The sequence below is a fragment of the Centruroides vittatus genome, unplaced genomic scaffold (assembly GCF_030686945.1).
Source record: "Centruroides vittatus isolate TY-2023 unplaced genomic scaffold, ASM3068694v2 contig_3039, whole genome shotgun sequence".
NCBI classification, from domain to species: Eukaryota; Metazoa; Arthropoda; class Arachnida; order Scorpiones; family Buthidae; genus Centruroides; species Centruroides vittatus.
The window spans coordinates 201,114-270,105 of NW_027121950.1; the positions used below are offsets into that span (position 1 = coordinate 201,114).

Below are 68,992 nucleotides of genomic sequence, written 5' to 3' on the forward strand. Positions count from 1 at the left end.
GGACTATATAAAGTATATTTTATGTCCCAAAATACAATATATTATATATTAGATATTTATCTACATCACATCACTAAAATATAAAAAAAATAAATGAATTTATATTTTCTGTAAATACAATTAAAGAAATTCTTTAAAAATTTGCTTTGTATTGATAATAAGACATATACAATTATTCTTTTCATAAGTACAGTATATATTCTTTATAATAAAATGTACTTTTCTTCTTTTTCTTTTTACATCTTCTATAGGATAAACTGATAGAAGAGGAAGAAAAACATTATTATTCTACATTTCCTATCATTTTTTCTTATTTTTATAAGCACTCATAATTTATAATAAGTCTCTTCTGTGTTGGCCATCACTCATCCCTCCTTTAATTTCTTTTCTTTAATGTTCATAATATCGAATTATATACCATAGTACTACAGTGTGTAAATATTCTAATCTTAATAATATAATATACACTATAGCAATATTAAAATAACAGCTTCGTACCTAATATATATGTATAACGAGACAATATTTATCATTTAGCTTGTATGAAGCTATTCTTTATACAGTATATCAAGAATAGGTTTGGGATTCTTCACACTAGAATATAGACAAATGGATGTAGTATTATTCCCTTGAAACAATGAAATAATACAAGCATTTTATTCCTGAACATGAATGTAAGTGGATGATATCAATTGTGAGACGTCAAAGTTCATTAATTTGATTATTATATGATAGGTTAAGATCTGTATTCTTACTTTTATTCACTTCTATAAATGTTATTTAGTGTTTATTTATGCAAATATTTAAATAGCTAACAATAAAATTTAAAATACTACGTCTCAATTTTACTCTGAAATTAGCTGGTCCCTGAAAAAATGTTAAATAAGAGTACCATTATATATTTATAAATAATGGTTAAAAGGTTGTTATTTATTCATTAGATATTAAAAAAAATGAATATTATTATCTAGAAATTTATTTGAAAATTTATATTTAAAAGTTAAATATTAATCATTCCTTAAATTCTGTATTAAATATTATTTAATAAACTTATGTAATAACAGCTAATTGTAATATATTTTAAATAAATAATAATTATATTAAATATATTATAGTTATTAATTATATTAATAAAATAAAATTTCAGGTTTAATAGTGTTTATCCAAGGTTAAAATAATAGAACCTATAACTCTTGATGATAATAATCAACAGAAAATGGATAATTTATTAATTAATCTTAATAATTCTTAAAACTAATTAAGATGGTGTAAATTATATCTTAATAATCAAATAAATGTTCTTTAATACTTTATTATAATATTCATTTTAATTAATTTTGTACTTAAAGCCCTCACTAATCAATTTTCTTCTAACGAAATCTTTATTTATTTTTTATTTATAAATATAAATTAAATAAAATTCATTTTACTTTGTATTTTATTAAAATATATTGTAATATGTATAATACTAAATAGATATCAATAAGTGTTTAATAAACAATAAGAAAATTCTTAGGGATTTTTCTCAATGTATTCAAATAATTAACCTCATTATTAAGCTTACTAATTAACCTACTTTCTCTTTATTATTTATTAATTTCAAAAGTATATATATATAAATATTTTTTTTTTATTTCCTCTTGAACTTGTAATAACGGCCATCTCCCAACAACGACCATTTCTAAACAGCGGACAATGCATACGAAAATCATTAAACAACGGCCATTTTTTATGTTTCCGTCAGTTGTTTACAGGTTTGACCTATGAAAAGCATTTTATAAACATTAAATATTGTTTCAAGAATATTTAAAAATTTTTAAATATTTTTTATCACTCATCTATTTTAAAGCAATCAGTTCTATAATTGTAATTATTATTATTATTATTATTATATTATTTTTTGGAAAAATATCGAAATGGATTAGCATCGATTGCAATTTTTTATAAAATGATGATTCGACAGATTTTTTTTTTGCATTTTTTTCTAAAAATCGATTAAAATTCTTTCATTCAGAAACAAGTTTGCTGAGAAACAATATTCTAGAAAATTTTCCGCATTATTTCTAACGTATGATCTTTAATTAATGAAAAAAAAAGAAAAAATCTCTAGAAAAAATGTGCTTTGTGTGTAATTTTTATGGTTATAAACTAATTATCTATTAAATATATATTTTTTAAATGCATACATGATTTATTATAAAGATGTAATAATTTATAATTTTAAAAAAATATTTTCTTATAATTATAATTACTTAAATATAAGTAATATTTGTTAATTAATTGTTTAATTGCTTATTAAATATAATAATTTGCATATAATTAAAATATTTATTTAATTTTTAACAATTATATTCTATATAATCAAATTGTATAAATTGAATGTTTTATATATTTTTTAAACTTTATTTCCGAATATATTTCATATGTAAAATGCTGTTGAACGTCTCACAAATCGAATTTGAACTTTATTTAATTAGAAAATGGAGACAAATCGATAGAATAAAGGGTAAAAAATAGTAAACAAATCTTAAAAATTTCAGCAGGTAAATAATTTATTAAATAATTAAATAATTTTATAATTTCTTATCAAAAATTAAAACTATAATTTATTAATAAATCATAAATTGCATGTAATTTTCTATAAATTATGACAACAAATTTAGAATTAAATTTCAAATAAATTCATTTTACTTAAACTTTTAATGCTGATATGCTAGTTTACATCTTCTCCTCAATATAACTCCTTCGTTAAACGAATTAATTTATAATTAATAAAATATTTATATAAACTTGTAGGTATTGAATATTGTTTGATAATATGTGCATAGATTTTTCTATTTTATTATTATTTTTATTTTTTTATTTTTTGAATTGAAAGGAAGCGAGTTACTTTGAATTCTCTTCGTCTTCCATATGACCCAAGTTGACGTTTTCGTACGACAAATGACAACAAACCTTCCTCTAAGAGCTTCTTTGACATTTTAAAAAGATGAACTGACGAAAGTTAAATTCGAAGTCACGTCCGGCATCCCTTCCCAAGTGTTTTACTTTGCAGCTGACTTAGCTTAACTTTGATGTAAACATGATTTCGTAGAAAAATAACGAGAGTTTAGGGATGAAAACACGAATTGTTATGTGTTTCAATGGGATTGATCAGGATAATCTTTAACGTACTGGAAAAAAAAGAATTACTTAGAAAAAGAAAAAGAAATAACTTCAAATAAAATAGACATTTTTTTAGAATTTAGAATTGTATTTTTTAAAACGTCTTTTTCATTTTTATCTTCCTATTGTTATAGAATATAACATAGAGAAACTATAGTGATCGGTTAAACTTTGGCTCCCATTTTTTTTACATTTGTCAACGTTTTGACACTTTGGAAACCCCCAAAAAATGTAAAAATCCTTTACAAAGTTCTATAAGTGTGTAGGTAGATGTGTTGATGTGTTTTGCATTATATCTCACGACTCTAATAAACTCTAATAAAGAAGGAGGGGCTGCCTGCTTTTGCAAACTTAGCCCACTTGGAAGAAAAAGGGGTGAAGAAAAGGTTGCAGGAAAGGTTCTGAAGGGAGAAGTATAAAGGAAAAGGAAGAAAAGTAAAGGTGAAAAAAGTTCTTAGGATCTCAGCGCGCTGTATCGGAAATTATTAATAACCAAGATTACAGCAGTTGACAAAACCGTTATACAATATTATCAATTACAAGAAATGGTCCGGTTACAGTAGTATGCAAAACCCATTACTTACGGATAGGTAGATAATAACCTTGATCACTGCAAGGTTACAATAATATTAAAAACTGATTACTATTTTAATACGCAGAGAATGTAAATATTAGCTTACTTTGGTATAATAATACTGATTACAATTTCTATTTGCAGAAAGGGTAAGTGATTTACGTTATTTACAAGTTCCCTTACAATTGATAAGTTAACATGCCGAATATATATAACTGAAATGAGTACATATTAATGGAAATATTTTTTTAAATCTAGAATCTAAAACTAATGTACAGAAGAATTCTACACGGCCGATCAATCGCTGATAACGTCACTTTTCCGTTGTTTCACTGTCTTCCTGGTCATCTTGTCTGTTCTTGTTTTCATTCTCAATAATTTTTTCTTTCCTGTAGAAGTCTGGCAGAAGAGCCCTGGTGCTTTCAACAAACCTTTCAAAACACTTCCAAGACTTTTTTTATTAAAAATGTTTTGTAGTGTCGGTGGCCAATTAAGTCCTTGAATGCATCGCATGACTGGATGAACCAAATGTTTTAAAACTTGGCAGGGATATTTCTGTATGTAGGGCTTTGATACTTTTAAATTTTGATAATTAAAGGCAAGAGGTAGGGAAATAGAGGGAGTCATGCGTTATATCTGGAGTTGGTTAATCTTAAAGAAAGTTCTAATCGTTACAATTTGCTTAAAACTTATTTCTACTCCCCAAAAATAAGACTTTTGCTTTCTTATAATAATTAATAATATAAAATAATCATTTAAAATAAAATGATTATTGAGATCATTAAAATCTGTGTAAACGGAATCACACGGTACCGAAGTTTTTTTCGTTTTATTTAAGTTCGGTTTTAAACAGGTTTTACTGTATTTTAAAATATAAACTTTGTTTTAAAATCATGTAAAAGGAACTGAAGAAAGATAAATAAATTTACAACTTATTTGCTAAGATAAATCTAATTTACCTTAGAATTATAATGTAAATCCACTTGTTTGCTTATTTGTAAACACGCTGAAAGTAATGTAAATGCAACAACGTAGCATTCTAATTATACAATTTTATAGTATTTAGCAATATTTACTTATGTAAATGATATAAAATATAGTCTAAATGTTCTTCATTAACAATTATTAATTATAATCACTATTTAATTATTTTTTCTAACGACTCTTCTTGATGAAAATAGAAATCTATGAAATTAAATACCAGAAAAAAATATATATTGAAAGCAATTAAAGAAATCTTTTTCTAAATATCTTTTATTTGTTTATTTTATCTTTTACATTTACGATTTAAAAAAATAAAATAAATAAAAGTAATTCCACTGTGTAAATAATGATTAATTCTTATAAAATGTTTCAGATATGTTTTACTTTTAGGAACTTCCATTAACAGAATTTCGATTGCAGGTGAATCCATAAAAAATTAATTACATTAAACATTGTTAGAAACATTGTTCAAGAATGATATTTATCTCACAATTTTTTTTCCTTTTCTACATTTAATGATAACACTAATTAAAAGACCATAAATAAAAATGAGAATTCTATAAGAGAAATTTATTTGAGAACGATCTAGAAAATGTCTTTCTTCTGAATTTACAACAAGGAATTTCATTTATTTTAAAATTCCTTCCATTTAAATTCCATATAAATATATAATTAAATTTTAGTTTTAGAAATTATAAGGAAAAATTTAACATATATTGTGCAAGAAAATAAAGAAATTTTCTGTTTTAATATCTTATTTTAAAACATTTTTTTGCAATATTTTTGATAAATTAATGTCTAACAGGAGGCTATTTCTCAGCATTTTAATGCTTTGAATATTTCTGTTAATAATCTTTAAAAAGCTGGCAAGAGCTATAACACAAGTTTAAAAGGACCAAGAAGGAAATTCGGTAATTAGATAAAAGGGAAAAAACCTTAATTTTGGTACGGATGAGGTTTTTTAATAATTGTAAATGACATTAACGAGTAAAGTTTTCATTAAGTTTAATCCTAATTGAAATATGATGCACTATTCCCTCTATCTCTCTCCCCTTCGACTTATAATATCGTAAATGAAATTGCATCAATGCCTCATATACAGAAGTACTGCCAAAATTTAAAATTTTTGGTGCAAGGGGTCGTTGGTATAAAGCAAAATACAGAACACTTGCATACATTCAGAATTTTGTACTTTTTTATATATATTTTTGTAATCAGGAGATCTTAAAACGTCACGAAACGCAAAAATTTCAGAGGATCAATATTTGACCCTCTGGGATTTTTGCAGTTAATAATCATTCCATAACAATTTAAGGATGTAAAAAGTTAAATTTTTGGATTTACTTATTTTTAAATATTGAAAAATATATTAAAAATAAAAAATAATTAATTTATAAATAAAGATATAAATGAAAATTCTTAGATATTTTTCATTTTTTTTTAAGAATAAAAATAGAATATTTCATTGAATATGCTCTTTATAAACAAGAACTTTTCTGACTTATTTTGAATAAATTTGAATAATTCCCACTATAAAAGAGAAATCTTGCTCTGTACGGTGATAAAATTTCTCTATCATTCTTAAATTTATATCATTTTTTAGAAAAAAAAATATTAAAATAAAATGCATAAAAGTAATAAGCACATATTAAAATATTTTTATTTATAATTTTAATAATTTTAGCAATTTTTTAAATTTAAATTTTGATTATAATCTACAAAAAAATAAAAATATAAAACAGAATTTAATATCAAAGATGTTCTTGAAAGTAATAATAATTTCTATTGATGCATTCAACTGAATGAATTTATTCTTATTTTAAAAAATATATATACATGTTTTTATCATTTAATTAAATAATATTAAATTTTTTACTGTTTTTTAAGAAGAATAATTTATTAAATTTATTAATATAGATATAATGATATAAAACGTCGCAATGTTTTTATCTGTTTCTCTCCTTTATAACGCAACTTTTCAATCGATTGGTAGTTTATTAATATATTTAGACATAATAAACATATAAACTAAATTTTATTTAATTTAAATTTTATAAAAATATTAAAATAGAGATGTATATAATATTTTTATGTATGTTTTGTCTGTTTTCTGTATTTATGTACAGTCGAACCTCTGAACAACGGCCATTGACAGGAAACAAAAAAATGGCCGTTGTTTACGGGTTATTTTAAATGAATTTCAAAAAGAATCGTTCCCATATATTTTATATAAATTCAAATTTTAGCACCATAGACTCTGTTTGTCACCCAATTGATAAGGGCCAGTAAGGACGAAATGCATTTTCGTCAGTCTACCTCTATGGGGGCCAGAAATTTTCCAGGGTGTTAGTCTGTCCCCGATATGTCGGGCCAAATCGCTTACCATTCACCTGCCCCTATTGTGGGCCTGACCAAACCCACAATGGCCATAATTAAAAGCGCTCAAAGGGAGGAAAGAATGGGGAAATTTATCTACATATGCAAACTTTTATAAATACTCCTAAAATATAATCTTTTAATAAATTTTACTTGTATATATCACATATTTTCGTTTAAAATATTAAGAAATTTGTCTAATTATTATCCTTAAATCATTTATTTTTTAACTGTTATTAATTTTTATATTATATAATAGTATTTACATAAACGAATGATTCATTATTATTACCGCTTCTGATCTAAATATTAGCATTTATTTGTATATTTTAAATATTTTCATTAATGTTTATTAATCATTAAGTCATTTTCTCTTTTACACTTCATTCACTTAGAGTATATTTCAATGTAATCAGTGAACAAACAAGGAAATTAACTATAAAGTTAGTACCGAATTGAATGCGAGGACGTCATACAGAGTTTTATGAATGAGTCACACTTCACTAACAAAGAGGGTGACGGTCTGTAAGGTTTTAGTTATGATATGATAATTTTCTCGTATGGTAACGTGACGTATTTGCTGTTGCAGGAATTGAAGATATTTGTCATAGAAACAAATTTTTAATTACATACAGAAGCATAAACGAATTTCTTTAAGTTATTCATAATGAAATATAGTAAAATCTATCTAAAACGGACTCTCTACGATTAAGAAATTTGCCTAAATAAAAAAAAACAAATTGGAAATGAATGAACTTGCAGTGTAAAATTTTATTATAATCCGAAACTTGTCTAACGCGGAAGACTTTCTAAGAACGAATCGCGTAATATAGTTTGAATAAGGTTGTAATTTTCAGCGTAACGGTGCTAAACGTAGTGTTAAATCCTTATTAGTACTATAACTTGCCAAGACGGACATGGTCAACTTGTTTTTGAGTTAGTCTATATAATACTTAATAATTAAATTATATTTTAAAAAATTTAATATTTTGAATTTTTCTATAATTATTCTATACTTAAATATTTCATATTAATTTTTGTATATTATCATTATTTAACTTAATTAATTCTGAGAATTTCTTTTATAAATTAAATATACAGAGTGAAACCATTATGTTGATCTTTGTTGATTTATTTTACACTTAAATCATGACAGTGAGACAGAAATGCTTAACAAAACAGGTAATTATTTTTATTATAAATTTTAAAATTTTGTCCACTATTTGAAATTTCTTGGTTGGAAGTCTGAATGAAGCCTTCTCAACTCTTCGGCAACTGACTGCCGGTCTTCACCACTAAATTAACTTGAATTCACTCTTCCTTACTCACGTCAACTCCATTCTTTTGCAATAAACAAAGATTAACGTAATTCTTATGGCTCAAGATTTATGGACACAATGTATAAAGTATCACGAGAAATTTATTAATTGTCTTTAAAACTTATTTAAATATATAGTTTTCAAATAATTAAATTTCAAAAACTGTTTTAACTTTAAAAGATAAATAATTTATTCCATAAAATGTTTCTGGCGAATATTCGAAAGCTCTTAAACTCTTATACCTTTAATACCTTTATAAATTATAATTAATAAAATTAATTTTAATAAAACTTATTTACTCTGTTATCTTATTAAATACATAACACGTATTTATGCCTTATCTATATATATATATATATATATATATAGGCCTATATTAAAAAGAATAACACTTCGTGTTAGATATAGGTAACATAGTTGTAATGCCTTACTGTATACCTTATGTTCGTATCTTAAATCTAAAATGTTTTTCCTGTTATTTCGCTGAAATTACAATTAATTAATACTTGATTTTTAATTGTATTTAATAATTTTCATTCAAGATTTCATTATTAACAAAGTATTTGCTGTTTTTCCAAGCTCTTGAAGTGTTTTACAAATAAAAAGTATCCAGATAATTTCTGACATTTACTTTTTATACTTTAGATACTTCATTTCGATATCTTCAGATTATAAATGAAATTAAGAAAATCACTTTCATGTTTTTTTTTTACAAAATGTAATTTTCAAGAAGGAATTATAAGAAGATTATTAAGTACTTAAAAGCATTTCCTTTGCATAAAAGTCCTTTTCGTTTAATTAATTTATCTAATATCTTTTAAGTGACATTGGATAACTTTATCTTAACTTTTTAATTATTTTATAAAGTGAAGCTAATAACATTTTAAAAGAAAATTCTGATTGACTTTTATCAATTACATTTGTAAAGTAGGAATTTTCCTATCTAAAAACCATTTTTTAATAGAAAAATGTCTCAATAATTATAAAGATAATTAATATTTTTAGTGCTAATTAAATATATTACTTCTTACATTTATCAATTTCTAAAAATTAAAAAAAAATAATTGAAAATTATAAAATTAATTAATTAATTAATTAAATCATTCTGTAAGATGAAATTCTTTTAATTTTTACAAATTTTAAACTATAATTTAATTTACTTAATAATTATTAAAATATAACAAAAAATACATTTAAAATAACCTTATATTAATATTAATTATTTTCATTAATTATAAATATATCTTTTTATATTTTTAACTTGATAATTTAATAATATCCTTAAAAATTTCATCTCTTTATCATGATTTAAATGATATTTTAAAGACGTATTTTAAAATATATTACTTATTTTCTAATTAATTTACTGAAAAAGTAAATAGAAGATAAAAATAAAAATTGTAATTACTGTTGCTAATTTAACAGTAAATCAATTTTGTATTTTATGCATGTATAATAATAATAAAAAAATCCATAAAATGTAATGAAATTGGGTTTTAATGCTGTTGATCACGCAGACATCAAGTTTGTTAGGGATTTATACAAACATCAAGGGGAAAAAAACGTAAAATTTATGTTAATATTATATTTAAATGAAAATTAATAAGAAAAGGAAATTCAATTATAATTTTTATTGGGGTTTTAGTTCCTTCGCTCCGTCGACTATGCCAGTGTTGTTGATCACCAACTTACTGTATCTATCTTTTATCGTTAGGGAATATGAGAAATATGTTTCTGCCTAAAATTTGCCGGATTTGCTTTGTGTGAAGGGCCAGTTTCTTACGGAAACTGGCCCTTCACACAAAGAAAACACGGAAAACTCTAAGAGGCCAGCCAGTTTGGTGAGGTGAGACACTACGACGAATCGCCAGTCTCTCCGTTTATTTGATTATGCCTCTGTTGTCGATATCTTTGTAATTTTCCTCTCAATACCCTTATGAATAACTCACTAAATAACTATTACACTTCTTCTGTTGCTTCATTAACGCCTTATTATAATATTATCACATTTTTTCTTCTTTGATACTACAATAGAATCTGGACCTGATTTTAAAATGAAGCTTTCTTATATCACACTGCACTTGCATTCCAATTAAAGAATCAAGAAGATGTGGAAAGGAAAAATCCAAAAATGTCAAATAAAAGTTCTAAAGTTAAAAAAGACCTTTTCATATCAAAACGTTTATCAACTTCATTTATTGTTAGATCATTACCAAAATTTATTATTCTTTCACTCGTATTTTCTTCCATATCCCTTCAAGTAAACGATTTTGTTTTTTTATAGATAAAACTTTTTATAAGCTTACATTTTATTATACTTTTTAAATAATTTTATACATAATCAATTAAGTACTTTCCGCGAATACACGAAAACATTCAGATAACAATAAAAAAAATAATTAAAAAATCAATTAATAAGAACGACAACTAAAAAAATCATTATACATTTCGAAAAATTCAAAAATAATTTGTAGAAAACGATAAAATACATTACAAGTGTAACTTAAGAAGAGATAATTATTTCTGTCCATCATTCTTAATGTATTTATCATTGTCTGTATTTAGCTGTATTTTTTTTAACTTTAAATTACAACAATTGCTTAAATAAATGGATAAGATATCGATTTAGAATACAAAAATGGGCCAAAACTTGATACTCATTGTGTTGTGAAGTCTTTGTTGTGTGTAATTAAATCATGAATCACTCGGTTAGTTTAATTACTCACTTTTGGTTTGAAGGCGTGTAAGTGGCAGAATGGGGGAAATTAAGAAATGCGTTATCACTCTCAGGTGCTGTTGATGGTCTTAAACAGCAAGGGATGAGCATTTTTAGAATTAAACTACGCTCCTCCGTGTACTTTTATTGAAAAGAATTAATTGCTGCGCTTATTTAATTGCTACAAATGTAAAATGCAATTACTTGAAACAAGTATGTTAAATTCATAAATGTTTTAAAGTTTTAATTATAAAAACTGTTCGAAAACATTTAAAAATAACATTAAAAATAATATATCTTCTACACAATCTTGTTTCCCCCTCTTCCAGTATGGAAGCAAATACTATTTTCTAAAGATATATCATCTCTTATAACCATTATTTTAAAAATAATTATTTAATTATTATTTAATTAAAGAAATATTGTTATAATTTCTAACGAAATTGAATTTTTATCGTGAAATTTATTTGTAGTTTCATTTATCAATAAAATATACAATGATAAATGTACTTGGACGAATATCTTTATACAGTTTAATGAATAAATTAATTGCTATAAAAAAAATATTTTTCTTTAAAAGAAAAAATGTAAAAAAATTACTTTATTTAGTGATAAATTCGTAAAAACACGAGCAATTTTTCTTGTGACGATGTCACAATGCCAGGCTGAAATTTTTAAACGTCTTTTAATTTAAAAAATCACGTAACTTCTGGTTTACACTGGACGTTTCTACATTGTTAATCGGGATCTCCAGCCCCTAAGCTTTCCATATCTGGTCTGCAGTTTAGTGGTGTCTTGCCCCTATACATCATACTTCTCCTTATAACAATTGAGTCATGCCGGTCATCTATCTAACTCTGTACTGGAGAAAAGTTTGAATTGAAATCACGTGACTTCCGCTATATACCGGAAGTTAATAGAAGTCTCCGGCCCGTAAGCTTGCCATATCTAGTCTCGATTTTCATCTATTTAACCCCGTTTTCTCGAGATTAACGAAGGACAGAAAGATGGATGACAGTGGAAATGTGATAGTCTGCAATTTGAAAATTGCAATCCAATTAAAGATTTTAGTTAGAAATGTGTAAAACACGTAACGTTTTACACACGTCTTTTCTTATTTACAGATAAAACCTAAAATGTCAAATAAATATTCCTAAAAGTCAGTTAACAGAGATATATTTTTAATATTTGCAATGCAATTATTCACAACAAAGTGAGTGAATCGCGAATATTAAAACATATCACAGTTAATTAAGTTTTAAGCAACTCTGTATATTAAAATATATTATAATTATAAATCAGTATATATGACTCTATAAAAGATTTAGAGTATTTTACAATTATAACTACTTAATAAATTATCAACTATAAGATTAACATATGTTAAAGTATAAAATTACTGATATTTTAGCTAAATTTTAAATGGATAAATTAATTTAATAATACAGAAAACTAATATAATAAATATTGTTAATAACTAGCTAGAAATTTAATAAATATTTTAAAAACTACGTAAAATAAAATATTAAGCTAACGTCATTAGGTCCATTAGAGCAAATATGAAGTAGAACCATGATTTCTCATGCTTTATAGCTTTTAATAGATGGATTGTTCGTCAGATTTTCATTAATTAATGTATGAAGATTAGCGATATGACTCGTGACCTCTTTATTTAACCTACGACAAGACACGTTTCAACACTCTGAGTGATAAGTTGATTAGATCGTCCATGGTATAAGTTGTCAAGCTTTATGATGACCCCAATCAATTAATTTATCATTTAAAATTTGGCATTGTTATAGTAGCATTAACGTAGTTTTTAAAATATTAATTAAATTTCTATCTAATTATTAACAATATTTATTATATTAGTTTTTGTGTTATTAAATTACGTCTTAACACCTCCACTTTTTAAACTCGAGACGTTCTTAGATTATATTTACTATTTCTTCCATTCAAAAAGTATTTCATGCTCCATATTTCATATACAGTACTTCAGAGTATTTCATGTTTAGTTCAAAGACTACGTTCCTTCTTCCAATCAAAAAGTAAAACTAAATGCAGGGACCAAGATCATCACATCATTATTATCGTCGATGATAATAATGATGTGCTCTTTCCATTTCTTTTCGGATCATTTCTTCCTTCTCTGTATGATATTCATATTGAAAGGCTAATTTTAGCTGATGATGACGTAAATTATTTAATGTATGATACAAAAAAAATATTTTAAAGAAAATATAATACAACAAATAATACGATGATACAAATATCTGACAGTATAAAAATTTCGAATTTATATAAAGCCTTAAACAATTTACAGATTTTTACTTTTTATTATGTACATTATCGAAGTGAGAAAAAGATTATCCGATTAATGATATTTGGGCATAGAGCAATGTAATCGGAATTTTTATCTAAGATCTTTCTAGCTAAAGCTATCCAAGTACAAAGAAGGATATTGGAAAAACTATAAAGGCGTGACTTTATTTTTAAATTCCTATCTTATTCTGTTACAATTTATCCATCTATTGGGATTTAGTGAGTCATTATTATAGTTTGATTTGCCGTGCAAATATCAAATCTTCATATAGGAGGTGAGTTGAATATAAATGTGCTTTCTACAAAATGAGTATTCGTACATGTGCAAGTTCCAAATTTTAGCATTGATTTTTTTTCTGTAAAATTCTAAGCGCTTTTCTTGTAACTTGTAGGGCAAAATATAATTTGTCAGCAATTCTTTATTATTAATAAAATTTACTTATAACTATCGAAGACTAGATGATCGAAGCGATTAAGGCATCATCCTCTCTGGTAAATCCGAGATCGAAGCCCAGGAATATTTCGTAAGCAGGATGTCACCACTCATTGTGGGTCTAGCCGAAACCCTGATGGGAATAATTAAAAGGCACTCTTAGTGCCCAGAAAGCAGAAAGAGTAAAAATATAATATCAGCTTTTAATAACCTGTTTTAAATTTAAAGTTTACTTATCCGAACGTACTATTTAATATTTATTTACAAATAATTTACTATCTACATGTTTATCTGTAACCAGCAATTAAACTGTTTACTGTCGGCTTGATTAATGGCTTCTATCCGTCTTTAAGCTTTTTATTTTTATTTATTTATATTCTAACTCTTTCCTACAGTGGGTACTAAGAAGATCTTTTTAGTAAGCCTGTTATAGGTTCAGCTAGGCCTATAAAAGGGAGGCGGATGATGAGGGACTAGACTCGACAACCGGACAGGCTGCCTCCCGAAAATTCCTGGGGTTTTGACTTTCGGACGGATACAATTCCGGGTCTCCCAGAACGGTAGGTGCTATCCTGACCTCTCCGCCATCCGACCGTCTCCTTCTTTAAGCTTTAATGAATTAAGATAGTTCATTACGTTCACGTCAGTACAAGCCTTATATAATTGTTTAATGGCTTAATGGCTACTTACTATCCATGATTTATTTATGTACAATTTACTATTTACGATTTATTACTTAAATTTGTTATTTACAATTGAACATCTGTCATTTATGTATTTTTAATCTGCCACCAACAGTTCAATTTATTTATAATTTACAATATACAATTATTAGATTATATAAAATTAATTTATTTAAAATTATTACTTAGCTCTTTATAAATAACAACGACTTATTTATAATTTACTTTCTGCTTTATTGCTTATTTAAACTTAGCACTAATAATTTATTCATTTACAACTTAATACGTGTTTAACTACTTACAATTTATTTATATATCATCGACTATTAACTTATAATTGAATATATATAATACATACACTTATTATTTACTGCTATAAAGCTTATTTCATTAAAATAACTATTTAAAATTTATTTATTTACAAATAATAATTATAATTTAATTATTTACAGTTTAATATTTGTAATTACTTACAACTCATTCATTACCTGTGTACATTATTATCGTTATCAGTTCAATATACAGAAAATAAATTGTTATTAATACTGTTCATTTTATTGAAGAATTAACAAATATATTTTTCATATTTGAAATTTTATACCAAGAAAGTTCAATTTTATAAGAAAAAAGGAAAGAAACACGAAAGTCCTTATACCAAAACCTCAATTATCTTTGAAATATTAAAGGGAAAAGCATAAAAATTGTAAGATGATGCTTATATTTGTGAAACAGGAAACCCAAGAGTCATTACTTTGAGTTGTTTTCAAGTTTTAATTGTACATAATCAGAAATTAAAGAAGAAAAAAATATCCAAAGAGAAAATTAATGAAGGTAATAATGGAAAGTATTTATTTTTTAAGAAAAAAAATCATTTATTCACTCCTAAAAGTATTTAACAAATGGATGTCTACATTTATTTTTATTTTATTTTTAGTTTTTTAGAAATGAATTACAATAATTTCAAGCTTTAATTGTTGTTAAATAATATATTACTTTAAAAAATAATAATTTTAAAAATTATTTTTATAACTTCTAAAGAGTTTCTTGGAATAATAATTGGTACATAAAGTTAAGAATTTATGTAAATATATTCTAAAATTATAATTTTCATATTTTTAATTGGTATAAAGTTAAAAATAATTAAATTTAATTATTAAAAATTAATATTTTTATAATTCTCTCAGGAGAAATTTTAGATGCGGAATGATGATGATGTTCGCATCTATGAAAAGAGAGGAGTATAAAGTAGTAAGTATACAGGTTAAATTTAATTACTTTATAATGCAATTCAATTAGTGTAAGGTGTAAAATCTTAATAAAATAATAATAACAATAATAATAATAATTCATATTTTAATATTTTAAAAATTTATATTTGAATAATGCATGATGATAGCACTTAAAATCTAAAATAAAGTTGTATAAACTTATTTAATGTAACATAACATTTAACAAAAATAAAATAATTGTTGACATTTCTTTAAATCATTTAATTCTATGCAAATTAAGTAGATTTGATGTAAATTGAATTGAAAATTGATGAGTAAGGCAACCTAACACGTGAGCGATCTGCCAAGGGGTGTGCCTGCAGGCAGAGGCGTAGCTAGGGGTGGGCGGTGGGGGCAGGGGTGACACCCAGTAGGCCTGTACCTAAAAGAAAAAAGGTCAACGACTCGCTTACCATTACAGTTTCTTCGCTATGAGGAGACGCCACGAGAGCTCGCACCAACTGAAAATCTTACTGTGATTTATTCTATAAATCTAAACTCATACGCCGCGACATCGGATATTCAATATAGCGTTCAAGTTGCTCGAGTGCGAAGATATTACAATTCAACTGTGTTTTATAAAAGAGTTAAAATGGGTGACACCACGATATCCACACCGGGTGTCACCCATGCTAGCTACGCCACTGCCTCCAGGAAGAACTTTCTATGGTAAACTGGCCCATATTTAGGTGTTAGACAAGTAAAGAAAGACCAGAAAATTTCTCGTAGCCAGTCTATTAGTCAGACGCGAATCCACGACTAATGTTCTACAGTTTACACACTGATGGACACAGGTCCAGCAAGATACGTTAAATTTAAATTTTCTTTTGACTAAAATGGAGGTTTAAAAAGTGGATGTCTTTTAATTAATTTGGGATAAAAGTTTAGAAGAATATACTGTAAATCTCGAAATTTAGCAGTAAATCGTTGGAAGTGAACCTCTCATTTTAGAATTTTGACAAAGTAAAGTATTGTAAAAACGACTCAATAATAATTTTTCAAGTGTTGACACAGACATACAAAAGTAATTTAAAAATTTAGAATTACCTGTTTTATATTATTAAATAATGATATAAAATGCTCTCACCATTTTTTTTTATTCACAGGATTTATCCGATGAATTTTTTTTGACATTTATACATATAATAAATATAGATATATGACGTGTTATCTTTGTTTATCACAAACCTCTGCTACAATCAAATATAAATAAGAAACTAATCAATAACATAGAAAATATTTTAAGCACTATCTCTATGATTAGAAACTGCCAAGGTTTGACACCAGATGACATGAAATAGGTTTAAATCTTGAATTCATTATTTAAAATATTTGTTACGCAATATACTATTCTAGCAAATAACTTTTTTAAACTTTTCTTTAAAAAAATTACACGAAAAACTTCTAAAATTCGCTCTTAATATTACGTTTTACTTAATATTAAGAGAAAATTTCAAATTCAACCAATCAGCGAAAAGAATCCATATCGTATTTAAAGGGTATAAACTTGTTGTGTAGTATAAAGACCGAAAAATTAAAGTTTTTCTAAAAAATATTTTAAAAAATTATTTATATATAATTTTTTTTATTAAACTTTAAATGTATATTACATATAATTTCTGTTTCTAAAAGAGTACTACGTTCAACACTACGATAGACGAATGCTTGCAAGTTAAGGACTAACATTATCAACGAAAGCATATAAATAACATGAAATTAAATAAAACCAATATAAAAAAACTAATATTCTTAGTTGCCATTTTGAAAATATGAAATTTTTATTGTAATAAATCGAAATAATAAAAGGTTAAATGTGAATTTAACTATTTTGAACGTATCAGAAAATACTATATTTTTTAACGTTGATATTTATGTAATAGTAATTTTTCGAACATGACATTTAGAAAAGTCTTAAAAATTATCAAATATAGGTCAACATTTCAATATAACTTTTAAGATAATTTTTTATATTTTTAGCCAGAGGTAAGACCAATCTTACCTCTCCTACCGATCTAACCTAAGGTAAAATGTCATACCTTAGGCTAAATAGAGAATCTATTATTTGCAGTTAAGTTTGAAAAGGTAAAAATCAGAAGTATTTTTAGAAAAGTGAAAAGTCGAATATTCTTCTACTTGATTTAACCAAAAACTTTTAAATAAATAATTCTTATAAAAAGAAAAATTATATATATATTTTTTTCTTCTTACAATTTATGTTATGTCTTTTGTTCTCGATAAATTTATAAGAATGCTGACGGTGTATAAAAACTTTGATATTATAAATACACGGTCAAACTTCGATTTAACTCCACCATTTTTTCCTCTTCTGAAATTATCACTAAATCGAGGTAGTGCTACATCGAGGGGTTTGACAGTTTATTTACGTGTAAGTATTCAAACTTTGCTTATAAAACTGTGTTTAAAATAAAAGATAAAAGCGACCCAAACCGTGTGATCTGCTATAAACGACATAGAATTTTAAATTTGTAAGTAATGAAGTATTGGATAAAGCAGTAATTTACTAAGGTGATTTTTCAACCACCCTGTGTGTATTTTTAAAACAGCTTGAAGAATTTTAAAGAAATTTAAGTTTTAAGAAATGAATAATTGTCTAGAAAAATCTCAAACTAACTTACTCCGACTTAAAATTACACCGTGTAATATAATCTGTTCTGAAATGGGAAGACTAATAATGTCTTTTCTAAAAACAATTTTAACTTATTTTCCAATAATAAGTGACCAAAAAAAACTTTAGTTTTCTATTATAAACTTAAACATTATTTTTCTCTTCTGAAAGACCTTTAAAAAAATAATTAGTTTATGAAATAATGTAACTTCGAGTAATCTTAAATTTTGCACTTTTTGGTAGGGTGAATCAACAGTTAGTTAACAGTTGTTTTCTTTTTACTCAAGTAGTTTTTTAAAAAAACTGTTTAAAATGTGCCTTCTTGTTTAATAACAATTTATAGCATACTAATACAGTCAAACTTCGATATAGCGCCCTCCAAACTAGCGTTACTCTTGTAAAGCGCCAATTGATACTCGTGAGCAGATTTTCCCTATAAATATTAAAGAATTCTTCATTATCCACAAATTACTAAAAGGTAGGATTTTTGGGTTGAAAACAATACCAAATCACACGATTTTTAAAATCTCGAGTTTGTGTTTACATCTCATCTTATTGCTTAAAGTTCTTCAGTTTAGCGCCATTCTCGATTAAATGTAATTTTCAGAGGAGTTAAAACTGTGGCAGTTTATAATTAAATTGTTATGGGCCACCTAGTGTAAATAGTTGGATAGATTTGCAATATTTCTGGCAAAATATTGTAAATTTTCGTAATATTCTTCTTATCCATAAAGAAAATTTTCAGGATCAACTTGAACTTTCTATTATTGGTAATTAATTATTTCTTAATTTCAGTTATCAAAATTACTCGTTCAAATGTTTAATTCATTCTCGAATTTAATTTTATATATTTTAACAGTTATTTTTTTTATTAATTTAATTGAAAACACGAGAATATGTTACTTACATTAATAGAACTATTATAATAAACATAAAAGAGGTATGAAAAGTAATGAAGAAGAATACAGGATTGTAGGATTGTGGAATAAGACAACGGAAAAAATGGGCAAGCTGCCAGGGGGAAGATTAAAGGAAGTGCTAAAGATAGTCCTGAGAGCACTTTCTATGAGAACTGACCCCTATTTCGGTGTTACAAACGTGAATAAAACTTCACCGTTTGGGAGGTATAAACAATCCGCGATATGTTCACTCCGCTACAAAAAAAATAAAATAAAAGTAAATACAAAACCAAAAAATAAGCTAGGAAATTATTTTTTGAAATAATTAAAAGTAATATACTACTTAGAAGATTATTATATACATTATTATATTATTTTATAATCGAAAATTGCTCTATAATTTGGTTTTTTTAAAACTTTTTTAATACAAATAATTAATTTTTTGTGTTTTCATTTTACATGCATATTCAGTAATCTCCAAATAATGGTATAATAATAAAAGATGTTTTAGTTCAAGTTAACTTTTCACTTAACTTAAACAAAAGTGCCTTCTAATACATAATTCCGACATTAAAATTCTGTGCACTCAAATGATAATTACGAACTATATTAACTTTTCATGCTGTTTTTTTCAACGTAAAGGTCTTTATTAACATGGTTACAATGCTAATTTTCTATGTCATTTAAATACGGACAGGTTAATTAACAAAAAGAAAGTCAGAACATGTTTCAAAATTCAATGACTCGAGTTTTTTGAATTTTCATAATTTAAAGCTTAAAAATATGAATATTTTAATTTATTTTAATGTATAAACTAATTGTTATTTAAGTATAACGAATTTATTTTAATAATTCGTTCTTATTTAAAAAATTAATAAAGTTTTAAATATTTAGATTTTTCAATATATTTTATTAATTAAATTATAAACGATTTAATTTATTGATTTAAACAAGTTTAATGTAAGTCGTTTCTTTAATAAAACTTTTAAAAAATACTTTTAATAAATATAATGTCACATTTGTTTTTTTATCTTAAATTATATCATTACTGTGCTAAGGAGATGGAAGAATCACATAGAATGAAGGATGAGATGTGAACCAGGACACTACAAAACTGCACTCTACGACAGGGGTTTTTAAGTTTGCGTGCCAAAATCTCCAGATTTATGATGCAAAATACAAAAGAAATATATATAAAAGATGTTGGATATTAATTCTTTAAAGTCAGCCTTGGGTTGCGAACCGGAAAAAAGTCGTTGGCGTGCCACGTTTGACACGCGTGCCAAGGGTTGCCCACCCTTACACTACGAAGCTGCAGCCTAAGGCCTCGCGCATTTAAACTTAATTTTATTTGAATGAAGAGAAATGTTACAAGTTAGGGCCACAACATGAAAATCTTTTCATAAAGTGCAATACAGCACGATTATTACGTTACAGGAATGAAAATTGTCTTCCGACTGGTGAAATTCGTAGTGAAATATAAATGTTATATTTATATGAAATGATAATTTGGTTTTATGTTAAAATAATGCATTTTTAATATGATAAACTTTCTTTTCCCCGTCTTCCTTCTCAATGCTTAGACCGATGGGTAGCATGTTACTTTCCTGGCCTTTCCTTTTCCATAATTAGCTGTTTAATCACACAGTAAGATATTTTTTGACGCCATTCAAATATTCTTGTTACGGCTTCCCTCTTCCTGGTTTTTCCTCAATCAAGTAAACCGATAAACTTATTTATATTAAATACCAAACAAAATATTTAAGATAGAACAAGGTGTATAGAAATATAAAAGAAGATATATCAAAAGTGTCGTCTTGTACCCAATGTTATAAGAGTAAATGATTAATGAGTAATACAATAAGCATAAATATATAATTTTTTGGCTTCATATTAACTGAATTTATTAAATAAGTAGAAAAATTATCCATAGTTGAGGCCTAAACATCTGACAAAATGATCCAACTTGCTCATGTACTTAGGAAACATAATTTATCAAAAGTTGAGAATCTCGAGATTGGTACGAATCGTAGAAAATTGATAGAACAATATATTTTGGTAGATAGAAGAATAAAAGTTTTTTATTTTCTCTAAAGAAGAATAATAGAGCAAATTCCCTTGATAGAGGGTGATAACGATAGCCTTAACTGAATTGTATTCTTACAGGAATTATAGATTCATAATAGTTTTCTATTGCCCGACCTCTTAAATGAAGTAAGAATACTTAATTGAATTTTAAGATTGCGACAATGTTAATCGCGTGTCTTTTGTTTATCCTTTATATGATTGATTGTACTGTACTTCTCAAAGGATTTGTGTAGTTGTTTATTCTAGTTACAAAATCGATTCTTTGTTACAAGGACATTCAAAATGAACAAAAATTACCTAACTATCAAATTAATAAACGATTTGTGAGATTTAACTTCATCAAAAATTATCTATGGGATTAAAAACTGATTATAAAATTTCCAGTTTTTATATAACAGGATTTTATGTTAGTAATCATCAAACATGTAATATTTATCTCCCTTTCTTCTTGTTTTTGATAGCAAAGATGCATTACTGAAAACTTGAATAAATACTTTCTACAAATGATAAATATATCAACTGAGTAAGTTATTTTAGAAATTCTCCCAACTTGCAATTTGAAAATACTCAGAATGCAAAATATTTAAAATTAATTCTTCATTACACTTCTCATTATACTACATATTTCATTGAATTATACACTATTTGCTTTTATTTTCTCGCTATCGGTGATACAAGAAATTGATCATTGTGCAAATTTTCGTTTATTTTCACTACATAAAAATTCTCATTTCGTGCATACTTAGCAAAATATATTATCATAACAAATTATTTTGAGGGAATAACAGAAGAAAGCTTAAGAAATTTAATGAAAAATCATTAACTGCTAAACATAACTTGAGACTATCAGTGTTCAGCACAGAATTACAGTACACTCTTGATAATTCGGCCTCTCAATTATCCCCCAGTGTGTTCGACTATACGCTTCCCTTTCCATGAAAATGTTAATCATATCACGCATCCGGTTTACTCGTTTGCTCGGGTTTCATTTCCGGTAGGCTCACATTATTTTATGTCAGCTCGCCGTATTATTTACCCGTCTGCATCCAAAAAGAATCACTGCCGAAGGGCACGCTATTCATTGCTTTTACCCTGACTTTAGCCTTGAATACTCGCGGTAATTCGGAACTCTCGCTAATTTGGCGCCCCTCTATACAAGGAATAGCCGAATTAGCGAGATTTTAATGTATGTATACTGTATAATATATAGTAAAATTTAAAATATTAAAAATTATGAAACATTTACGAATATTTTTATGGATCAATTAAATGCATCTATCATTAGTAATTTTTGTACCATTTTTAAACATTTTTAAATAAATTATTTAAAACTTTTGTATATTAAGAACTATATATACTAAATAAACAGTTTTAAGGGTGTAAATACATTGGCACTAGCAGTATAAAATCGATTCAAATTTATATGAAGCACACTTCAAGCGATGATTACCAGCATACAAAGTTCAAATTAAGTTTTTTTATCTTTCGTATTAACTGATCATTAGGAATAATACTGTATATATGCATGTAAATGTATTTTAAAATGTATTTAATGTAAATATGCATTAAAAAATTTATTGATTGGGTGGTCTTTAGATAGAATCAACTAACTAAAAAAGTTTTGCTATTAAACTGCCCCCATAGAAACAGATGGTCTTTACTTTGTTTAGAGTTTTAATTTTACTTTTCTAAGAATAACTATGATAATTTACTTTTAGTATTAATTATTTTTGCCTTGTTCTTTAATTTATTTAATTGCACAATGAGTAGATAATAATGCTAAAGATGCAATTAAAAATATTGTTTACAGTTTCTACTCGATGAGAAGAAGCAGAATCATCATTGCAAGAATTTTAATGATAAAGCATCATAAAATATAATTTAGAAAGTAAGAAAACAAAAGACTTCATTATATTGTTAATATCTTGCATATAAATAAGTTAGTTTTATTTTGATTATCATCTGAATACAATATTTTAACTTTATTTTTAATATTATCTGACGTTTAGTAAACATTTGCAATAGATACTACTAGTGAGAAATACAGTAAATCTTATCAAACCACAAACTTCTTGACTACAAAACGCATGTTAAAATAAGAAAAAATTACGTATCAAGATGCGGTCATAAAATACAAACTTCAATTCCAGAGAGAGCCATACATGTTTTAGGCAATAAAACATAAGAATTGTACAGTGACAAAAAAAACTAGGACAAAATATCTCATTACGAGAGGTCAACTAGCACTTTAATAATGTGTTTATGTTATCAGTAATGTGTAGTTAAAAGCATAGATGAATATGAGGAAACGTAGATAAAGTGCCAATAATTTCAATATTATTTTAAAATTATTGTATAAGCCTTTAAAATAGCGCAAAGAATATCTAAATACAGAAATCAGAATACTTTTTCAGCGAATAAAATAAATAATTATTAAATTTTTTTATCTATAACTATGAAGTATCATAGCATTCACACTTGATATTAATATACAAAATTATCTTTGTTTTTTGTATAAGCTAATATAAACCCAGTTTTTCTGAATATACTAGTTAATTATGGTATAAATATTTAAACATTTAGAACATTGTATCTTTATAATTTTTGAGCGGTTTTAAAGTAATTAAAAGTTTTTCTTAGAGTAATTTATCAGCAAGTAGCTCGCGAACTACATTTCTGTATAATGAGGATTTTCTGTAAAGAAAGATTGAAAGAAAAAACTATGTTAAAATAAATAGTTAATTCTTTGAAATAATTTAAAATTCTTTTGTTCGAATAGCAGTTTTTTCTTTTTTTACTCTAGAAAAGTTATTCAAAATTACGGAATACTTTGAAAAAGGATCACATTAATCTATCAGTTTTCACGGAAGATAGCGTGAACGATACGTATTTAATGTAAGAAATGAATGAATTGAAGATTAAATAAATAGTTTTTTATCTTAAAAAATACGCAAAGAAACATTAAATAAATGTAATTAATATATTTAAAGTAAATAAATTAGAGAAAAATCCAAATGAATAACACTAAATAATTTTCTTAAATTCAAAATCTGCAAAGAAAAACGTCAACTTTCTTTAATTCTATTTTATAAATGATAGCATAATTTGAATATATGTAATGCAAATATTTTTGAATTTATGGAAATGTATGGTCAAAATGATATGTTTAATATTAAGATAACATCTTTAGTTCGTTGAAATTACATCGCTTATAGGGACAGAATTATGGAAAATACAGTACATTAAAAGTAATTTGCTACAGAAGAATGTATTTCTAATGTCACATCACTACTCATTCGTCTTTCAGTCACATTGATTTCACTAGGCGTATAATAAATTACAGTTTTTTTATGTACGAGATCTTGTATTTTCCTTTTCTTTATTTAGAGAAAAAATGCATATTGTATTGTACTGTACATCTTAATTATAAGACTGTAGCCTACTTCTTTTACTATTCATTGCTTAGTTTTATAATTAATTACAGAAATATGAGTAGACGTAGAAAGTAATTACTGTCCTCGCGATATAAGGGGTGGTCCAAAACATCGGTCAACCTCGTTGTAAGTTGATTTTAGGGCAATATATTTAAAAAGTATAAAGATCAGATAGCAATTTAGTTTTTACTACTTTCGGACCACCCTATATGTCTATACAGTGAAAATGGTTAGAATAGATGTTTGTATAGTGATAATATACAATATAATGAGAATGTACTATACAGTGTAAGGTGGACTAAAAGTCAATTAAACATGTTTTATGAGTTGCAAACTGAGTTTTAGAACAACATGCTTTTTCTTAAATAAAAAATTTAATGGAAATATGATTAATTATTTGAATAAAACGAAAATTTAATCTGTACATTGTTATCTGACACCTGTACACTAATATGCACTATAAATTTATGTAGAAATTAGATATTATAACACGATAACAACAGTAATTTAAAAAATTATTTAAAGTAATTTTTACAAAAATAATTGTGTAATAATTATACAAAGTAATTTTAAATATATATATATATATATAATTAATAAAATAATTAATGTAAGACTTTCGGTTAAATTTAATTAGTACGTGTTTTGCAGCTTATGAAATTTTAAGAGTAATAATTTCTGTTATATTTTAATAAATTTAAAAAATTAAATACATTAACTAATATAAAACTATAATATTAGTTAATTTTATCTTCCTATATGCAATTACGAAAAGTATACTAAATTATACAGTTTAATAGTTATAAATATAAAATATAGAGGCATTATAAGATACAACTTTGCTAAAATTTCTGTAATTTATTTAATAAAATTTAATTCTAAATTAACTCTAAACATGTTTATGCATAAAATAATTAATTAAAATTTAAAACAAAATTAACTTTATAAGCGTTAGTTAAATTGATATTTAACTCTAAATATATTATTAATTTGAATTTACTGCGATACCACGAAGATATATTATTAAATATAACGCAAATTAGCGTGTACAGATAATAAATTATGTTTAAACAATTAATTATTCTAAAAATATTATTATTTTTTTGTATTACTTTGATCTTGATATTCTTTCAGATATTAAAATTTGACTGATTTCTTTTTTAAAATATTGATTTAAAAGGCAGTTATTTTGGGAAAACTTCTTATTGGTCTGGATAACTTTTAGTGAATGTATTATATATATATACTTTAGCAGTTTCTTTTTTTGTTTTTATTGATCCTTGTGAGATCGAGTTCTTTTGTGTATCGCATCTTAGTTACCACAGTATAGAAATAAGTGTTTTCTTTGTATACTTGTTCATCTTGGTGACATCCGATGAAGACGACAATGTTTTCTACAACATACATCTATTGAAGTGTCTGCGACTTTTAGGATGCAACTGGCAGATAATCAATCTGAAACAGGTGAAACTTCTTGCAGCTGACAATACTTTGACGTTTAAATAAGTAAAAGTTCTTTGGTTCTAGCCATTTTTCCAATATAAAAGAGTTTTAATTTGTATGCATCTTCCTTAAGGGTAATATTTATTCAATTTGTCTAATTGAAAAAAGTAAGATGCGCGTGTAAATAAAGGATTTAATTTTTATTTTAGATTTTTAATATATTTTCTATTTTTATTTTTAGTAATTTTTTAATCAAAATTATTTTACTTTTATCAGAGATTTTGGATAATTTTTTAATAGAAGGCCTTTCAGGTGTTGAAAGAGGATTTAATCACTTATGTTTTTTTAACCTCTAGTATATTAAAAACCAAAAAGTTATAAGATTTTCTTTTTTAAATAATAAAATTTGACAAAAATAACGATTCTTCTTAATACAAAAGAAACACAATGGAACAAATGTTATTGAGGCCTCCCTGCCAAGTGGTCTCGTCTTTGAGAAAATCTGTTGTATAAAATAACACATATATTTAATAGAAAATATAAAAATTTGTAGTTAGCTTAGATTTACATACTCCAAACTTGGACTTTCGGAAAGAAAAATAGAAACTAAAAGCTTTCGAAAAGTGTTTGTGTTGGCGCTGGATAATGAGAATATCTCTAGAATGAGAGTAATGAATAAGTATTAACAAGAGTAGAAGAAAAAAGAAGGCTGAATAATTGGAGAAACAATTTTAAAAAGAAAGAAGACAGAAATTATGATTGGTCATCTTTTCAGACACTCAGACTGATATCACACTCTAGAAGAAACTAAAGAGAAAACCAGGAATAGGAAGATCTATACTTGGATGATGTCAAGGAAGGGAAATCCTATTCTATAATCAAACAACTGACTATGGAAAGGAAACTGTTAGGAAATTAAATATGCTATCAACAGCTCATGGGTTGAGAAAAAGAAAAGAGATATTTCTTATTAAAATGGTGATGTTATGATATTAATAATGGTTCCTTATTAAAGGGAGATAAAGAAAACTGCAATTTTGTTTTTCATAATCTTAAAATTATAATTATTTATCCATTATTTAAAATTTTATTTTTATAATTAATTTAAATATTTTAAATTATATTTATTTAATTTAGTTTTTTAATGCTTATTTTGTTTATATTCTTATTAATTTTATAATTGATTCCGTTTGTATATCTAAATACGAACTGATACTTTTATCTAAGATTTTTTTTATTATACCAAGATTTAAGTTCTTACTTTTTCGCTTTTTATAGTAATATTTTCCAACTATTAGTTTTTCTTTTGGAGCGTGTGGAGAATCGTTAAAATGCACAGAAACCACGGGGCTCGTGATCTACTAGTTAGAAAATCATGTATAATATAACGTTTTCTATTCTTTTTCTTAGTTAATATTTCTTGAATTTTTAAATACGTTTTTATTAAAATTAATATTTTACTTACAAATTTCCTAAAAGTATAAAATTACACGATTTTATTATGCATTTACAACACTTTAAATCTTGTACATCAAATCAACCTTATAATTTGTTTTTTAACGTATTTTTATGAACTAAAAACAAATTATTTTAAAACAAAACACATTACTTTGCAATTATTATAAACATTATTGTATTAAATTTGTATTTCTATATTAAATTTTCCGAAAAAAAATTTAATTTTATAGCATTCTCTTCATATGCATTTTACTACTAGCAAATAAATAAAAAATAAATAAATTACATATCAATTAATATTTTACAGACTTAAAAATTCATTAATTATTTTATTATTATTAAACAAATTTATTCTTTTTTATACCTAAAATCAAGGGAAAAAACAAAAAAAATAACTTTTTTAGATGATTTATTATATTTTAATATTTTATTTCTGCATATTATATCAGGCTATCCAGCTGAATTTATTTCTATCTTATTGCATTCAATTTTACATGGATTATGCAAAATTGAATGAAAACCAATGATATTTCAACTGAAATTGCATTGGCATATTCCTATAAATTGTTATATATAAAAGTATAAATCCTTGATTGTACGTCGATATATATATATATATATATATATAAATCTCCAGAAAACAACAGAAATTTCAACACCTGTACAAGAATATTTTAAAATTCTGTTTTCTAAATTTGCATGGAAATAAGTATCGGTAACGCTATTCTTCTTTAGAAAGTCTTCAGGGGAAAAATTATTTCTTAAGTTTCTTCATGAATAGCTTCCTTTCATCTACTTATCACTCGAGTCAATACCTTAATATCATATTGTTTTTTTTTTTTTTTCCTTTTTCCTTCTTTCTTCAAGAATTACATAAAGTAGAAATGCTAAAGATGAAATCAAGCGTGTAAAAATGGGCATTGTTTTCTTTGAACATTTTTTTTTTTTTTTTGTATTGTAAAACTTTATATTTTATAATTTTTTTAAGAGAATAATTTTTAAAATTCTAATATTTAAAAATAATACTTATTATTATTTAATGGAAATAGTTTAAGTATAAATGGCAATAGGTAATTAAAATAATTTATTGATTAGTTAATTTGAAATTATAATTTGCTTTTTAGGTGTAATAATGTCAGAAACAGAGTAGTGTTTTAGTGCTATTTTTCTATTGATGTTTGAAATGTCCCATTAAAATACTATGGTTTCGATGGGATATTGCAACTCAAAACGTGGGTGTTCTGCCAAAAGGGATGCCTCAGGGAGTATTTTCTGAACCTATTTAGGTATTAAAGACGTGAAGAAAACCTGGAAAACTCCACCTGGCCAACCGTTGGTGAGGCACCAACACGCGACTAATTATCAGTGTTCAGCGGTTTTATCCAGCGGTTCAGCCTATTTACAATAAACGCTTTCATTGAAAATTGCATTAATGCTGTTTCATAACTGTTTAATGTTGTTTTTATATGAGAACAAGCAGCATTATATGGTGAAGGTGAATAACAATCAATGATGTAATAATGGTGCTATTTTCTTAATGTAAAAAAGAAATGTTAAACATCAATTAAAATCATCACTAATTAGAACAAGTTTTTTGCTATTTTAAATATTAAAGTGAAAATTATCTATTTCAAGACGAACAACGTTGTCATAATATTTCCATTACAATGATGCTGTTTCATTTAACGTTATGGTTCGATATTATAATGCTGTTTAACCGATAAGAACGTTGAGGCAGAATAAATTTGCAAATTATAATATAAAAATAAAAATTTAAAACTTTAAAATATTTTTTAAAATATTCTCCTAAATGTATATTTGCCATGCATTAGATAAAATTTCTTATGTATGTAATCGTTTGCAGAAGATTTCATTCGAAAATGCTTTTTACATAATGTTTTACGAAAATTTCAAATATTATTTTAAAAGTTATTTACTTTTAAATTTAAATCTTTCATTTACTAAAATCTTTTTTACTTAATCAAATATATTTTTATTCAGATTTTCCGAAACTTAGTCATAAAATATCTTTTACTTTTTGCTAATTAGTATTTTATAAGTATTTTAATGCAAAATTAATGTTAATTAATCATTTTTATTTTTAAAATACTTATATAACTTATCTAACTTTTGTTATATATATTATAGTAAGCAATGCATGTACTGTACAGTACATGTATAAATTACTTATTATATCATATAAACTTCGTGTTGCAGTTAAATATTCCGTATCGTAATTCAAAAATCTCTTGTATCATTTGTTAATTGCCTTTTTCTACTTGTATCTTAATGCAAATCGACATAGATTGATACTATTTACATATTAAAATCATTAATATTATACTGTGTTACCTAGCTTATATGACATAAATACATGTATTGTAGGTATTAGTGATTACAAGCGTATATATATATTCACTTCATACAAAGATCAAAAACTTGCATTGAAGATAGTGTTTAAGATAAATTTATGAAAAAGAATCAAAAATTGGCAAACACTTTATCTTCTTTGTAGCTATAAGAAAATTTTAAACAGTATTTTGAAGGTATTATTGTTATAGAAAGGGCAGAGTGAAGTTGTAATAAGATATTTTCGAGTGAAGTTATTTTGTTTCTTCTTTTGCAAGAGATACGTTTTAAATTTCCGAACATGTACAATCGACAAAGGAAGAAATTTTTGTATTCCTGTTTACATTACCTCTTCAGATGTCTTACAATCTAATCGATTTTCAAGCATTTCTTTGTTTGGAATTTAAGATTAATTCTTAAGACGGAGAATCCTTTGTTACATAGAAAATTACATTAAATTTAACGTTTTTCCATTTATAAAGGTTTTAATTCATAATTCTTACAGAGAAATTGTAAGGTATGGAATCGCCAAGACGCGCGATTCCCACCAGTTTGTTATAACGAACTTTCATAACGGAAAAGTCGTTAGGATCGGCCGGTAGAAACGACCGTTAGGAACTTCCGTGGGAAGAACCGTTAAGTTTCGAATCGTCAACCATCGGACGATTGGCCGGCGGGAAGTGACCGTTGGCGGCCGTTGCGGGAACATTCAAATTTGATTGGAGCAGGGTTCGAACGCCGTCGACTATTTAAGTTCGTATCGCGATCGGCTGGCATCGTATCGGAGGTGATCGGATCGGATCGGATCAAGGGAGATCGTCGTTATCGAAGTGCTAACTAACTCTCTCGTTGGAGATTACGTGTTTGTGTACGAACTTGTTCCTGACTCGGAGGTTTTGTTAATTACAAGTCTGTTTGTTCGTAAGGAGTTCTTTCGACGAATTTGTACGGGAATAGTCGGTTGTTGTTCAGACTAGTGTTTGTGCATATTTAATTGTAACTCTAATTTGGATTACTTTGTACATTTACTGTAAATATAAAATTTGTGTTTTTCGTCAAACCGACTGAGTGGTTATTTTGAACATTACTGAAATGTAATTTAAATATGCTTAACAACATAATTAAAAATATAATAATAATAAGTATAGAAAATATTTTTAGAATAACTTTTTATGTTAAGTTAAATTAAAATATTTTTCTTTATTTGTTTATATTTCATACTAAAGTCTTATATTAACAAATAAATAAATTATAAATTTATACAAAACTGTGTTTTGTTTTATTTATAGTTTAAATTTAAAAACAAAATATGCTGATGTAAAAATAGAAAAAAATGCAATGTAAAAAATAAGAGTGAATAATAATAAGAATATTTATATGAAAAAAATGTATAAAGTTCTCTTTTCTCCTCAAATAAGAAAAAAATCGTTGGAAAATATCTAAGAAAAAACACCTCCAGGTAAATATTTCTTACGTTCATAACATTAACAAAGCGTTGTTAGATTCTTTACATACGTAGATCAGTTGTAACAACATTTGAATATTGCCTGCTTTTTTTAATTAAAAAAAATGAAAACTAGAAAAGTTTATGTAAAAAACAAATATAAAAAATTTATGAATATATTTATTTTTACTTGAAATTTAACTGAAAGTTTTCAAATTAATTCTAAAACAATTTTTAATAAATTGTACTGTATTTATTTATTAAATTTAAAAAATAAGGTTTTATTTATGAAATTCAAGAGTCTAACCAGAAATAATCTTTACTAATACTGTCAAACCTCGGTATAGCGCTAATTTTGCCTCCGAAACTGGCGAAATTGGCGCTAAACCGAAGGGCATCGAACAGTAAAACAATGAGATTTATACACAAATTTGAAAGACAATTTGGTGTAACTCCTTTACAATGCAAAATCGTAAGTTTAGTCATTAACAGGTGTTAAAGCTTTCTCTATTTAATATTTAAAAGGACGAACAGTTCGTTAGATCTCTATGAGGGTGGTACAATAAAGGAGAGAGTTATATCGAAGTTTAACTATGTATTAATATAATAAGTTTGTGATATATTAATCAAGAAATAAAACTTATGACTATTTTATTTGTTTGTCGTCGCCTAAAAATTGTAAAAATTCAGCTAAATTAATGAAGATGAAACTTGTAAAAATCAGAATGTAACAATGAAGAAAGTTGTAAAAACAATGAAGTAATAAAAATAACAGTAAAGTAAAAAAAAGTATTAAAACTAAGAAATTAACAGAGTTAACAGCGAAATTAAGAAAGTAACAAAAAAATGAAGTAGAAAACAGTGAAAGGTGAGAAAATAACAAAGAAAACAGATAAAAGAATAGTGATAAAAACAGTAAAAAAAGTAAAATAAAACAGTAAAAATGAGAAATTAACAAAAAGTTAAAATGTAAAGAGAAAATTAACAAAGACGAAACAACTAAAGTAAAAATGTAATGAATCAAAGTTGTAAAAATAAGAAAATAACATTAAAAAACAACAAAATTTAAAAATTAACTAAGTGCTAAAGTAACGAAGAAAAACAGCAAAAGTTCAAAATAACAAAAGAGAAATCAGTGATAACAAGAAATTAACAAGAATTAAACAGGAAAGTGAAAATCGACAATAAAAAAATAAGAATTTAAAACAGAAAAATCAGCAAAACTAAGAAAGGAAGAAAAAAACAATAAAATAAGAAAGCAATGCTGGAGAAAACACCAAAAGTGGGAAAAACAACAATGGAGAAAGCAACAAAAATAAGAAAAAACAGTAAAAATCAAAAGTAACAAAAACAGAAACCAGTAAAAACAAAAAAAATTAATAAAGAATTAAACATTAAAACAAAAAAGGGGGAACTTAAACAAAAAGAAAACCGCGAAAATAAGCAATTAACAAAGAATAAAAATTGATACCGATGCTCGAAATTTCTTACGATATTTCACTATTATCCTGTAACGATGATGTATTATGTTTAATAAATAAAGTTTTCCAGTAATGTAGCATAATAATCATTTGTCACACTTACGTAATTTTACTGTACAAATTCGTATTTTACTAATTTGTCATCATCATCCAGGTTTAGATTCATTGTCGATTGATTTATAAAGAAGAATACGTCTTTTATTTTTATGCAATACAAAAACCTAATTAATGATTGTTTTCTATCGATTCACAATCATTATCTCTATTATCTTTCGAAAGCAATAAATGTTGCCTTTGCTTGGGCAGCTGTGACGAAACAAAAGTTTCGTGTTCAAGTTTAGTAGTTATTGCCTTTCTGATGAATTTCTCTGCCTCCAGGTATAGACGCTTTCTGTTTATGCAGGTTATGTTATTGTTATTGTTAAGCTTTAATGAGGATAATTCCCTTAAAATTATTTATAATAGAAACTAGTTTTTAATAATACAAAATGCAATTTTATCGATTTAATTTCTGTTTTTTTCGAGGATGTTTTCTGCTTTTGTTTACTAAGATAAAGAAGTAATTATACGGTATAAAAAGTAATAAAAGCTAAAATTTTTATTGATATTTAAAATTTCTTTTGCGTAAAAGTTTATTATTGACTCTCATCCCAAATTTTAACAATGGTTATCTTTTTTGCGTAATTTGCAATAGGCATTGCCACAATCAAATAGCACCATTAAATCTAATTTTTTTTGCCAAATTGAAAAGATTTTTTAGAAAAAATAATCTAAAAACACTTATCAACAAATTCTATCATCCGTATAGATTTATAGAGTCAGTGTTTTTTGAAACGTCTAAGCTCAAAAATCATTCATAAACTGAAGTAAATAAGCGAGAAAAAAAAATCTATAAAAATTCAAAAAGTATAAGTAAAAAAGCAAAAAATTTTAATAAAGCAAATTAATCAAAGGTATAGAAATTAAAACATAATCAATTTAGTATAATTACTTAATTATAATTAAGAATCCAAAAATTAGTATATATATTTAAAAAAATCATTTCATAAAGACTTAATTATAAAAATAATTATTAATTTTTAAACAATAAGAGAAAAATTCATTAATTACTTTTATATAAATAAAATGGCAATAAAAAGAAAATAATTGAAGTATTTTTTAAAGATAGCCGTTCGTATAAGTAGAAGTAATCGATGTTAGTCTTCGGTAAAGTTTATTATAAAAGGATAATAATTTTTTTTTAAATGTTGAAAGTTAAAACACTTAAAAAAGAGAAAAGGTTGGTTAATACGATGACTTTAAGATTAAATCGAAGTTAGTTGCTTGGTCATTTAGCGAACTATTAGCCTTTGATCCTTGTACAAGAATGCGCAATACTCCACCTCCGTGTACAAAGTGAAGCTGTCTTATTGATCAGGAGGTGGACAGAAACTGCCACACTTCGTTGCTGGATGTACAGGAGACACGACGTGTAAACCCAGCCGCTCCCGAGGGTCCTTTCATGCAATCATCGCTCAAGACATTGTTTCTGCTGCTCTGCCTCACTTACGGTAAGTGCACGTGCATCTTTATCACCTTCAAAAAAACTTCCTCCCTAATACTTTCACACTTAAAGGTTTTTCCATTAGTCTAAAAACTCATTTAAAAGTTTTTTTAGAAGTTTGGAACATTTACATTTCTAAATTTTCTAAAAAGAAAAAAAAATAATGAAGAGAATTCTCAAATGCTAGGTTATAAAGTAGTGTAATTTTTCAAATGATAAAACATAATATGATTTATTTTTTATCATCTAAAAACATTAAATCGATTATTTATTTTCTCGTTCATAAGGTAATTTCGCTTTAAAACATTATTTTATTCAAGAAAAAAAATTATACCAGTATATTTGTATAATATTTAAGAAATTAATTTTTTGGATAAATTTTATTTTTATAAAAAAGAAATTGCATTTTTTCTTACAACGTTTCCTCTTTTTTTTCTTAACAGTAATAATCTTCCATCATTATAAAGATCGTACATTAAAATAAACGTTCTTGTTAGTAATTTTTCAATTTTAAAAGAGAGAAAAATATTTTAAAAAATGGAAAATTTTTAGAAGAAATAACAAAAGTTTTCGCTCGAAGATATTTTAAAAAAGTTATTTTTTCCCTTTTCCCCCTACTAACTTTTGAGTGTTATCTTTAAAATTTTTAGGATTTACACGTTGCTTAAAGGTATCTATCGGTAATATTTATCGAATGACCCAGTAAAACTTTAGAAAAATATAGATTTTTCACAAGGATCTTCAAGTTATTGAAATTTCCTAACGTTTTGTTCAATTTTCTCAATGAATAGAGTTTAATTTCAGGCTAAACGATAACAACACTTCAAGTAAAATTACTACAACGTTGAAGCACTTTACGTGATTTTAACTTACTTTAAAAGAAAAATTTGTAGAATTTTTTTAAAATATACTTTTAATGATTTTTATTACAAAAGAAAGAAGAAAAATAACAAATTATTCTAATTTGAGTTCAGTTACGAATTGTTATTCAATGAAGCAATAAGTTATTTGTGAAAGATCCTTAAAAATTCCAACGCCCCAAATTTGCGTGCCACTTTACTACGCCCCTACTTTAGTAATATATCAGCATATTTAAACACCATTTCTATTTTCCTTAATGTAACTAATTTCTCTGTAAAATAGAAACCTTAAAGTACATGTAAATTTATACAGTTATTCTGTATGAATTCTAATTTAATACAATTCTTCGACTTCAAAAAAACGTCATCAACGGGAAAAATTAATTGATATTTTATGGTTAAAAAGTAAATAATTATTTTTAAATTGTAACATTTTAGAACAATTATAAACAATGTTAGGCTGCAATTTTTAATCACATTTTTAATTTATTTAATTTAAAATATGTACTACTCTCCATTTTAGTAGTGCCTTGCTCCTGTACATCATACTTTTCCTGTTAGCAATAGAGTTGTGTCAGTCATCTATCTAACACCTTTCGGGGAAAAGTTTTGAATTGAAATAATGTGATTTCCGGTCCAAAATGTAGGTTTCTATATAGTTAATCGGGGGCCTCCTGCTCCTAAGCTTTTTATATCTGTCTCAAGTTTCATCTATCTAACTCCGTCTTCGAGATTTAAAGGAGAGCTGCAAGTTTACATCTGCAGCTCTCCTTTAATTATACAATAAAATTAACAAAAATTTTAAATTGTTAAATCCTTTAACGCTTATAATGATATATAAATTGTAAATTAAGTGATATTGGGATATATTTTTACTAATTTTGAATAAGAATTAGAACGTTTTAGAAACAAACTCTCACAATAAAAGAAGCGCAGTGTTTATAACTTAAAGCAATAATTTAAAACTTTATATAAAATAATTTTGAAAAGAAACATTGTCAACTATTCACTAACATGTCTTTTTTTGTTTTAATATAAAAATACCCTCTAAAAATTTGCGAATAATCTTTCTTTCGTAATTCATTCACAAGCAAGGATACTTTCCAGAAGTTTGATATACGCAACAATTTTAATTATAAATAATTTAATTTATGCATTTAAGATTTATCACTAATATAAATTAATAATAAAATCCTTCTAAAAGTATATTAGTAGCGATATTATAATCCTGTGGATTATAGAAAATCCGCAGTAACGATAATTTATCTTCAAACACGTCGGAATATTTTATAATAGTACCATAAATTTTATGACGCGAGACATTCAAGTATATTAAAAATTATTCGAAACAATATATTTTATAGTAAAATATTATATATATATTATAAAATTTAACAAAAAATATTTGTATTTATTATGAATATTTTATTAATTAAACGCCATTAAGCATAGGGTACTAATTGTTAATTATTACTGTTAATATTTCGATTTTTTAAAAATTTTTTATAACATTTAAGTGATGATTACGTCATTAAATTTAATCCTTGATTACATTTGAGAATTGCCGTTATCGTATTCTTCAAATAAAACATCGAAGTATGCTATAAAACAGGGAAGAGTTTATTATTAAAGTTAAGATGTGTAATATCTTTTAATTAGTTAGATACGATCAATTCTTCTCTTACTTTTTTGAAGGATTATTCTGAGATTAATTACAAAAATTAAAGAAAAATTCAAAAATTATTCACATAATTTTTCCCTAAATTTTTATCTTTTATTGTCAGATTGAATACTTTTTTTTAACATCAAACTTTGCCTTGTAATTTATCAAATTAAACGATTTTAAACTTTGTTAGAATTAAATCTCTTCTTTCTTTATCCAAAAAAGCGAAATATTTTTATAAAAAAATTAATGATAAAATGATTTTTTAAATAATTATATTTTTGAAAGCTTTAAAATATGATTTATTAAAGTAAATCTATATATTTTAAATGCGCTCTTCGATGTTTGATTGTTCGATATTCATTTAAATAAAATGAAAAATAAATAAAAATCTTGCGTGTTCAATCTCTTCTTCTTCATTTACTTTACTTTAAAAATATTCTAGAAATTCAAAGTATATAAAACTCTACCCTTAGAGATCGTCGATGTTTGTAGAAAAGGCAAAGAAAAAAGGTTTCTAGTTTGTCTCCCTTCCAGAATAACTAGATACAATTTCTTATACATTGAAAGAAAAAATATATATATATTTTTGAAAAATTTTTTAAAATACTTTTTAGATTTGATTGCAAAGAATGTTTATTTTCTTAACTACAAATTCAAAAATAACGTTATTTTCTATAGAAAAATTTGTTCTATAGAAAATTCTATAAAAAAAACTTTCCTGATACTTGCATTAACGTACTAAAAATATCTCAAATTACTTTATTAATTTTTTTAAAATTAAAAAACAAAAATCTATTGAAATTTTTTAGATAAATCGTAAATTAATTCGAATATTTAAGTTATTTTTTTTGTAAATTAGAATACTTTTATGCAGTTTAATTTCTTAGTAAATTCTCCAAATTAATTTCTATACAGAAAATATTATTAAACAATTAGGAAGAAGCTAAAGCGAATTAAAATATATTTTAATTTAAAAAAAAAAATTCAAATTTAAGAATTAATCTATAATTTTTCAGGAAATTTTCTTTATTGTTTTTAGTTATTTTAATGCATTTTAGCGAATTTAGTCTTGTCGTAGTCCTATTCTATAACATATAATGGGCCCTTCTTTATTATATAGTAATAAATTTAGAAATGTGAGATCCTAGAATGCAGCCTCATAGCGTGAGCCCTAAGCTATTGCTTGTTAACCTTTGTAAATCCATCCTGACTACGAGTATAATACAATCTCTCTGCGGAAAATATCATTTCTAAGTTTATTTTCTTATTTTCTGCAGAGAAATTTTATTTAGAAACTTTATTAAGATACTAAAATCAGGACCTGATTTACAGATAAGCTTAATAATCTATTGCCTAAGGCTTCACGCTATGAGGTTAGAGTCTAGGAGCCTCGCTCTTCTTAAACTTTATTGGTTACGAGGCTTTTACATGTTATGCAAAAATTAATTTATGTAAAAAATTTCAATATATTTTTCATTAAAAAATTAATTTATTCTGTATTAACCTTTAATTTTTCATTTAATTTTAAATTAAAAAAAATTGTTTGAAATATAAAATTTAGTTAAGTACAGGATCAATATATTATTTGAATAATCAGTGCATTTGTATTTGAAATTGTATCTCATTAACATAAATTAAATATTAAATATAATTTTTTAGATTATAATATAAATTGTTTTTATTTAATTTTTTTCATATTAAATGTTTGAAAGATTGTACGAAATTTTCAGAATGTAATGGCAAAAGTTTCAATTGTTCTTCTGAGAATTTCCAAAAATGTATGGATTCGTTGCAAGCAGTGACTCAAAGCGAAAAACTTGCATTTGCTACTACAAAAGAGGAACTTTCGGATGTCTGTCAGTAAGTATAATTAAATTATAAAATGATTAAGATAAAACAGTACTTTGTACACTAAAAATGTTAGTGGTGCGTCTATCAGATCCTTTAGAGGAATAAGAATTTACAACCTGACAAAGTTAGTACTAAGTTTAATTAAAGAAAAGAGACTATAAAGTAAAACTAATTTCCTCCAATTAAAGAATAGACACTTAAAAGTTATAAATATAGTTAGTTTTAATTAGATTCTTTGCAGATTTCAATCTTCATAATTTAAAGTGGAGTGAGTGACAGAATAATGAATGTTACAGGAAACAAGTAGAAGTAGGTTGAGGGATTTTAGAGTGATTCAGGAAGCGAAGCAATTGTCGTTTCGAATTTCACTCAGTTTTCGAGCTTCAGGAAGTACTGGATAATGCATTAGTTGGTTCTGGTGTCAAGCACCTCTGACGATGTTTCTATTGATAGGAGATTAACGCCTTGCTGAAGCGAAAGATCTATTGTGAAAGAATGGCATCTTTCCAAAACCAATGATTCTTTACGCTGACTGAACGGAACCAATTAAAATCGTAAAGAACTTATATACAAAAGAATATTGTAATGAAATAATTTAAATAAAGTAAATAACAAAATAGGATCTTTCACGATAAGATCTTGCAGTTAAAGAAACTTGATTAACAGTAGGTTTTTGCAACTGTTTCTTTGGCATTTCACACGAACTTTCTAGCGCTTTAAGCATTAATTATCTACCATTAATTTATAAATTTTACAACGCTAATTCGTTAATTCTATAGCACTTTAAGCACTAATTATAGAGAAACAATTCACACGTTCTACATCGCTCTTAGCAATAATTCTATATCACATTAGAATGAAGAATTGATACCGTAGAATTTCCATTTTTCATAACTTTAATGCTAAATTTAGTCAGTCAGATTAACGATAGTTTAAATTCTTTTCACAAATTTTATTTTTTACACCATTCACATAACTTTAAAAAGAAAAAGATAATACTCGAATTGAAGCTTAGTTTCTAGAAGTGCATTGTAAAAATCTAAACTTCGTGAGACGTGAGTGCTGATAAGAATGTCTCCAGAGAAGAAACGAAGAAAACTATATTCGCTTGATGTGTGGTGTTTATTTCATACTTTAACACACTTCTACTTTCTTATCTTTAAATGCACCAACTTCTCTTTCTGTTCCACTGGATTTTAAATTCACTTGACTAAACTGTCACATAAGTTATATAAATTGATTTTATTGCTTTCATTTCCATTAATTTAACGTTTCGTGAAGATATTAAATATTATTAGCATGCGTTTTTCGTTTAAAATTAACAAGATTTTCAGCTCGTTTTTTTTTTAACTCTAGAGTAACATAAATTATAATGAATTTGTTACGATACTTATCTGAAATTCATCTGTATGATAATTTTATTTTTAGGCAGCTTAAAGAAGGCTTCTACTGCGTGGAAAATCATAGTAAAAAATGTTTTTCTACTACTCAAAGACGTTTACTCGATTCTGTTGTTTCTGGATCAAGAAACGTTATCAAAGATCTTTGTGTTTCTGGAAATATACAAGATAGTAAGAGCTTTTCTTTATTTTATTTCTTTTTTTAATTGATTTTTTGCAAATAAAAATATTAATTTGAATATTTAAGAATGGTTTTTTATAATGATTAAAATTTGAAATATCATACATATAATGATATTTTAACGTTTTAATGATTACTGTAAAGAATAAAAAATCACCGTTCCTTGTTATATTTTATTGTTGTTATTGTTAATATTCTATTGTATAGTATTATATTTTTATATATAATACTAAATAATATTTTATAATAATAATATTATTATTATTAAATATATATGTACTAGAATTGGCTAGGATCATTTTACATATATATGTACTGTACATATACACATATCATTACTGCAGAGCATATAATTATAAACTATATAGTAACTATAATGATGTAAACAATTTTTTACATTTTCGTTTTTTAATAATGTAATTATATTCTTTTTACATCAAATAGCCTTAGGACATAATTTATTTATAATTGCCCTATGTTAATTTGTATAAATGAGATTAATAATAATAATTTACTCATAATTTATAATAAATGTTTTAATAAAATATATAATAAATTAAAAATTTAAAATATATTCATATTTTTACTCATAATTTACGTATGTAATGACGTCAAAATGACATCAATACATACGTAAATTATAAATAAAAATATGGAAGGTAATCTTGCAAAATGTTAAATGTGTATATATTCTTAATTAAAAATTCAAAATAAATATAAAAAGTCTGAATATTATTTCACGTATTTATTTTTCAAACAGATACGTGAAAAAAATTTAAAATAAATTGATAAATAGAATTAATTTTTAAAAATTTCTTTTAAAAACTAGACAATAATACAAAAAATAAGCTTAAAACTATAAATATATCATTCAATACGTAAATTAAAATTTTAAAATACTGAATTGTTTTTTACAATAAATCTAATTATCCATCAGAAAAAAATGGAAAAAAAACTTTTTTTCCCTCCAATTACCTTAAAACAAACAATGAAAAGATTTTTTAGATAAAATTAATTTTATTGTATTCATATAATGAAATTGTATCAAAATAAATTTAATATCCGTTACAAAACTTAGAAAATCAAAGATATATTTAAGTTTTTAAAGAAAAACAGGAAAATTTAATTACAAAAATAAAAAGATATATGTATTTGATATAAAAAATAAAATAAATTTTTAAAAGAATTTATCAGGTATTTAGTTTTTTTAAGGTCTCTTAGAGATCGAGAAAATCAATGCCACGTACCTTATTGAGGATCCAATACAAATCAGTGTTAAAATATATATATTATATTTTTTAAGTAATAAAATGTGACAAAAAAAGTTATTTAAAATATACAAGAAATGAAATGGATTATTTGAAGCAAATGTTTTTGAGGTCTTTTAAATGTGAAACTTCAGAAGCATAAACTAGGCCCTATATAAGTAGTAGACAGAGAACTCTATTTCTAAATAGTTTTTTAAATATTATTTGTATATTTTTACGCCATATGTATATATAAAAGAACATTTTTCTACAAAATATTTGAAATTATGTTGTTATTGGCCACTAGCTCAATAATGTTGAAAACCAATGGTCTATATGTTTTAAAGCATGCAAGATTCTGTACTTATTTAATTTTTTCAGTATTTATATTAATTAATTAAAACTTTTAAAATTAAAAAAAATTAAATATTATAATAACTTAACATTTGCATTTCTTATAAATAAGATATAAATTGTTAACTTTTTTAAATTAACTTTTTAGAAATTCCTAGATTAATCGATTAAAACTTTTTTTTATCTTAATTAAATAGTCTAAACCCATAAACCCATTATACATCTAAAAACAAACTTTATTAATCTAATTTCTGTGTTATTAAAGAAGTTTTAGATTAAACAATTAAATATTATAAACTTATAGACAAAACGAGCAGATTAACATAGCTTAAGTCAATTACATTTAATTGATTAATCAGAAATTCTTTAATAAATCAATCTAAAAGCTGTAAATTTGATTACTAAAATTAGTTTTTACACATAAACGAGTAAATTAATATAGGTTAATCTCACATTAAATCTAGAAATTTGATATTTTTATCATTTTAAAATTGATATTTCCCACTTTAATATTCCAAAATATTTACTTTTTAAAATTATAAAATATTTCTAGCTTTATAATGATATCGAATTTTTCCCCATATATTCTTCTAGTTTCACGTAAATTTTTAAACAAAATTTTGAAATAAAATTAAAAATAAAGTAAGGAAATTTGATGCTAAACAGAGTTAAAGGAGATAAATATATTAAGAAAATTCAAAATCATTCAGATAATAATTAATTTTGAGAGTTTTGACTTAGATTTATAGCATCAATGAACGATTAGAATTACATAAAAGTCAATATTAGCCACTTTTGATTAAGTTAGTAAGAATATATAATTAATTAAAAGCAAATGGAGATTTAAAAAATTGACTTTTTGGTATGTAAATATTGACAAAAGTAAAATTCGATCGTTATTAAATATAATTAAATATATATACATATTTAATTATATTTAATATTTTATTAACCTTGTATGTGTGTATGTATATAAAGAAATGTAAAGTAAATTAGAGAAACCGATAGGTATTTTTTTCACTTTAGAAAATAACTTTATGTAGTTAATCTAAAATATATTTTTTTAAATGATTAAATTTATATAAAGAATCTTTAGAAGTTATTATAAAAAAAAACTTCTTAAATAATAAAATTAGCATTAGCAATCAGAGAATTTTATATAAGAAATGTTTTAGAAATGAGATTAGGGAGAACAATAGTATTGTTTTATAGAAAAAGATTTTAGAAATACAAAGAACAATAAATTTTATAAAGGAAATGTTTTAAAAATAAGTTTAGAAAGAATAATATATATCTATAATTGAATTTTTTTAGATTCAAAATTAAAAATAGCAACTTATTTTATAAACTATTTTTTTAATAAATTAAATTTATAAACAGGAGTATACGTTAAGAATTGTTTAAAAAAAATTAAATTAAACTATTTTATATAAGAATATTATAAAGAATTAATTAAAGAAGAGAAATTGTCTACAAATAAGTTTATTAGCGTAATTAAACGAATTTTTTATTATTAAAATTATTAAAAACATATATTTTATATATGACTTTTTCACAATATAAATTGGAGATTTAGGCCTATAAAAGGATCTTTTTTAGAAATAAAATTGTAGTGTTATATTTATTATTATTATATTACAAAAATTTATATATATATATTTTATTTTATTATATATATAAGGTTTATTATATATTATAAAGAATTAAAAGGAATTAGAAAGAGCGGTTTATTTTACAAAAGATTTTTTGAAAATAAAATTATAAAGAGAATGCTCATTATAAACGTATATTTAAAAGAATAAAATACCAATACATTTTGCATAAGAAGTTTTCAGAGATAAATTTAGAATACTCTATAAACCAATTTTTTAGAATTAAAATTAAACACTTTATATAGGAGTATTTTAAATGGAATTCAGAGAAAACAATTTTAGAATTTTTTTAGAATAAATTTAGAAAATACAATATACAGTACCTGTACTTATATAAACGAATTTTTTAGATTATTCTAAATTTAATTATAGAAAAATTCTTTCATAAATTATATTGTTTTCTCTAATATCCTTGCTTAAAAAGTCTTATATTAAGTTCATTACTCTTAAGAATTGTTTTTTAAAAGATTAACTTATAAAGTTATAAAGTGCAATACACTTTATATAAAAATTTTTAGAACGGAAATTAGATAAAGCAATACATTTTTATAGCAATTTTTTAGAGATAAAATGAAAGAATGTTTTCTTTATAAAAAAGCAATAATAAATGAAAACGTTTAGTACAATTTGAAGATGAAATAATAAATAGAAATTAATTTCATATAATTTTTTCACATACAGTACGTGGTTATTTAGTAAAACAAATTTCGTAATTACCTCTTGTTCATTATTAATTAACCTTTGTTGTTAATGCATAAATATTAGGAAAGGCTTTAGTGTTTATTTTAGCTAATAACCTAATGTAGTAGCATGAATAAGCAGTTTGTTCAATTTATCTTTGGTGCCATTTGTTCTTGGATAGGATTATACGAATAATTTACTATTGAATTTGATTACATGATATAGGAAATTACTTGACTAGTAAGGAAATGCTCTCACGTAATAAAGTCGTTACATTCAGAATTTCAAGTAGCATTATAATTGAGGTATACTCATAGAGTAATGTATAAATTTTCCTATATTCTATTTGTTGCTGCCTCATTCTCCCTTCACAAAACTTAAAATTTGTAAATCGTTTCGAGTTATAATTAAAACATTTTAATCAATTTTCAAATATTTTATTTAAAAAATTCAGTTTCGAGTCATTAGAAGTCGAATGAAGTTCAAAAATTCTGTTAATAATTTCTTCTTTGGGAGTCGTTCATTAATTGCGTATACAGTATTTGAGCCATTTTTTTATCCTTTTCCTCTTTTTTGTGTACAAAGATGTACCAAACGTACATCTTTGTACACAACAAAGATGTACTAAACATACATCTTTGTACACATTTTCCCCTTTAATTACCTGTATAATAGTTCACAGATTACCTAGCATTAAAGAAATAAAGTTCTGCAAATATTTTCCGACTGGTAGTGTACTCATAGGATTAGTAAGTAGGCTTATAAGAACAAATTGGTATGCTACTACACCGAAAAAAGCAAAAAAATTCACGTATACAATGCCTCCCCCACCGTGTACAATGCTGTACTTTCCGCAAATCCCTCCCTTAAACTGTACTGTACATGTAATTAATGGAAGGTCCTTGATTCTAATGATCCTTATGGTTCAAATTACGAGAATTCGACGTTAATTTTATAAAAATTAATTATAAAAATGCATAAAATTTTAAAATGGTTTGTTTGTTGTTTTATAAATTTTCTATTATTTTGTCAAATCTTTTTAAAAGTAACGTATTATTTCTGTTGTATTGTCTCGACTAATGGCAGAAGTAGTGATAAGGTTAATTACTTAGAAAGCGAATCGTGCTAATTCCCAAGATAACACTAATTACAATTAGATAGGTCACTACTCTAGGGGATGGAAACTATACTGCAACATCAGCTAGTCTTACTTTACATCGGTTCTAGTACATTTTTCTTTAGTAAAATTTCACATAAATGAACTAATTTAGCTAAATACTCTTCGAATCTTCTGAATTCTTGAGCTCTTGAGCATTGTATAAAACTAAAATTTATGAACTTTTCAGTAACATTCAAGAAAACATTCAAGGCTTTTCAAATAATGTTACATTGTTTAAGTCTATTCTTTCCTAATTTAATAAATTAAGAAATACCCCAAGTATTTTCCTTACTCATTAAACCAGAAAATGGTATCGAACGAAACAAGTAATAATATAAAATTCTTTAGAATATTCTATGTTTCTATTTTATGGTTGAATGTTTTTTGTTGTAATCTTTACTCGTAAAAGAATTTAAAAAATAAAAAAATATATAAATATGTTTTCAACTTTAATTATTAAAATGTTTGAAGACCTGAAAAAAAAATTTCTTTGCAATTACTTTGAAAAATTTAATAATAAATTTTCCAGTTACATTATTACATTACTAATGAATATTTAACTATGGCAATAAACTTAATATTTTTCAAAAAATTATTATTAATAATTTTTTTTATATTTTCATAAAATTTTTAAGTTATTTTTCTTTCTTTTTTTCTAATATCACAGTAATTTTTAAATCTTATTTTTGCAAAAACATGATAAAATAATTTCAAAAAACTCCAATAAAATTTAATAATTTTCTAAAAATGATAAGTGAGCTTTATGATTTTTTATTTATTTATTAATATTTAAATATTTTTAAAAATTCCTGAAAGATGAGGGTTATCGTTATAACGATTTATGGGTGAAACTTAAATATTTTATTAAGTAAATATGTAAAAAATATATCAATTTTTAGATGAAAACTTAATATTAATATGCTAGGTAATCCAAAAGTCAGTTAGCCATTCTTAAGATCTTAAAAATATTTCTCGGTTTTGGACACTGAATTTGCTATTGATTCTTGAGAAAATAATTTAAATTTTTATCATATTTCTAAATCTAAAAATAAGCAGTTACATGGTTTCAAATGATATTTAAAAAATGGTAATAAAGTTTTCTTCCAGAAAACTATTTTTTTTAAATTTTTTATATTATTATGACCTGATTTTTTTTTCTTTTTCGAGGTTTAGATGATGTTCTTTAATAAATTTTCTCAATTTTTGAAAATAAAGATAACAATTTATGATAAATTGAAAGAAATTTGCAAGTTTTTATTATGGAACTTATGACAAACTTTACTTGTCATAAGTTGCAAAAGTGGAGTGAAGTGTTCAACAAAACTCGCATTAAGATTATATCTGGCAATTAAAATGAATCAATAAAAGAGTTTTCTCTCTCTTATTACCCTCATTACTACAAGTTTAATGCTTCAATTATAAGTTAAAATGCCGATTATGATTTCCTTTTCTAGAGGTCTTTAAATTATAAAATTAGCCATCTAATGAATCGAAGTTCTGAAAATAAAATTATTCTCTCATCTTTTATGAAATAATTAAACTAGTTAGCAAATAATCGGGGTGAGTAATGTTTTTATTTTTTTTTTTTTTATTCTTCGAATATTATGAATAAAGTCGATGGAAAGTGAGCTGATTCGGCGTAAGAGGTTATCTATCTGAGAGAATGGAAGATCGATTATTTTTAAAGATAAAAAGAATTGTTTCTCATAATTTTGAATTAATTAAAATTATAAATTTTTAATCGATCGTTACAGTTTGATTTCCAGTTCAATTACATTACAAATCGATCAAGGTCGGCATGATCTTGATCAATTCATATGGTATCGAGCGCTATACCGTATGTATCATTATGTTGGAAGCACTAATTATATCATATTCAAACATTCCATTTATGCAAGAAATTCTAAAGAATATTAAATTAAAGTATTTAAAATCTTGTATGTAACAATTTTCTAATTAAAATGTTTAAAATATTCTAACAAGTTTAAAGATTTTTAGAAAGGTATAAGTCGTAGTACAATATATCACGTCTCAGTTTCTGATATGCACTCGAATAAGGCATGGGAGGCCCAGAACTGGACGTAGATTTGTTGTGGCCTTAATCTAAAACATGTAACAGGTCCTTCAGAATCCCACCAAATAATAATAAAGGTAAAAATATAAGGCTTTCTATCGGGGTGCCGCAACGAAATTTTAAGGATACCGCTGAGCAGCTTCATAATACTTCTTACGTGTATTGCTATAAGTACGAAATTATATATTGGTAAAGAAGTAGGGAATGCAGAGGGGAAAAAAATTACCAAGTTGGGATGCCAGAAAGAATGAAAACACTGCCTTAACTCGTAACACGAGGCCCTAAGCTGCAGCTTACTTAGCTTACATGCAAATTCGGTCCTAGTTAGTGTGTTAATATGAACGTATGTCTGAGGAATCAGAGATGCAGCAAATAGCCTCAAGTTATTTGTTACATGGCCTCGAGCCGGGCCAAGCGAGCTGTCAGTCTATCAAAGAGAATTCGTGTTCGGTATGTGCTCAGTATGGTCGCATTTTATTTCCTCCATTTTCCATCTTTTTTTGAACGAATAGAGAAAATGGTTTGCTCCAAATTCGACATGTCGGTGTCTTTCGTCTGTACCCTGAGGGAAAATGAGACATCTGTCTCATCTTACCTCATTTGTGTACGTGCTCAACTGTGTATCCGCCATTAGATATTTGATGAAGAGTTACAGCATAATTTTTTTGACAAAATAAGATGTAAATTTTAATATATATTCACAATTTATGTCACATCAAATTTTGGAGACAGATTCGTTGTCACACAGGAACATCATATGTTCTTGTGTTGTGAATTGAAAACGAATTGTAAAGAATCCAAAATTTGGTATTTGTCTTCTAGTTGAGAATATGTTAGTAGTAATTTGCCATCCTGGCTTTATTGTTTATATAAGATGATGGTTAATTCTGACAAATATATTAAAATAGCAGATATGTCTGGGCGAATAGTAAACACAGCAAACATTAAAATGAAAATCACATTAAGAATGTGGTTATTTTAGTCTATCATTAACTTGTTTTTTCGAATTCAGGCTGTTGTCGAAGTTGAAATCACTGACGTTACAATGGAGATAACTAGTGATCATGTGACCAAAATTACTAACCAGAAATATTTTAATCTCTTAATAAGTGACCACTTATTCTTGCTCCACTCTTCCTTAATAATAAGAAAAAAATGTAACAAAACAGAATAAACACGGCAAAATGTACTTTGAAAAATGGGAAAAAACAAATCATCTTATTTAAATTCATATTACAACAATAAAAACAAATGAACAATCAGATTTGGAGGCTAAAGAACATCAAATATTTTCTAACGTACAGTACCATTCACAGCCGAATATGAAGTGGTAATCGGCCAACCAATCAAATTTCGCGAAAAATGAACCAAATATTTAAACTTTTCACCTTCGAAAACCCCTAAAATCATATTTTGTGCTCGAGGGTAATTTTCTCATTCGAAAATGCTATCATCTCGCTGATCAGATAGAAAGGATCCTTTTGATGGCGGGATTGAAGTTAATTCGACCAAAAGTAGTCGTTGACCGCCTCCTGGATGAGAAGATGATCGCTGAAAAGGTCCATTGCATTTGCTCAAACGTGTCGAAATGTATAAAGAACTATCAAGCAAACTAACGTCTTTAAAGATTAGATTATATTAAAGTAATATTTCTATAAAAAATGAATAAAAATAAACTAAAATTATAATTTAGTAAATAATGCAACTATTAAATTAAATAAACATTTTATTTTGCAAAACTTGATAAAATATTCATAAATTGACGTTTTTCCAAACAATAACGAAATCTCTAGAAGTATTTTGTATAACAGCGAGTTGACGTTTCTTCATGTTTCAATTAAGGTGTGGCATAAAAGTAGATTTCCCACGAGACTGCATACAAAGTACTTTAGTCAAACTAGCAGCTAACTGAATTTTTTTCCATCTCTTTTCCTCTGTAAAGTCGTGATACAATTTGTAAATGAAACCTTATTTATCTAATTTCAAGAAGAAACAAAAGTAATAATGTTTTTTTCTTGTTATTTTCAATAGAGTTCTGTTACAAATAATCATTTATACAATTATAAAATTAATTTACATTGTTTGTATTTTAATATTTTGTATATAAATTTATTTAATCACAATATTGTGTACAGTACAACAGAGACGGATTTAAACTTCTTGCGGCTGTAACTTATGAGTTTCTCCCCTTCGAAAAATAATAAATTTAAAAAATTAAGGCTTAAATCGTAATATGAGGCTCTAACCTAACCTCATGGTATGAGGTTAGGTTAGAGCCTTGTTTAATTTGACTAAATTTGGCCCTTATATGCGTTATAATATTGTGAAGAGAATAGACAAATTAGCTACAGTATTGTGTTGTGGTTACAATTTTTCTAGTATAACAGATTTAAATAATGAAGAATTTACCTTTTTCCTGAATATTACGTTTTTCTTATTTTTTTTAGATTACTTGAGATTTGCTAATTGCTTTAAAAACGTATCGACAGACGAGAAGAAATGTGCATCACAATATCGAAGAATGCTGCATTTATCGGAATACGAAGAGGACGTTAAAACTGACGAAGTGGAAGATGGTTTGAAGGAAACCTGCTGGTACGATTCTTATGTGAGTGCTGAACAATGATGCAAAATGTTAGTTTAACAATTGTAATTACGCATTTGATCAGAAATCCTTTGGCATAAATTAGATCAAATGTTTCCTAACATTTTGATAACAAATTTTAATACAATAAATGTTTAATTCGTAAAAATTAAACAAAAATGTTTATTGTAATATGTAAAATATTGTTAAAATAAGATATTTGTATACTAATTAAGCGATTAAGTTAACTTTTATTAGAACATTTCATGCCAAAATCTATAATTAGTATGTTCTAAAGCATTCCTAGACGTACCATAATATTATCGAAGGAGTATTAAAGGATGTTTTACTACCAAACAAATAGTAAATTATGCAAAAATATACTTATGAATTAAGTAAGCATAATTTATTATTCACTGTTTCTTTGCTTAAATATGTGGAATATGGTGCTCCATAAGTCTAAAGTCGCAGGAGTATCTATAGAAAGAGTCATCGAGAGGAAGAAACTTAAGAGGCCCGTACTGGTTACTACTCTTATAAAATTAATATTAGTAAAAATAACAAAAAATATAAATTTTTAAGACTGCTTTTTATTAATAAAAAACATTTTACGTATTTCATTTGTTAAAAAAATGACAAAAAGAGTCCACTCTACACTCGGGACCCATAGAAGTTTTCAATGGCTCTGTCTGTAGGTTTACCTATAAAAGTATAAACAACGTACTGCACAGAGTAAGGTGGAACGAATACAAGTTATTTTGACGGTGAAGATTCGCAGTCAGTGAGAAGTGACTTAAGAGTTTAACAGGGTGCATTCAGATCTGTGTATGATTGATAGAAAATCTGGATGAGCCTGTTAAATTTTTTAGCAATTTTACGCTGAATGCGAGTCCCTACAATCAAAATAACTCAAATTCGTTCCTCATTCCTCAGCACCACGCTTTATCTTTATGTTAATCTTTGTTTATGCTTTTAAAGCATAAACAAAGACAAAGATTAGCATAAGTACTCCTATAATTTCACTCTGTATACTTATATTAAGCGTTGTTCTTTAATTAATTTGATAATTTAACCTTAAAAAACAGAGATAAGCTAATAATTAAAGTGAATACTTCACTTATTTTTCATTTATTAATTTACAGATATTTCATAATGTTATGACTATTGCTAAGATTTCATTATTGTGATTAAGCAGTGTAGACAGCATTTGAAAACTAAAATCAAAATTCAGTTTTGTTATCCCTTTATGCCTGGGGCCTGTTAAACCTCTTTTTATTTGGGCAAAGCATTAACATAAAATATTTTTGTTACTAATGATAATGAAATTTCACTTGAAAATAGAAATAAAAGATATTATATTATGCAAATAGTGTCGCCATCTGTTGAATGAGAATTTAACTGATTTTGTCAATAGTATCAATCCGAAATCTAATTATTTTTTAAAAAATTTTCGTTATATTATTAGATTAAATGTTGAGTCAAATTTCTTAAATAGTTTGATTTTTAAGGATATTAGAGGCTCAAAAACCGTCATAAACCAATGAATAGTAATAAAGAATATGAAAAATAGTATTATTGAATGAATAAATATACTTAGAAATTCTTAGAATATTTATTAGTAAATAAAAATAAAAAAATCAGAAAAAAATTTTTTTTGATGTTTTCTTAGAAGGTCCTTCCTTATACCCAGAGGAACAAAATCAATTTTAGCAGCCTCTGGTTGTGTTCAGTGAAGAGAGATTTTGTAAGAAAACACGCTAACATTTTTCTCTTTAAATTTTGTTGATCAAACCTTGATTTAGCGCCAGCATTTGTTTACCTCTGAAATAAATCGAGTGTGACGTTGAACCGAAGTAGCTCAAGCAATAACAGTTATATATGGTAATGTTTAATACACGAGTTTCAGTGTTTAATATTAATGCGATTCAATGATAACAATGTTGTCTTCAATGCAAAATTCGACGTAAGGTTCTCTCCTTCATATTTTTTCATGCTGTTTTAATAAATACGAGTTATCATCTTAACATTATTGATTTGATATAAATATATATATATATATATATATATATATATATATATATATATATTAGGATATCTCAAAAATTCGGTCGATGTATATTTTTATTGTATTAGATTACTATATATTTCTGTTAAATAACTTCTGAAGCCACTCTATATTTCTTTGAATTTATCTTGTATAAGGGTACCGTATGTCGCTATTGTCGACACAAGCGGATTTACTTTAAGTTATGAAAGCCATAATTTAAAGAAGTAAAATCTTTAAATTCCTCAATAAAATTAAATTTAATTTTTTTTGTATTATTCCTTTTGACTTTTTATTTTTTTGACAGATAGATCGACACTGTTATTGACGAAACATTTGTCGCTTTTGAAATTTCATTTTGTGGATTTACTAGAAAATACTCGAAAGAAACCAAACAAATTGATAGAGTGCCAAATGCAATTTGGCATTTTGTCAATTTTTCTTTTATGATTAAAAAAAATGAAAAAAAAAAAATAAATGTGCTTTCTCTAAATGTCTTCTTGACACAATAATTCTTTTGTTAATCTGCTATTCTTAACAGTAAATTAGCTCTTCTCTTTCTAATGTCTTTACACTTTGAAGTTAAAAAATAAATCTATAAAAAGGGTTGATAGATAAAATAAATTAAAATGTCTAAAAAAAGTAAAAATATTTATCTTTAGTATTTAAATAAGTAGTAAATTAATACGAATTTTTTAAAAATATAAAATACTATCAGGTTGATTGGAAAATAATGTCGAATTTTTTAGTTAAAAATTATGTTTTTACTTATTTGCTTATGAAAGAAACTCTTATTATGCCGTCTGGAAAACTGTTAAGTGTACTAAAATAAAGAGAGTAAACTGGAGATGGCAGCGGTATTTCGACAGAGAAATTCAAAATAAAGATTATACAGAGTTATTTACGTCACTTTGGGTTTCAAAAAGCTAACAATGCAAATATTGCAACTAAAAATTTGCGTAATGTTTTGGATTTAATGATGTTTTTGAATGCAAAGACGATTTAAGAAGTTTTAAACAGGCGATTGTAGCATGGAAAATGAACCTGATAGAGGAAGGAAATCCACTATTGATAATGGTGATCTCTGTATGGAATTAAAAGTCTTTGTAACAACACGTGATCTTTCAAAGAAGCTAGATGCAGCGCAATCAACCATCGTTGAACACGCTGTATACACCAGCTAGGATTTAAACTTAAGTACTCAAGATGGCTGTCACATGAGCTTTCTGATAGAAATTTAGTCGACCGTTTAAGAATCTCTAATTCACTTCTTTCACACCATTTTGAGCCACATTTGGAGATTGATGACAGGGACGAAAAATAGATAAGATACAATACTTTTTTAGAAAAGAGCGTATTGTTAGCCAGAGAAACCTGCACCAACAATCTCCAAAAAAAGCATGCTGTGTATTTAATAAGATCAAAAGGATCCCATTCTCTATGTGCTGCTTTTACCTGGAGAAACCATTAGTACAGACACGTATTGCGAACAGCTACAATGGCTGTGTAATGCAATTAAGGAAAAGCGTCCAATACTAACAAATAGGAAGGGTATTATTTTTCATCACGATAACGCTCGACCTCAAACATCTTTGAGTACGCAGTAAAAATTGAGTAAAATGCACTGAAAAGCAATAAGTCATCTTTATTCTCCTAACTTAGCATCTTATGATTATTACTTGTTTCAATTTCAAAATTTTCTTAATGACACAACATTTACAAAATACAATGAGATATCAGAATCATTAGAAGAGTATTTCTCCTCAAAGAACGGGGAATTTGTTTCAGAAGATCTAAGCTGTTTGACAGATGGAAGACAGTCGCATAAAAACACGGACCAGGTAAGAAATTATTTTTAATAAAAAATAAATTTTTAATCATTAAAAAAATCCGACATTATTTTCCGATCAGTCTGATAGTTGTTCCAATTCAATACAGTTTTATATTCAAAGGAATAAAGTAGAAATTTAAATTACATTTTGCTGATAAGATGTATTTTGCTGATTGTATCCTCATAATCATGTATCACATTGTTCTCTCATCTTTTTTTTCTCTCTTGGACTTAGTTTTTTCCAATGAAGTGCGATTTCTGGGACACTGGATATGATGCAAATACAGAGTAAAATTTGTGTTAACCGTAATTGCACCGTTCGATTTTTTCCGTTTTGAAGAGGATTTAGTATTTTTTATTTATTTTTAAACTCTTTCTCTCTCAACAAATGAGTTAGAAAATTGTTGATCACAAAGTAAGATATCTTTTCTTTGAAGTCATCCAAAACCTGTAGTCTTATTGGCTTTTCCTCAACATCTTCCAGAAATGTGGTGTACCAGTTTGAATGTGTTCATAAGACGTTCAATAATAAAAGAAACTCTAATTTCCATTATATTTATTCCCTGTTTCAATTTTTCCAGTTTCTGACACATTTAGTGATTTATCGCTCCATTCCTTTAATTCGAATTGTTTTGCAGGCGGTTTCATTGGCTGACGCTTGAGCAATGTCTTTTTCCTACTAGGAACAATATTTGTTGTTTTTTAGTGAAATTATATTCTCTAGAGTCTAGAGTTATTTATTTTATGTTGTTTTTCATGGTATATCTTGGAAAAAATACGAAAAAATAACGTAACGGATTTCTTTTTATTCCACTTTTACATCATGTTAAGTCGATGAATATATACTGTATATCAAAACCAAATATTCTACGAAGGAAAAATCAAAAGACAATTTTTGCTTCTGAATATTTTGAATAAATGTTAAACTTCTCGTAATAACTAAGAATATTCGCAGGAAATTACTTATCTAGATTTTGCGTGAGCAAATGGAAATAATCTCTGAAGTTGGAAAGCTTTCTAAATTGAACTCATTCAATTGCAATCTGCAAACATCTATAATATAATAAAATAAACTATACATTTTAACACTTTAAATATCATTTAAGCTTTCAAGTGGTAAGGAAAGTATAATAAAGTGTTTTAAGAGATCATATCTTGCGTATTTGATAGTAATGCGTAATTTGCATTATGGATGGGGAAACTTGACGAACGGGAAAGATGACGAACCACTTTTTAAAGCTTATCTAGAGATAAATGTGTACGTGTCTGGTGTAAATATACTGTAAAATTGCATTAATAAGGTCCATCTGACAACGTTGTATGTATTTAAGTTTTTATGCTGGAAAGTTTTCCATAAGTACGCTATTTTGTATAGTAGCGAAATCATTTCTATTGCATTAGATTGGGTATTATTTGCTTTTATTTTAATGCGAAATTTGTGTGCCAGCTGGATAGCCTTAACTCTGCAATAAAGAAAAGCATTTTATTGTTGGATGCGAGGCAAGACGACTGGGACATATTGACGAAACGTCAACATGCCTTAGCGCGGATTTATTATGATAGCTAATCAAGATAGGCATCTTTAAAAATTTAATATTGCAGATCCACTAGTGAGATTCAGTGTTGCGAATGCAAGAATTGATGGCATAAGGGAGGAAAATACAGGAAAATTCATCTGAGATTTATTCCAGTGGGCTAAATGTCCTGTTTTTCTGTATTTCGCTTCTTATGTTTTATCGTTTAAAATAAAATCATAGACGATGTTTCAAACTAAAAATGATTTGCATTAGTCTGTATATTTTAAATCTTATGTTAACTTGTCCTGATATGTTGTCATCTTGCTCCCCTAAAAGGGGTAAGATGACGAAAGTACTAGTATTTTTTAAAACTAAAAATTCTTATTCTAGTTGTATGGAACTTAACGTTTTTCAGCCCTATCATGTATGCAAACAGTTAAAATATTTATATATGAAAGCATAGACAAGTTAAGTGCTTTTACGAAACATTCGTCAACTTGCCTTATCTTCCCCTATCTATAGAAGTTGGTTTATATTTTGTTTTTAGTAGTTCTCTTCCCCTCTATCTGAGCATTTTTCCAATAGAGACATTCTGTGGAAGCGCAAATGTCTACGTTATTGAGGTTTCACTATACAGTACTAAAGTTTAGTATAATCTGTTTATTCTGATTCTAATGATCAGATAAAGATGAACCGTTTATAAGACAATGTTGACGTTACTTTAGAAGATACAATAAGTGAATTATCTGTATATTTAGAGACCAACTTTTGATTTTCTAGATTTTATCAATTTTTACATCAGATTTTTGTTATAATTAAATTACAAGATTTTATTATAATTAAATTTGTTATTAAATTAAATAATTACATAATAATTAATTATGATTTTCAAAATAAAATTTGAAAGAGACTTTTAAAAATCCAGCAAAGAGTTGTGTAACTTTCCCGGCAAGAGTTAAAATTCTGTGTAGCAGCAACTGTTATGAAATTTTATTTAAAAGCTTTTTATATTATTAATTGTTATAAAATGGAAAAAAGTCTAATTTTAAGGGTAGAGGTAAGTTTTATAAAATAATAAAAAAATTGCAAATGCTAATAACGAATAAAATTTTCATCAAGTGCGATTCCACTCGAGATATGACAAGTAACCTCTCCTTCTATCTCTCCATTTCCTTAACCTTTAACAACCAAACTTTAATAGCATCAATCTCCCAAATAAACAAGTCTCCCTGCAAAATTTCAGAAATTTCCGACAAAAGACACAGGAGTTATTAAGCTTAAAAGTAGACAAACAAAATCATGTACTCCATACATTAACATCCATACATATAGAAAAAATCCCAACTTATTTGCATTTATCGGTGTTTTAAGATCCCCTGAATCCAAAAATGTAAAAATCTTGGAAAAATTACTTACTTTTACTTTACCTTACTGATATATATATAACAGCAAGGTAATTTTTCTATTATAATATTATAGAGTAAACAATGTTAACGAATGTATAAGAACAATACAAATATTTATCTTACAGGCTAAGTCGAATACATTTCAAAAACAGTTTTACAAAATAACATCAAACAATTTCATTTTAAGATTAGGGGATTACTGTTTTAATCCAGATATCAAAATGTTCAATAATTAAAGGCAAGACATAATTGTATCAATTTTTACAATTTTCATTTGAATTTCTCAGATACTTCATAAATTGTTTTTCTATATATCATAAAATTATCATCCCCATCTTTATCTTATCATTGTGTTAATGAAATGAAAAGTATATCTTGGTCGTTTTTTCCTTCTGCTTTTCTGGCAATTTTTCGTAAATTTTTTAAATGTTTCTAATAACACAGATCATCATAACTTCTTGCTCATAACTTGTATTCAAAGATAATTTTTTAATATCTGTTTCCTCCTTGAAGACACTAAGAAGGACTTTTTCCATCTCCATTATGAGTTGTCTCCAGCCCACAATGGCAGCAGCCGAGTAGCGAGAGACTGTATCCTCTATATCCGAATCAATCCACTCAAAAACTTTCGTAAACCAAATGACTCAAAACTTTGGTTAAAGGAAAAGTGTGCCATCTCGAACATGGTTGGGCTTACACCTATTGGACTAGTTGAGTCTAATGCTAGAGTCGTAAAATCACAATTACATCAAAAAATAATATTAATATCAGAAAAGTTACAATGAAATGTATTGAAATATCTAAACTGTCTTTTATAACAGCAATATACATAGAAACCCACAACTGGCCAAGTAGATAAAGTCACTGAACATTGGTCATGGGTTCACACCTCTCCAACGAGGATGGTTGCGTGGAGTTTACCGGATTTTCTTCACTGATCTACCATCCCAGTTTTCCCATAAAAGTCCTCCCGGGAGGCATCTCCCTCTTGGCATATCGCCATGTGTTTCGTTGCCTTATCTCATCAATTCAATTCCATACATAAAGAGAGCAAGAATAAAATTATTATTGAAAAATTATATTCTATAAGTAATTACAATCATAATACTTTATAAAGTAGCACATAATGTGTTAATTAGAACAAGATTATGTTTTTAATTTAATATACTAATATCGTTTCAGCGCATTTACTGAATTCGTTGGCTGCAAATACGTTCATACTTTGAGGGATTGTGGTGAAGAAGCGAGCCATTTCTTGAAACGTCATTTGGACAGAATGTCGGGATCGTTGATACATCAGCATTGCTCCGTTTATACGTATCCTTCGGATACTTGCAATTCTGGAAGTCTAAGAGCAATGGCGGATTGTTTATGGTTGTTACTTGCATTATTGTTATCATTATGTAAATGAAAAAATGCTTCAGTTTGCAAGCATTTTATAAAATTCTTTTTCAATCGACACGAATATATAACAATTGTAGTTAATTGTATAGATGTATTATTTTATTTTACATGAGTATTTACTGTATTCTTAAGTGAATTACTCTTCACTCGAGAATAAATCTATTTCTATACTTTTCACGTGGGAATCTCTTAATTAAAATAAATAAACTTTATTAAACTTTGTTTTGAAATATTTATTATACATATTAGCTGTAAATATTTTAAAAACTGTATTAAAAATTATATACGTTCATGAAATTATTAAATTCAACAATTTATTTTTGAACGTAGTAAGTATGGTTGCTGTGTATTCTAATTCTGTGTGTACCGTCCTTGTAATCCAAAAAATGATTCTGGTAGACGATCATACAGCAATGGTTAGGAAAATTTTCGTTTATTTAATCAAATGCATTTCGGGTTGGTTTATCTCCCAACCCCTCTTCAGTGCTGTCAAAGAAAACAAAATATGGTAAGGTTTCCGACAATATTAACGTACGGTTCAGAATTTTGAAAAAATATATTTTTATTTTCTTTTACGAATTTCTGAGAAAGATCTATACAAACGGAAATTTAAAGAATACATTGAAATTAGAAAACACCCTAAAGAGCATCTTATTAATATTTCCGATGGTATGACAATAAACCCCCAATGGTACAAATTAACAGAGGACACCTCCATACGCTAAACATCGTTTAAAGCACACCCCTATGTTCGGAATGCCAAGAATGTATTGGATAACATTACAGCACTTGTCAGTAAACTGTAACACGGTCAAGACCGGATAAAGCCTCACGTAAATTGGAATACAACAACATAAAACTTACATATCATATGTTGGTACATTTTTTAAAATATTTTTCTATATTTTAACACGAAGGTGTATTACATTCTCTATAACATAAAATTTTTTGTGATTTAATACAATTTGATAAAAAAATATATACAGTTATTCAATTTAGATTATTTATATAAAAACTTACATTTGCAGTGAAAGTGCATTGTTCCTAATGAGGGTGAAGATGAATAAAAACTAAAAAGGCAGGCTTTATCCGGTCTTGACCGTGTTACAGTTTACTGACAAGTGCTGTAATGTTATCCAATACATTCTTGGCATTCCGAACATAGGGGTGTGCTTTAAACGATGTTTAGCGTATGGAGGTGTCCTCTGTTAATTTGTACCATTAGGGATTTATTGTCATACCATCGGAAATATTAATAAGATGCTCTTTAGGGTGTTTTCTAATTTCAATGTATTCTTTAAATTTCCGTTTGTATGGATCTTTCTCAGAAATTCGTAAAAGAAAATAAAAAAAATTCGTAAAAGAAAATAAAAATATATTTTTTCAAAATTCTGAACCGTACGTTAATGCAAGAACTAAATAGGATTCTAACGCAAACAACTGTTTGGTTCTATCTGCTTTCGTTTTCGAGAATTTTTGAAAAAGGATATTCCCAAGGAAAAAGCATTAAATTTTTACACTGTCTGCAGGAGATCGCGTGCATAACAAAAGAGGTTAAAATCGTTGCAAAACTGTTAAACCTAAACACGAATTTCTCTTTATTCTGTACACAGAAGTATCTAGTAATTGAATTTTCTGCATTAGAAAGTTATGCGCAAAAGGCGAAATAATCAATACGGTAAAATATTGTGAAAACTTACGACTACTTAAGAGAGATAGAACTGACTTTTTCTTGAGATAAGATAACGCGATATACTCTTCAGTAAGAAAACAGGGAAGATGCTTAAGAATCTAAAGTTACAAGTTAATTAATAACCTGTAACTTAGGTACAGTACTTATTTAAACCCAGATATAGTACCATTAGGTTTCTAGTTGTTCCCGAAATTAAAGGCGTTGACGAAAGGTAAACGGTTTTCATCGCATGCCAAAATTTCAGCTACCGAATAAGAATGGATCGAGAGAAAACCAAGATATTTTTTTATGTCCAAAATAAATATATTCAACTTTTGAATAAAAAATGCTACTCTATATATTGATGATGTTAGAAAAAAATAAAAAATGCCTATTTATGCTTAAAATAAATAAGTTTTACTATTGTTTAAAACTATTCAGTTGATTCTACTTCTTCCCAAACTAATTTTAACAGATAAGTTTTCATTTTTGAAAGTCCGGATAATTTTCTATCGCTTTTTGGATGTTTCTCAAATATTTTATAAGAATTAAAAGATTAAAATATACATTTGCCACTCATATTCTGAAATTAAATAAATTAAGTTCGGATCCCCCACAACCTGAGCTTCTTCAGTGTCAAGTGGGGAAACCTTAAATTTTCTTGGGCTATCTTGTAGTACTGTATGTATTCTAACTATACGTAAAATTTATATCACATTATCCCTTTTGAACATTATTTTTATCCATTCATATACAGTTTATAGAATTGATTAATAACAATCATGTTAAGTTCATAATTAATTATAATTTTACGTCACATGATAATTTCAGACCATAACATTATACTGTATAGTATACCAGAAATCTATTACTCACAGAGAATTATTTATGTAAGAATTTTTTCAAAAAAAAGCTAAAAAGTAAAAATATTTTAATTCTTTAACAATATGTTAAGGAATTTCGTAAGAAGGGGCCATTCTTCAAAAATTTTTCGAAATCTTTACCATAATTTATCTTTGGAAATATAATACAATATGCTAAGTGATTTGCTGCATAGACAAATCCTCTTTCTGTAGAGAAAAACATTAAACAAAAATTCTCCGAAGAAGACACAACAAATAGACAATAGACAAATCCTCTTAAAATGATCTAATATGAGAAAATAAACATTATAATGTATAATGATAAAAAATATTTATGATTATATATTATGTAATTTATTAAACAATGCTACAAAACTGTCTATGTTTGAGAAATCACTAATGCTTAACATATATTGTTTTTCAATTATATTGATATGTAAATTTATAATTGAAACACACTTGATTTTTGATTGCAGGACCACTTCTATATATATATATATATAGCCGGCGTGTAATGCGTGCATAAATCTATGTGTATATATAGTTACGAATATATCATATAATATCAAATATAAATACTGTATATGCATTTTTATTTTATTTTAAGACAGAGACGAGAGAGTTGTATGTTAAATCCAGCACCACACGGTTTCATCCGTGCCAGATCAAAGAGCTTTTACCGTAATAATAGAATTAAATTAAACACAATACATATTTAAAAATTTTTAAGATAAACTTGATAGTTTCTTTTATTTGTAGAATAAATAATCATTCCTTAATCAAATTATAAAACTGAAATAATGATTTATTCTAGAATTCAATGGAAGATTTAGAATTCCAAGGACTGATGTGTAGGACTCGAAATTAACTAAATTTCATTTCAAAAGAGCTCGTCCACAAATTGTTATTCGCCGAATGTCGAACAAACATTTGGCGAATATCGAGTAATGTGAAATGGTTTACTCGCGACGAATGTTCGATATTCACCGTTTTCCGATTCTCATCGATAAACTGTAACGTATCAAAGGAGACGAATACTCGTATTCCGCCTCCACGCATTCGTGTACTTTCTTGCTTTTGTCATCAGTAGGACGTTCACAAAATGCTTTTAGTGTATTAAAAATGCTTTAGTAACATCTAAATTATGCTTTAAAATGCTTTTTTTTCTAGTAAGAACAAACAAATTTTCCAAATACTTGAAAAATGACACTTTCTAATCAAACATTAATTAAAAGGTATAGTAAATTTTTTAGATAAACTTTATAGTTTCTTTTATTTCTAGAATAAATAATCATTCAGTAGAATTAGTAGAAATTTTAACTGCTTCATAGAGAAAAGTACTTTTTAGTCACGCTGTCTTTTGTTTCAAATGCTTCGCTGATGAGACGTGTCGTTGAACAGATTTTTCTCATAAGATATCATTTGAAGACAATAACTGCGGTATAAACATCCTGACTCAACAATAAGGCCTTCATTTGGAAATTCATGCAACCGCACTTTTGCAAAATTATTTATATTCACATCACATTTATCTGACACTACAGTACTAATTTGAGATGGACAGCATATATTTTAAATTAAATAAATTAAAAATATGATTAAAAATTGCAGCCCGGCATTGTGACTATGTCACACTAAATAATTGCTACATTTTTATGCTTTGGTAAAGTTATACCGTCTGTTGTCTTTTGCTTTAAAGTTTTTTCCCATTAACAATTATGAACTATTCAATTATATTCATATTCATAGATGTAAAAGGGCAACGCAAGTTATTGTTCGAGTATTGTTCATTTTCTAGATCTCGAATAAACCATTCGTTATTCCCGCAACGAACTGATGCGCGGCAAATAATCGAATGTCTGTTCGTGTGTGCTCACCGAATCGCAAATAGTTCGTCAAATAGTTTGGCGAAAGGCGATATTCGGCATTCGGCCAATAGCGAATTTATGGATGCGCCCTTATGCGTAATTGAAAACCAAATACGTGCTATATGACTGAACATACTGTGTGCGTTTGATAATAAAAATACAACATCTAGGCAGTAAAAAGTCAATAAATAGTTATATAAACAAACAGGCTGTTACAATTTTTATAACTGTTTGTATGATTTTTCTTGCTTTGATGTCCTAGCTCTAGTGATAAGTTACACATCACACGTTGAGACACATCTACACGTGTATAGACGTGTATAGCTAAAAACAATTATTTATATATTTGTTTATTTACGAATTATAAACTTGCAAGAAATAAGTAATTAAGAATATGCAAAATGATTTAAAGGTAATCAAAAATTGGAACCTCCTGTCTGCATATAAGCGAACATGTAGGTCTGTTAAATTGTTTTCGTGATATTCAATGAAAACAATTTAGTCTAAAATCAAACATTTATTCTGTAAATTTCGTGAGATATAAAATTCAGATCCATTAATGGCTATGCAAAAACATAATAAGATTTAAAAATTAAAATTTATATAAAACCTACATATAAAAAATTGTCCTGTTGTCTTCCAAAGACAAAAGGACAATTTTTACGTTTCAAATAAACGTAAGCACTAATTGGGAGCAACAATAATCAAACTAATTGCTACTTGATAAAAAGAAATGTAAGGAAAAGGATCAAGTAACAACTTAGTTTCTAAGTTTTTATTTCTATATTTATTTAAAATGTTTCCGTGAACTTAAAACATTAAAAATATTTGAAACAGAGAAATATAAAATACTTTTAAACTATGTTTCAGAATGGTATTTTACTATTTAATAGAACATTTAAATTTTGATATTTTTAATTGTATATTATCACTAGTTTGTTGCCATGAGCATTATTCCTGTTAGATACATAAATAACGATGGCTACAGACTAGTCCGATAATTAGTATTAGCTGTCCATACATATTCAGGCTGGCCACTTGGTTTTCTTCTCGTGTCTAACATCTAAATAGGAGGCAGTTTCCCACAGAAAGTTATCCCGGGTGATCCCCCTGTTTAGTAGTGTTGTGTTAGTGATCCCTAATCTTATCAATTCAACCCAATCCAAATCTAGAAAAAACTTTTGTTAATTAATTTAAAGTATTCAAATAGAAAAGTGGGGTTCTGACAGATGATTTCACGTAGAACAGTTAATAAGATTTTGTCTTCGAGTATCATTTGCACTTATGTATATTTAGAACTAGCATATGAGCCCAGCGTTGCCCGGGCAAAAAATAACAAAAACAAAGATTAAGATTATTAGATTACTTCATAGTTCTAACCCTCTATTATATTATATTATAGTATTTGATGTATACAGTAAGCGTCAAAATCCTCCCAAGGTTTGTACAGTACGTACTATAAAAATTATCAAAAACTATTCGATATGCGACAGTAAAAGAAAAATGAAATAAATCAGCAGTAAGATTATTACAGTAGTCACATAATAGCAAAAAATTAAAATAATTTTCATATATTTAAAATATCTATGGTGTATAAATTTTGCTTGTTGCATTGGGAGGATTTTGATTCGTAAATTAATTTGTTATAACATTAACGTTAAGCAATGTATTTTCGTGTATATTAACGAGCTATTAGCGTATAAATATGCAAATGAATTGCTGCTCATGAAGAAGCTTTCCAGTATGAAGAAACTCCGTACTGTGGATCTGCTGAAGAAAAGTTTTTCTGTTAAGAAAACAGCATTAGAAGTTGGCGTTGAAGTGTATCCGGAATAAAAAATAGTGAGCTGCCATATCACAAAAATTTAAGCGCTAGCAGGAATAAAACGTTGAGCGCCAAAACAGAAACATTTGATAACGAGTGAACGTTGATAACAAGTAAAGAAAGAATTGAAACATTTTTCAACTTCGGGAGGAGCCTGCTTGAGTGGCCGTCCCAATCGCTTGATCTCACCCTGATTGAACACATCTGGTTTCTTCATAAATGTCGCTTGTCTGACTATGCAGCTCCGCCTGAAAGCATCCACTAATTATGGGATGTTTCACTCATCATGTACGGATGAGTGTACACTCATCCGTACATGATGAGTGAAACAAAATAACATTGCACGATTACAGAATATTTTTAATTTTATGTCTGATCGCATTAGGAAGGTTTTAAAGGCCAAAGGAGGCTACACTGATTCTCGAATTGTACTTTTTCCACCGATATGAAATAGATTTTTGTCTGCATCGAAATCCTCCCAATGCATATGTTCTTTCTATGTTATTATTATTAATAAAATAATTACGTTGTTCACATAATTATATTATAATTATATATGTAAACATATAAGTATGCAAATAAATATAAAGTGTATCGTACTAAATGTGCTTTGCAACATTTTCCAGTTCTTTACAATAGTCTCTTGCGTTTATTGATTGGGATTTGACGCTTACTATATAACTACAAAGGTTATCTCACGTAAGGGTTTATCACATCAAGTGACCAATCTGATAATTTTAAAAATTCTCATATGCTTTGTAGTTACATAAATCAAATATTATAATATAATAGACATTGAAAGGAAAACCATATAAGAGTTTGGTTATTTTAGCCTACCATTGTCAATTTTATCGCAATACTCGGATGGTACGAAATGGCACAATTTCATTGATCGAGTTGACCAATTGAAAATATATTTAAAATTTTTTAAGATAACAATTTTTTCCCCGAATCTTTTCTAAGAAACTGTACCATTCACTGCAGAAAATCAAACGGTAATCTGCCAACGAATCAAATTTCGGAAAAAACGGAGTAAATATTTAAACTCGACACCCTCGCCTGCACAAAACATGTTCCAAGTGGTTTTCACTTGGAACATGTTTTGTGCAGGCATATTTTGTAATCTTGTAATGTAATTTTCCTATTCGAATGCCACCATACCGCTAGTCCGATAGAAAGAAGGGACTGTTGTGAAAAGGGTTTGAAGTAATTCGACCAAAAGTAGTCGTTGACGTCCTCCCGGAAGAGAGGATGGTAAACGACTACTAGTTGATACTGGTATACTATTAATATTTGAAAAGTGATCCGTGTTGGATGGGTTGTGATGGTCCGCATGTGATCGAAGTTGCTAATCTTAACGTCCGAAAAAGTTCTTACGATTTGTTGGGCTGCAATTTCATAAAATTGTAGACCTTTTTTCCACTGCCTGTCTGTCTTTCCTTCCTTAATCTCGTTATATAGATCGAGTTATATAGATGAAAATCGCCACTAGATATTGAAGTTTTGGAGCAGGAGACCCAGACGAACTATATTTTCACTTACGATAGAGACCGGAAGTCACATGATTTAGATCCAAAATTTTTCCCAGAACGGACTTACACAGATGACCGGCATGACTGATTTTGGAAAAGTATGGTGTGCAGAAGCAAGACACTAATAATTTGAGATAGAAAGCATATATTTTAACTTAAATAAATTAAAAATGTGTTTGGTTACAGCAACTCGACATGTAAGCGATCTGCCGAGATGCATCCCAGGAAGACTTATGAGAAGCTGGACCCTATTTAGATGTTACTAAGTTGAAGAAAACTCCACGTTGGTGATGCCCAAACCCACGACTAGCTACCAGTGTTCAGTGGTTTTGTCTAATCGGCTACTGGAGGGCGCTTACTAAAATTAAGAAAATACCTTTCAGAAATAAAAAACTCGAGTTATTAGATGTTGAAAACTAGATATTTATAGATTTTTCACAGGGTGACACTAACATTTTCGATTGCACGCAGGCAAGTGCTGTATGCTACTAGTCGCAGTAATGATATAGCGCAGGGGTGGGCAAGCAAGAGTTCAGTGGGAACCTAAATGTAGGTTTTGCAAAATGCATGGGAGCCGCAGTTCTGTACCGTCGTGGCAGATAGTATGGTAAGGCGCGCGATTTTATTATACAATATGAAACAAATATTGAATTTTTTAAAATAAATATATTTTCACAAAATTATAAAAATAAAATTGTAAAAATAATAATACAAAACAGAAATTAACACTTTCAGCAAGAGCCGCATGCGGCTCTCGGAGCCGCATTTGCCTAGAGCCCTATATAAACAGAGTATGGCCACTCTAACGTATGGACGCCATTTTGAGGCCAAAGTTGCAATGTCACAGTACTGCTTAGCATTTAAATGAGCAATGTTAGTTAAAAACAGAAATTAGATTCAGAAAGAAGTTATATTAAGTTAAACATTTTTAGAAATAATTTTTAATTATGTTCGGAATAATTGTAGTTTATAAGTGATGGACAAAATATATAACAATAACAGGGCTAGAAGCAAAAAAGTGAAAATATTAAAAAATTATATTTAGTGGATCACATTTATTCACAGCACTATTGCAATATAAATAATCTGAAAAATATGTATTTAAATTTAAAAATATAATAACTAAAGACAAAAATTATTTAAAAAAATCAATAAAGTTTATTTTTCAACAAGAAAAACTTCAAGTTGTAACATAGTAACAAATAGTGATTCTCTGCATTTTTTGCAAAGAATGCAGATAATTACTAAATATCAATAATTTATTAATAAAAAGGGTAATTTCCCTGTTACAGGGGGTGTTCTGTAGTCGTCTTTACAATGTCCGTAAAGAGGGAAGAGGCAAGCCTTGTTCAATTAACATTTCATAGCCTGATCTTCCACAAGCAAATTTTAACTGCAGAGCCTTTCTTATTGTATTATTTTGCCATTTTATTTTCCGTGTTGACACGTTTCCAAGGGCTGTTATTTGATCAGGATTGAAAATTAATTTTATGTTTGTACTCTGTGTGTTGACCCTAGACTTTAATTTTCTTATCTCTTCATAGAGATCCTTATTCTTTTCTGCACTCTTTTAATTCTATGTAATGCATTATGCAATTGAGATTACAATTCATTAATTTGTTTTGATTTTGGTGACAGTGGCTGGCTAACAAGATTACCGGAGTCTGGAAATACTGGACCAGATGTCTCATTGTCTTCATCTTCATTCGTGCTTTTACATTCTTCAGCATTTTCTTCAAAAAGAATCAAAGTATGCAATAAAAAAAAATAGAATATTTAATAAGAATATTTTAAATTTATATTATAAATATACCTGTACTGCGCTGCATAGATGTCATAGGAGATAATTTGTAGCGTAACTGTGGTCCAAGGTCGGATCTATACGCTCACAATTGTTTCTATGCCCTGTTTTTGATTCAGAGCATCTTCTCTTAGGTGCAGGTCTGTGAGAAAAAAGTGTAGGACGGCATCAAGCTTCAACAATCTTCTTCCATCCTTCCTGTAATTCTCACATTGATCTTTCTCAAAATGAGCCTATGAGAGTTCATTGTAAATATTCACATCACTAAACCAATATACTTATAAAGGTTAAAATGTATTAACAGACTTAATACTCTTTAGCTTTAGTTTATTAATGTGCAATGTACAATTAAATAGGTAGGCAAAGCAGAAGTCCTTTCTCATAAAAATTCTGATTCTTATCTCATAAAATTCTGATTCTTTCTCATAAAAATTCTGACAAAGTAATGCATGTTTTCCAGGAATCCATAATTTCTTATTTTCATCCAGCCTGTTTACTTTAATCGCCAATGCTTTTTTTCCTAGCTTTATCACTTGGAAATCGATGCAGTTTGAATTTAGGAGCTCTATTTTGAGCAATTAATGGCTGATCGACCCGGCACGATCTATTTTTATGTGGTAGCTTTAAGAGCGATATAGACGTATCGATAGATCTAAAGGCTAAAATAATAATTTCTAACGTCAGTATAGCAAAGTAAGAACTAACTTGACGTTTAGAATCTATTTTAGATTGGAACTACCTGGTATATAAAGTTTCGAATCCTGTTATTTATCGTAATAAATATCTGATTGACACTCGCTTGTCATAAGCGGATCGGAAGCTGGCCTCATAATGGCGTCCACAAACCACGTGACCGGCAGTAGCCAATCATATTTTGACCCCCCAGTTGACCATACTCTGTTTATAGAGGGCTCT

At 26.6% G+C, this 68,992-nt stretch overlaps 1 protein-coding gene and 1 long non-coding RNA gene across 3 annotated transcripts; one reads left to right on the top strand and one right to left on the bottom strand.

Annotated features, from left to right (window-relative positions):
- The first annotated feature begins 17,832 nt into the window (after positions 1 to 17,832).
- LOC136972845 (uncharacterized) lies at positions 17,833 to 58,600 on the top strand. Of its 2 annotated transcripts, none has more exons than XM_067267480.1 (6): positions 17,833 to 17,922; positions 34,317 to 34,612; positions 38,862 to 38,991; positions 40,411 to 40,553; positions 50,178 to 50,325; positions 58,295 to 58,600. In XM_067267480.1, exons 2-6 carry the CDS (start codon positions 34,564 to 34,566, stop codon positions 58,521 to 58,523), a joined length of 699 nt encoding a protein of 232 aa, XP_067123581.1. In that variant the 5' UTR covers positions 17,833 to 17,922; positions 34,317 to 34,563; the 3' UTR covers positions 58,524 to 58,600. The 2 variants fall into 2 exon arrangements, with proteins under 2 accessions (XP_067123581.1, XP_067123582.1); XM_067267481.1 differs by having other exon boundaries at positions 50,178 to 50,338; positions 58,295 to 58,416.
- Positions 58,601 to 58,922: 322 nt separating this feature from the next.
- On the bottom strand, positions 58,923 to 59,416 carry LOC136972846 (uncharacterized). Its single transcript, XR_010880402.1, has 2 exons — positions 59,381 to 59,416; positions 58,923 to 59,002 (listed from the first exon to the last, which is right to left on the bottom strand). It is a non-coding gene; the product is annotated as an uncharacterized lncRNA (long non-coding RNA).
- Between the last annotated feature and the right edge of the window lie 9,576 nt (positions 59,417 to 68,992).

What these genes read in the sequence shown, in the direction of transcription:
- LOC136972845 (XM_067267480.1), top strand. Translation starts at nt 34,564, where the DNA reads ATGCAATCATCGCTCAAGACATTGTTTCTGCTGCTCTGCCTCACTTAC. An exon ending in GAACTTTCGGATGTCTGTCA is followed by an intron (nt 38,992 to 40,410) that starts GTAAGTATAATT and finishes TTTTATTTTTAG; the next exon opens with GCAGCTTAAAGAAGGCTTCT. An exon ending in GGTTTGAAGGAAACCTGCTG is followed by an intron (nt 50,326 to 58,294) that starts GTACGATTCTTA and finishes ATATCGTTTCAG; the next exon opens with CGCATTTACTGAATTCGTTG.